General features: G+C 40.9%; 1 protein-coding gene across 1 annotated transcript; it reads right to left on the bottom strand.

Moving 5' to 3' along the window:
* Positions 1-19,598: 19,598 nt before the first annotated feature.
* On the bottom strand, positions 19,599-50,103 carry ZNF157 (zinc finger protein 157). The gene is given in 5 exon segments (XM_068963202.1): positions 19,599-19,770; positions 19,772-20,828; positions 23,705-23,800; positions 24,093-24,219; positions 50,032-50,103. Coding segments are annotated over 5 exon segments (1,524 nt in total).
* Between the last annotated feature and the right edge of the window lie 21,986 nt (positions 50,104-72,089).

Below are 72,089 nucleotides of genomic sequence, written 5' to 3'. Positions count from 1 at the left end.
TGAGAAGCACTGGGCTGGAGGAAGCACAAGCTGGAATCAAGATTACCAGGAGAAATATCAATAACCTCAGATATGCAGATGACAAAACACTTATGGCAGAAAGTGAAGAGGAACTAAAAAGCCTCTTGATGAAAGTGAAAGTGGAGAGTGAAGAAGTTGGCTTAAAGCTCAACATTCAGAAAACTAAGATCATGGCATGTGGTCCCATCACTTCATGGGAAGTAGATGGGGAAACAGTGGAAGCAGTGGCAGACTTTATTTTGGGGGCTCCAAAATCACTGCAGATGGTGACTGCAGCCATGAAATTAAAAGATGCTTACTCCTTGGAAGAAAAGTTATGACCAACCTAGATAGCGTATTGAAAAGCAGAGACATTATTTTGCCAACCAAAGGTCCATCTAGTCAAGGCTATTGTTTTTCCAGTGGTCATGTATGGATGTGAGAGTTGGACTGTGAAGAAGGCTGAGCGCCGAAGAATTGATGCTTCTGAACTGTGGTGTTGAAGAAGACTCTTGAGAGTCCCTTGGACTGCAAGGAGATCCAACCCGTCCATTCTGAAGGAGATCAGCCCTGGGATTTCTTTGGAAGGACTAATGCTAAAGCTGAAACTCCAGTACTTTGGCCACCTCATGTGAAGAGTTGACTCATTGGAAAAGACTCTGATGCTGGGAGGGATTGGGGGCAGGAGGAGAAGGGGACGACCCAGGATGAGATGGCTGGATGGCATCACTGACTCGATGAACGTGAGTCTGAGTGAACTCTGGGAGTTGGTGATGAACAGGGAGGCCTGGCGTGCTGCGATTCATGGGGTCGCAAAGAGTTGGACACGACTGAGCGACTGAACTGAACTGAACTGAACTGAACTGAACTGAACTGCATCTATTAAGTGCTCATCAGTGTGGGATAGATTGAGAAGTATTTATTAAGAAAACATTATTAATAAGAAAGGGGAGATATGTCAATGTAGGCTGTTAATGTAAGACATTCTCCAGTAGGTGAAAATTTATGTTCTGCCAGGGTCCTGCCCCGGTGGATCCAGGGAATTCGAAGGGGAGATGGAGTAGGTGAGGAAAAACTTATTTATTTAGAAATATAACAGAAATTATGAAGAAATAGTATAGTAGGAAAATTTAGTGAAGAAAAGATGCTGAATAACTTGGTTTATGGGGAAAGCCAATAAAACTCCAGGACAAGAAGTTTGCACCATCTACATTAGGCCACCAGCGCTCGTTTGAATAGCGGAGGGTGCCCCGCCTTGGGTTCCCTCTCTCACGGGACTTAAAAGCTGGGGCAAGTTAGTAGACATGGCGAGCCTCCCTGCTCCAGATGGGAATTCAGCCAGAAAAGGAGAGGAAGGGAGAGAGAGAAAGAGAGAGAGAGACACACACGGGGGAAACCAGATTTTCTTTTTTTTTTTTTTAATTTAATTTTTTAAATTTAATTTTAAAATCTTTAATTCTTACACGTGTTCCCAAACATGAAACCCCCTCCCACCTCCCTCCCCATAACATCTCTGTGGGTCATCCCCATGCACCAGCCCCAAGCATGCTGTATCCTGCGTCAGACATAGACTGGCGATTCAATTCTTACATGATAGTATACATGATAGAATGCCATTCTCCCAAATCATCCCACCCTCTCCCTCTCTCTCTGAGTCCAAAAGTCCGTTATACACCGCTGTGTCTTTTTTCCTGTCTTGCATACAGGGTCGTCATTGCCATCTTTCTAAATTCCATATATATGTGTTAGTATACTGTATCGGTGTTTTTCTTTCTGGCTTACTTCACTCTGTATAATCGGCTCCAGTTTCATCCGGAAACCAGATTTTCAAGAAACTAGTTTGAGAGACTAGTCCGAGAAACTGGTCCATCCTTTATTGTTCAGAAGGCTTTTTATACTTTTGATTGTACATAGAGATCAATGGGTAATACAAAGTTATGCAGCGTCAGCAGCCCTGACTCATTGAGACCAGGCTTTCTCTCTGCATACCTAGTTGTATACACAAGTCTTAGGTGATTTACATCATCTTCTGGCCAGAGAGCCAATTAGCATTTTACGGCCTTTTTTCTGATAAGGGTTTGTCAACCAGAAGACTTATTTATGTTGTTCTTCCCAAAGTCTGGTGCCACTCTCAGAAAGCACTAAATAAAGTTACATTCTTACATAGCAAAGATACAACAATTTACAACAATGAAAAGGAGTACAGTGATTTATAACAAAGAAAAGTAATTAACTCAAAAGTCTAGTGTTGCTAACATCAAAACTACTATATTCCTATTTCTATATCCCAATTACATTGATTAATATCCTTCAGGTGCCTAAAAGATAAAGAATATGGAGGCCTGGCAGCAGTCATTGACTCAACAGTGAAAACCCGTCACCAATATGATTTTTAGCCTTTAGAAAAGGCTCTGTATCTTTAAGATGATTTAAGCTTCGAGCCTCTTGTGGTTGGGGGGCTGTAAACAATTCACAAGTTGTAAAAAAAAGTCCCGGGGAACCTGTTAGACAAGTTAGAGAGCCATCAGAGGGGGTTTGAGCTGAAACATTCCTTTCAAATGCAGAAGACTGAAGCCCTAAGTTAACTTTTTCCAGAGAGTGTCAGAAGAGTGGAAAGGCACAGTACAATAAGGCAGGCAGATTCTGGTTTTGGGGGGTAGATGTTCAGGGAAACTCAGGGGGAACCCCTGAAGCCGGATCACGCCTTTGCGTTTTGTCGGGCTTCCTTCCTCATGACCTTTGGCAGAGGCGGGATTCCTCACACAGGCTCCCGGCATCATTCAACTGGTATTTTCAATGTATAAAAATTCCAGTGGGCAGGTATTTCCAAATCAGATTTGTAAATTGGGTTGGCAATGAATGACATGCCTTTGGTGAGTATTTAAGAATAAAGCGATTTGTCACCAGTAATCATTAATTAAGTTATACCTGGTTGTGAGGAAAGGTTTTTATGAATATAATCCTGGTAAATATGGAGCTACCAATTAGGGATACTTTGATAGGTGAATACAAATAGGGAGATATACAATAGATATTGTCACTGGGGTATATGTCAACAGAGATATTTATGATGGGTATATCAAAAATGAGCTGAGCAATAGGATATATGCCAATAGGAAAGTGTTTAAAAAACAGGGAAATCTGTCATCAAAGGTCATAAATAGATTACACCATCAAGTGGGTGTTTAAGACTATAGAGATTTTTCAATGGACAAACAACAATGAAGTATGTATTATGGAGATTTTTTATAAAAAGATTTTTCAATAAGGAGTATAAATAAAGAATCCAATGGATGTTTATGCATAAGATTTTTCACTGGCAGACATCTACCGATACATCAATAGTTTTTATTTCTCAGTGAAGAGATTTGTCAAGTTCAGTTCAGTTCAGTTCAGTCGCTCAGTCGTGTCCGACTCTTTGCAACCCCATGAATCGCAGCACGCCAGGCCTCCCTGTCCATCACCATCTCCCGGAGTTCACTCAGACTCACGTCCATTGAGTCCCAGATGCCATTCAGGCATCTCATCCTGGGTCGTCCCCTTCTCCTCCTGCCCCCAATCCCTCCCAGCATCAGAGTCTTTTCCAATGAGTCAACTCTTCACATGAGGTGGCCAAAGTACTGGAGCTTCAGCTTTAGCATCATTCCTTCCAAAGAAATCCCATAGCTGATCTCCTTCAGAATGGACGGGTTGGATCTCCTTGCAGTCCAAGGGACTCTCAAGAGTCTTCTCCAATACCACAGTTCAAAAGCATCAATTCTTCGGCGCTCAGCCTTCTTCACAGTCCAACTCTCACATCCATACATGACCACAGGAAAAACCATAGCCTTGACTAGACGGACCTTAGTCGACAAAGTAATGTCTCTGCTTTTCAATATGCTACCTAGGTTGGTCATAACTTTCCTTCCAAAGAGTAAGCGCCTTTTAATTTCATGGCTGCAATCACCATCTGCAGTGATTTTGGAGCCCCCAAAAATAAAGTCTGCCACTGTTTCTACTGTTTCCCCATCTATTTCCCATGAAGGGATGGGACCAGATGCCATGATCTTCGTTTTCTGAATGTTGAGCTTTAAGCCAACTTTTTCACTCTCCTTTTTCACTTTCATCAAGAGGCTTTTTAGTTCCTCTTCACTTTCTGCCATAAGGGTGGTGTCATCTGCATATCTGAGGTTATTGATATTTCTCCTGGTAATCTTGATTTCAGCTTGTGTTTCTTCCAGCCCAGCGTTTCTCATGATGTACTCTGCATATAAGTTAAATAAGCAGGGTGACAATATACAGCTTTGACGTACTCCTTTTCCTATTTGGAACCAGTCTGTTGTTCCATGTTCAGTTCTAACTGTTGCTTCCTGACCTGCATACAGATTTCTCAAGAGGCAGGTTAGGTGGTCTGGTATTCCCATCTCTTTCAGAATTTTCCAGTTTCTTGTGATCCACACAGTCAAAGGCTTTGGCATAGTCAATAAAGCAGAAATAGATGTTTTTCTGGAACTCTCTTGCTTCTTCCATGATCCAGTGGATGTTGGCAATTTGATCTCTGGTTCCTCTGCCTTTTCTAAATCCAGCTTGAACATCTGGAAGTTCATAGTTCACGTATTGCTGAAGTCTGGCTTGGAGAATTTTGAGCATTACTTTACTAGCATGTGAGATGAGTGCAATTGTGCAGTAGTTTGAGCATTCTTTGGCATTGCCTTTCTTTGGAATTGGAATGAAAACTGACCTTTTCCAGTCCTGTGGCCACTGCTGAGTTTTCCAAATGTGCTGGCATATTGAGTGCAGCACTTTCACAGCATCATCTTTCAGGATTTGAAACAGCTCAACTGGAATTCCATCACCTCCACTAGCTTTGTTCGTAGTGATGCCTTCTAAGGCCCACTTGACTTCACATTCCAAGATGTCTGGCTCTAGATTAGTGATCACATCATCATGATTATCTGGATTGTGAAGATCTTTTTTGTACAGTTCTTCTGTGTATTCTTGCCACCTCTTCTTAATATCTTCTGCTTCTGTTAGGTCCAGACCATTTCTGTCCTTTATCAAGCCCATCTCTGCATGAAATGTTCCCTTGATATCTCTAATTTTCTTGAAGAGATCTCTAGTCTTTCCCATTCTGTTGTTTTCCTCTATTTCTTTGCATTGATCGCTGAAGAAAGCTTTCTTATCTCTTCTTGCTGTTCTTTGTAACTCTGCATTCAGATGCTTATATCTTTCCTTTCTGCTTTGTTTTTCGCCTCTCTTCTTTTCACAGCTATTTGTAAGGCCTCCCCAGACAGCCATTTTGCTGTTTTGCATTTCTTTTCCATGGGGATAGTCTTGATCCCTGCCTCCTGTACAATGTCACGAACCTCATTCCATAGTTCATCAGGCACTCTATCTATCAGATCTAGACCCTTAAATCTATTTCTCATTTCCACTGTATAATCATAAGGGATTTGATTTAGGTCATACCTGAATGGTCTAGCGGTCTTCCCTACTTTTTTCAATTTAAGTCTGAATTTGGCAATAAGGAGTTCATGATCTGTGTCACAGTCAGCTCCCAGTCTTGTTTTTGTTGACTGTATAGAGCTTCTTCATCTTTGGCTGCAAAGAATATAATCAGTCTGGTTTCAGTGTTGACCATCTGGTGATGTCCATGTGTAGAGTCTTCCCTTGTGTTGTTGGAAGAGGGTGTTTGCTATGACCAGTGCATTTTCTTGGCAAAACTCTATTAGTCTTTGCCCTGCTTCATTCTGCATTTCAAGGCCAAATTTGCCTGTTACTCCAGGTGTTTCTTGACTTCCTACTTTTGCATTCCAGTCCCCTAGAATGAAAAGGACATCTTTTTTGGGTGTTAGTTTTAAAAGGTCTTGTAGGTCTTCATAAAACCGTTCAACTTCAGCTTCTTCAGCATTACTGGTTGGGGCATAGACTTGGACAACTGTGATATTGAATGGTTTGCCTTGGAGAAGAACAGAGATCATTCTGTCGTTTTTGAGATTGCATCCAAGTACTGCATTTCGGACTCTTTTGTTGACCTTGATGGCTACTCCATTTCTTCAAGAGGGGTCATGAAAAGAGATATTTTAAGGTTTTTTTTTTTCAATGGAGTGATTTTCTTCCCTAATAGGTTTATGAATGAAAGATTTTCCAATAAGTAGATATTTATGTGGAGAAAGAAATGACACCCATTCTAGTATTCTTGCCAGGATGATCCTATAGACAGAAGAGCCTGAAGGGCTACAGTCCATGAGGTCGCAAAGAGGCGGACACAACTGAGCAACTGAGCACACACAGATATTTATGAGATGAGAGATTTGCCAATGGGGATCATCAATGGAGCAATGCCAGTGGAATATTTGGGAATAAGAAGGTAGTGGAGGTCTTTCCTCATGGTCCAGTGGTTAAGAATCTGTCTTGCAATACAGAGGACACAGGTTGCCTAATCAGGGAACTAAGACTTCACATGTTGCAGAGCGACTAAGCCCCCTCACCGCACTACTGAGCCCAGGATCTTGCACATTCCATAACCCATGCACCACAGCTAGAGAGGGTGTGCTGTGTAACTACTGAGTCCATGTGCCACAATAAAAGATCCCTCATGACACAAGGAAGATCCCGTGTGCTGCAATGGAGACCCAATGCAGCCAAATAAATAAATAAATTTTAATAGATAAAATTAAAATTTATGTTTTAAAAAAAGAAAATAGCACAATGTGATTGCAGGAGGCAGGATTCTAAGAATGGCCTCCAATATCCCTCTCAGCTTATATAAACATCTTCCCTTGATTGTGGGTCAACCGGTAGGGGTGATGAGTTACAATTCCTTGATTATAATTATGTAGCAAATTAATTGCAAATATAATTAAGGGTACTAATCAGTCTGCTTTAAAACAAAGAGATTATCCAGGTGAGCCTAATCTAATTAAGTACATTAGCCCTTCAGAAATGCAGAGTTTTCTCCTGCTGGTGACACAGACGCTGGAGAAACTGTAAGCATGGGAAGCAGTTGGCACATCCTAATTGACTTTGAAGACAAAGAGGCCCACATGGTGAGACATGCAGTTGGCCTCTAGAAGCACAGAGCAACCACCACAGGCTGACAGCCAACAAAGAAACGGGAACCTCATTACTACAACTGCAAGGAACTAAATTGTGCCAATAACATGAATAAGATTGAAACTGAGTCTTCCTAAGAGCCTCCTAGAAGAGACCACTGTAGCCAACACTTTGACATTGGTTTTCCAAGACCATTAAGTAGAGAAGCTAGACAAGCTCACTTGGACTTCTGACCTACAGAACTGTAAGACCATAAATAAGTGTTGTTTTAGGCCACTAAGTTTGTGGTAATCTGTTACACAATGATAGAAAATTAATACAGTATTTGCCATTTGGGTATTTGTGAAGGGAGATATGCTGCATTAAGGATTGGGTACTTTTCAAGGGAATTGTTTATTCGGGGCTTGGGGATTTGTCATAAGTTCTTGTCAGTAGTAGAGATTTATAAACATGGGGATTTGCCCATAGTGAGGACTGCATAATGGGAAACTATTATGGGTTGTATTGTGTCTTCCAAAATCATACATAACCCTCACCATCTCAGAATGTGACCTTACTTGGAAATAAAAGCAGGAACAATATCATTTGGTGAGGGGTGGCTGTCCTCAGAAGTCTTTGAATGTTGGTATTTCTCAGTGTGAGCATTTGTACATTAGAAATTAGTATATGAGCATCATCATAAGAAAAGCATTACAAATGAGCATATTAAAGAGAGACTTATCAAAATCATTAGTTAAAGGGGCCAGAGGGCATGAAAGTATTATTACTAGCATTATATATTATTTCCAATATTGTAAATTATCATTCCTAATAAACCATTATTTGCAATAATGTAAATAGTCATTACTAAGATTTATCACTACTGTTATAAATTACATTTACCATTACTATTACTGATAGTAACTAGTATAGAGAGCTATGTACCTAGCACATATATAATATATATAATACAATATATATATAATGTCATTTAATGTTCACACTGTCCTATGAGTTAGGCATTATTTTTACCCCCATTTTACACATATAGAAACTGAGGCATAGAGAAGTAATAAGATGTCCCCAAGGACACACAGTTAGGAAAAGGCAGGATTTCTTTCTCAAAATCATAAGCAGGAATTGTTTTTCTTTAAAAAAATATTACAAGGAATCAAATTGAGAAATACTGACCTAGTTAATATTTTTATTTTTATAATTTTTTAAACTTCATTGAGATACAATTTACATACAATAAAATTTATTCATTTAATATGACAATTAATTTTAGTATATTCACAAAGTTGTGCAATCATCACAATAGAATTTTAGAATATTTTCATCATCCCCCAAAGAAGCCCATTAACATTCACTGTCCACTTCTCCCACCTCCTTCCCCAACCATGGCCACAGACAAGCACTAATCTACTCTGTCTCCATAGTTTTACCTATTCTGCACATTTCATATAAATAGAATCATACAATATGTGGTCTTTTGTGACTGGTTTCTTTCAAATAACAGGTTTTCAAAGTTCCTGCATTTTGTAGTATATATCAGTACATCATCCCTTTTTATTACTGAATAATATTTTATGTTATGGATATACCACATTTTGATCACCCATTCATTAACTGATGGATATTTGGGTTGTTTCCACTTTGGGGCTACTATAAATAATGCTTCTATGAACAACTGTGTGTAAGTTTTTGTATGGATATACGTTTTATTTTCTCTTGGGTGGATATCAAGGAATGGCATTCCTAGATCAGGTGGTAACTCTGTTTACCATTTTGAGAAACTTCCAAACTTTCTTCCAAAACAGTTGTACACTTTACATTTTATCAGCAACGTAAAACAAGTCCAATTTTTCTACATCTTTGTCAATACTTGTTGTTTTTCTTTTTTATTCTAGCCATACCAGTGGTTATGCAGTGTTACCTCATTGTGGTTTTGATTTTTACTTCCCTAATGCTAAATGATGCTGTATAGCTTTTCATGTGCTTAGGCCATTTGTTTATCTCATTTGGAGAAATGTCCCTTCAAACCCTTTGCCCATTTTTAAGTTGGATTATTTATTTATGTTTTTATTATTGGGTTATGAGTCCTTTATACAGCCTAGATGTAACTCCCTTATCAGATATATGATTTACAAATATTTTTTCCTATTTCTGTGGGTTGACCTTTTACTTTCTTGACAGTATTATTTGCAGAACAAAAGTTTTTAATTTTGATGAAGTCCAATTTATTTCCTTTGCTTTATACAATGTGGGGTTTCCCTGATAGCTCAGATGGTAAACAAAGTGAAAATGAAAGTGAAAGTTGCTCAGTCGTGTCCAGGTCTATACAGTCCATGGAATTCTCCAGGCCAGAATACTGGAGTAGGTGCTTTCCCCTCTCCAGGGGATCTTCCCAACTCAGGGATCAAACCCAGGTCTCCCACATCAGGTGGATTCCTTACCAGCTGAGCCACAAGGAAATCTGCCTGCAATGCAGGAGACCTGGATTTGATCCCTGGGTTGGGAAGGTCCTCTGGAAAAGGAAATGGCAACCCACTCCAGTATATTCTTATCTGGAGAATCCCATGGACAGAGGAGCCTGGCCGGCAACAGTCCACAGGGTCAGTGACTAAGCACTCACTGTATAGTATGTGCTTTTGCTGTCACAGCTAAGAAACCACTAAGACTCAAAATTTTAATATAGATTTGGCTCCAGTGCTCATATACTTCATCATAACACTACACTGCCTATCTAGCAATTAAATCACACTTAGTAATATTACACAGGAACTTATTAAGAGAGTTTTATGTTTTGACCTGAAAAAAATACCCAATGGGTGAATGCACCCATGAATCATCCTCCAATGCTATCACAGACCTCAGAAGGATTCTGGGTAGGGACTATGAGGCCCATCTTTTAGGGAGAACTAAGACGTGGCAAGAATACATAGAAGAATTGTACAAAAAAAAAAAACTTCACGACCCAGATATTCACAATGGTGTGATCACTCACCTAGAGCCAGACATCCTGGAATGTGAAGTTAAGTGGGCCTTAGAAAGCTTCATTATGAACGAAGCTAGTGGAGGTGATGGAATTCCAGTTGAGCTATTTCAAATCCTAAAAGATAATGCTGTGAAAGTGCTGCACTCAATATGCCAGCACATTTGGAAAACTCAGCAGTGGCCACAGGACTGGAAAAAGTGGGTTTTCATTCTAATCCCAAGGAAAGGCAATGCCAAAGAATGCTCAAACTACCACACAATTGCACTCATCTCACACACTAGTAAAGTAACGCTCAAAACTCTCCAAGCCAGGCTTCAGCAATACGTGAATTGTGAACTTCCAGATGTTCAAGCTGGTTTTAGAAAAGGCAGAGGAACCAGAGATCAAATTGCCAACATCCTCTGGATCATGGAAAAAGCGAGAGTTCCAGAAAAACATCTATTTCTGCTTTATTGACTATGCCAAAGCCTTTGACTGTGTGGATCACAAGAAACTGTGGAAAATTCTGAAAGAGATGGGAATACCAGACCACCTGACTTGCCTCTTGAGAAATCTGTATGCAGGTCAGGAAGCAACAGTTAGAACTGGACATGGAACAACAGACTGGTTCCAAATAGGAAAAGGAGTACGTCAAGGCTGTATCTTGTCACCCTGCTTATTTAACTTCTATGCAGAGTACATCATGAGAAACGCTGGGCTGGAGGAAGCACAAGCTGGAGTCAAGATTGCCGGGAGAAATATCAATAACCTCAGATATGCAGATAACACCATCCTTATGGCAGAAAGTGAAGAGGAACTAAAAAGCCTCTTGATGAAAGTGAAAGAGGAGAGTGAAAAAGTTGGCTTAAAGCTCAACATTCAGAAAACGAAGATCATGGCATCTGGTCCCATCCCTTCAGGGGAAATAGATGGGGAAACAGTGGCTGACTTCATTTTTCTGGGCTCCAAAATCACTGCAGATGGTGATTGCAGCCATGAAATTAAAAGGCGCTTACTCCTTGGAAGGAAAGTTATGACCAACCTAGATGGCATATTGAAAAGCAGAGATATTACTTTGCCAACAAAGGTCTATCTAGTCAAGGCTATGGTTTTTCCTGTGGTCATGTATGGATGTGAGAGTTGGACTGTGAAGAAGGCTGAGCACCAAAGAATTGATGCTTTTGAACTGTGGTGTTGGAGAAGACTCTTGAGAGTCCCTTGGACTGCAAGGAGATCCAACCAGTCCATCCTAAAGGAGATCAGTGCTGGGTGTTCACTGGAAGGACTGATGCTGAAGCTGAAACTCCAGTACTTTGGCCACCTCATGTGAAGAGTTGACTCACTGGAAAAGACCCTGATGCTGGGAGGGATTGGGGGCAGGAGGAGAAGGGGACGACCCAGGATGAGATGGCTGGATGGCATCACCGACTCGATGAACGTGAGTCTGAGTGAACTCCGGAAGTTGGTGATGGACAGGGAGGCCTGGTGTGCTGTGATTCATGGGGTCGTAAAGAGTCAGACACGACTGAGTGACTGGACTGAACTGAACTGAAACTTGAGTGAGGGACGGGCCAGCCCCAAGGCTACACATGGAGCTGGACCCCATGCTGCACACCACACAGGACTGCCACCCTCTTCGTGCCTCTCAGCCATCAGAGTCTCTTCCAATCAGAGATTCACACACAGACACATGAATGTGGGCATGAGGGATAACTCACTTTACTTACCTTAATGGATTTTCTAGAAAGGTAATGAGAAGAAACATAGTGACTCACATCAGGACTCTGAACTAAGCCTCTCTGTAGGGTCTGCTTCTCCAGGGCAGCTACAGCTAAAAGGATCTACTGAAAGGAAGGTGCTCCCTCTGGAGCCTGCAACTACCACTTGCTGTTTAAGGCCCAGCTAGTAAAGAATCTGCCTGCAATGCGGGAGACCCACGTTCAACCCCTGGATTGGGAAGATCCCCTGGAGAAGGGAATGGCAACCCATTCCAGTATTCTTGCCTGGAGAATTCCATGGACAGAGGAGTCTAGTGGCCTACAGTCCATGGGGTCACAAAGAGTCAGACAAGACTGTGCGACTAACACTATCACATCCAGTGTATACAACAGTCCTTGGTGCTGAGAAATAATTGGCAAAACCAGAAAATAGGCAATAGGAAGTGTGAACAAGCCTAGAATTGAGGTAAGATCAGGGAAGGTAATCTATTTCATGTACTAGGGAACTGCTAGAAGAGGCAGTCTCTGGTTCCAGACAATAGGTCAGGGCTGAGGAAAAATCCCCAGACACTAGAAAACAGCCATACAGACCAGTAAACAATCACAGCAGCGATGTGACCATCAGAGAAACTATCAAATGGCCAAAGAATGAGAAAACAGTCCTTGTAATTAGAGAACAGCCAGAGACACTCCAGAACAGTCAAATGGAAAGAGAAAATACCCCTAAATGTCATAGAACAGCTAGAAATACCTAGGAGACAGCAAGACAGATAAGAGAACAATCTCAAGCTGAGAGCACAGCCAGAGAAACAAGGAAACAGCTAGCCAGACAAAGGGATAGTGTCTGGACCTGAGAAATAGGTGGGGGACATCATCAAATATCTAAAGAGACCACAAAACAGTCCTTGTATTTGGAATACTGTCAGAGGGGCAACAAAAGAGCCAGAGCAACAGGGACTAAACCCTGAGGATCAGGTCAATAACATCAAGGAAGAGTCCCTGAAGTGCAGGGAATAAAAAAAATTTTTAAAGCAGTCTGTAGGACTAGGGAACCATCAGAGTCCAAGGAACAGTTACAGGGATTGAAACAGTCAACAAACCAATTTACAGAAATCAGGAAATGATTACTGGTCGTAACATAGGGTCATCAGAAACTGTGGGGAGTAATTACAGAAATCAAATACAGTATTTTAATGACTAGTGAGGATTCAACAGACACAGTCATGGGAGCTAATACAGCACCAGCAGACATCATTATGGGGGCTCATGGGAGTCAGACACTGTACTGGTGACTAATAGATCATCAGAAACCATGAAGGGTCTAATGGTAGGGAAGGCTCTAATGAGGCCCAGGTACTATGCTGGGGCTCATGAGGATAATACACTGTATCAGAGGATGAAGAACTGGCATCCACAGGATTGAGGGTAGCAAATGGGCTGATGCTTAGACGGAGACAAAAATCACTTTAGTGGTGGCTAATGGCTAATGAGCAGGATGATAAAGTACTAATATGAGATCAGCAGACACTAATCAGATTTTTTATGAGGACTCAAAGACACTCTCAACTCGTGACCAAGATTAGCAGACACAGTGACGACAGCAGATACTGTGAAAAAACATGAGCCAAAGACTCTAAACTAGTGCCTGGTAATCATCTGTCCCAGTGTTGAGGCCAGTATAAGGTTAGCAAATATAGAGATGGGCTGTAACATGTGGTCAGCATGCACTGAATTGGGGCATCATTGCATTCAGATACTGTATTAATGGCTAATGGGGAATCAACTGGCACAGTGATGATGGTTAACGCAGGATCAGCAACATTGTGACTGTGACTTACGAAGATCAGAGACATTGTACTCATTGCTAATGGGTGGTCAGAAAGGTGAGACTAGTGTGGAATCAGCAGATACTGTGCTGGAAGCTCCTGGAGGTTAGTCTCTGATCTTATGGCTAACTGGGGATCAGCAAGTATATTGCCGGAACTTCGTGCACATTGAAGAAAATGTACTGCTACCTAATTGAAGATCAACAGACACTGTGACGAGAGCTAATGTGGGGTAAGCAAACTCTATGGCCTCAATGGATCAAAGACACAATGCTGCTGCGGCTGCTCAGTCGCTAAGTTGTGTCCAACTCTCTGCAACCCCATGTACTGAAGCTCTCCAGACTCCTCTGTCCATGGGATTTTCCAGGCAAGAATACTGGAGTTGGTTGCCATTTCCTTCTCCAGGGAATCTTCCTCACCCAGGGATCAAACTCATGTCTCCTGCACTGGCAGGTGGATTCTTTACCACTGAGCCACCTGGGAAGCCCCAAAGACACAATATGTGCAGTTAAAGGTGGGGGAGGAGGACTCAGTGCAGACACAGGGATTTGGCTACTGTAAGAACAAAAAACATGGCAATGGGTCCTCAAGGAGGTCATACTCTGTATTCAGTTCAGTTCAGTGGCTCAGTTGTGTCTGACTCTTTATGATCCCGTGAACTGCAGTACACCAGGCCTCCCTGTCCATCACCATCTCCCGGATTTCACTCAAACTCACGTCCACGAAGTTGATGATGCCATCCAGCCATCTCATCCTCTGTCATCCCCTTCTCCTCCTGCCCCCAATCCCTCCCAGAATCAGAGTCTTTTCCAATGAGTCAACTCTTCACATGAGGTGGCCAAAGTACTGGAGTTTCAGCTTTGGCATCATTCCTTCCAATGAACACCCAGGACTGATCTTTAGAATGGACTGGTTGGATCTCCTTGCAGTCCAAGGGACTCTCAAGAGTCTTCTCCAACACCACAGTTCAAAAGCATCAATTCTTCGGCACTCAGCTTGCTTCACAGTCCAACTCTCTCATCCATACATGACCACTGAAAAAACCATAGCCTTGACTAGACAGACCTTTGTTGGCAAAGTAATGTCTCTGCTTTTGAATATGCTATCTAGGTTGGTCATAACTTACCTTCCAAGGAGTAAGCGTCTTTTAATTTCATGGCTGCAATCACCATCTGCAGTGATTTTGGAGCCCAAAAAAATAAAGTCTGACACTGTTTCCACTGTTTCCCCATCTATTTCCCATGAAGTGATGGGACCAGATGCCGTGATCTTCGTTTTCTGAATGTTGAGCTTTAAGCCAACTTTTTCACTCTCCTCTTTCACTTTCATCAAGAGGCTTTTTAGTTCCTCTTCACTTTCTGCCATAAGGGTGGTGTTATCTGCATATCTGAGGTTATTGATATTTCTCCCGGCAATCTTGATTCCAGCTTGTGCTTCCTCCAGCCCAGCGCTTCTCATGATGTACTCTGCATATAAGTTACAATGTACAGCCTTGACGTACTCCTTTTCCTATTTGGAACCAGTCTGTTGTTCCATGTCCAGTTCTAACTGTTGCTTCCTGACCTGCATACAGGTTTCTCAAGAGGCAGGTTAGGTGGTCTGGTATTCCCATCTCTTTCAGAATTTTCCACAGTTTCTTGTGATCCACACAGTCAAAGGCTTTGGCATAGTCAATAAAGCAGAAATAGATGTTTTTCTGGAACTCTCTTGCTTTTTCCATGATCCAGAGGATGTTGGCAATTTGATCTCTGGTTCCTCTACCTTTTCTAAAGCCAGCTTGAACATTTGGAAGTTCACAATTCACGTATTGCTAAAGCCTGGCTTGGAGGGTTTTGAGCATTACTTTACTAGCATGTGAGATGAGTGCAATTGTGCGGTAGTTTGAGCATTCTTTTGCATTGCCTTTCCTTGGGATTAGAATGAAAACTGACCTTTTCCAGTCCTGTGGCCACTGCTGAGTTTTCCAAATGTGCTGGCATATTGAGTGCAGCACTTTCACAGCATCATCTTTTAGGATTTGAAATAGCTCAACTGGAATTCCATCACCTCCACTAGCTTCGTTCATAGTGATGCTTTCTAAGGCCCACTTGACTTCACATTCCAGGATGTCTAGCTCTAGGTGAGTGATCACACCATCGTGTTTATCTTGGTCATGATGGGTATCTACAAATCAGATGACTAATGTGTGATCAGCAGATACACTGATGATTGGGGCTATTTAGGGGTCTTCAGGTAAAGAACTTGGAACTTGGTAAATGGGGGATCAGAAGATAGAGTGACAAGGTCACATTCTACAGACATTGTGCTGGGGCTCAAGAGGATCAAAGTCTATTGGTGACTAATTAGGAAACAGCAGATAAATATTGGTGTAACTATGCTGCATTGTGGGTTCATGAGGTCAAAGACACTGTGAAAGTGAAGTGAAAGTGTTAGTCGCTCAGTCGTGCCAAACTCTTTTCGACCCCGTTGATTGTAGCCCACCAGGTTCTTCTGTCCATGGAATTCTCCAGGCAAGAATACTGGAGTGGGTAGCCATTCCCTTCTCCAGAGGATCTTCCCGTCCCAGGGCTCGAACCTGGGTCTCCTGCATTGCAGGCAGATTCTTTACCATCTGAGCCACCAGGGAAGCCCCAAAGACAGTGTACTGATGGCTAATTTAAAAAATCAGATATAATGAGGAGATCTAACGTAGGATCAGCACACATGTCAATTAGAACTCATTGGGTTAAATATACTGTACGGTGGCTGATGGGGAATGAACAGACAAAACGGTGAAAACCAACATGGAGACAACAGCCACTGCAATAGGTCTAAAGGAGGTTATAAGTGACACTGCTGGGAGCCAATGGAAGGGAGGTTAGTAGCCACCATGCTGAGTCTAAAGGAGGGCAAAAAGATGTGATGGTAGATCATCAGTCACTAAGCTGTAAGCAAAAGGAGTGAAAAGATGGTATGCTGTGAGCAAATGGGGGTCAGCAAAACTTGTAATGGCAGCTGAAAGAAGTGGTGAGACATGATGATATGAGCTAAAGGGAGTGAGTAGATTCTGCTGGAACAAAAAGTGGAAGAAGACAAGCTATTGTGAGCTAATGGTAGGTTAGCAGACATTGCGCTCTTGACTAGTGTCAATGATAAGAACTGCTATAAACTAATGAGGTGTTAGTAGATACTGTGCAGACATGTCATGGGGGTAAAAACTACAGCCTGGTAGCTAATGGAGTATGAGGAGAGACTGTGCTTAGGCTATCAGGAGCCACATACATACAGAAGTGTTGGCCAGTAGGGTTATCACATAAGTGACGGTAGCTAATGGAGGACCAGCACAACCCACCATGGAGCCTTAGTAAAGGTCATTTTCATGGAGTAAAACCATTTCTAAAGCCTTGAAAGAATGAAGTCTCCCATTGCCAGTGTCTTTCATCTGATCTAGTGGTCAAGATTCTTTGTTTTTCTCCCAGGCAGCCTACATCTGACTCCTGATATGGAAATGGGAAACTTTTTATTGTTGTGCTTTAAATTTTTAATTGAGAGATAATTTACATACAATAAAATGCACAAATCTTAAATTTAATCATTTGATGACTCCTGTGTATTCTCATTAACACACACTCAGTCAAGATACAGAATAGTTCCATCATGCCTGGGGAAGTTCCCTCCTACCTCTTAGGAGTTAATTCCTACTCCAGAGGCAACCACTGATCTGCTTTCTGTCACCATAGATTACTTTTTTTCATGTTTGACATTTTCCATAATAATAGTCATTTTAAAACATCAGATTTAATTTTTTAATGGATGAGCTGAAGATTGGAAGAAATGAGGAGATGGCATCTTGATAAACGTAATGCTTAGCAAACAAGGGTGAGGGCATGCTATATACAAAGTGAGAAAAGTGTAATATGTATATTCGAGTGTATGCTGTATTGGAGGACATCTAATAGTTAATTCAAATATCCTGGGTTGTCGTAATCCTTATGGAACACTCAGGGGGAAAAGCAAAAAAATCATGTAATTTAGTATCAATATTTATTATGGCACAGTGCTACCCAGTACTAAAAGTGAAGGATTTGTTTCTTCTTATCAAAAAAGTACAAGGGGAAGCATGCACAAGGTTGAGAGATTTGTCATTGATAGACCTCAGCTAAAGAAAACTCTAAAGGATATTTTCCAGGTAAAGAAGAAAATGATCAGGAAGGAAATGTGGGAAAAAATAAAGAGCAACCAAAGTGGTAAATATGTAGGTAAAATAAATATATAAAACAAAAGTGTTTTCTGGGGAGACATGCACACGTGTATACACACATACTTAACATATAGATAGATACATATATTACATATATATATACCCCATAATACATATTTTAAAATATATGTATATACATATATATGAGCAAATTTTCTATTAAAAGATTAACTTTCAAAGACAATTTCTTAGAGAAAACCATAAAATACTACTTAGAATTTAACAGATTTTAAATGAGTTAAATAAAAAGACAAATACATTCAAGGATGGAAGGGCTTAAAGCCATTTTACACCTTTCAGATAGGCAATAATTTATTTAAAAAAAAAATAACAGATAAGTCCTAGTGAATATGTGGGAAAATGTAAACTTTTTCTCAAACTGCTCATGAGAGTGTAAAATAGTACAATTTTTAAAAACTTTAATATTTAGTCAAATTGAAAAACTTCTATATCAATCAGAACCCAGCTAGGAGACAGAAGCCATACCAGTTACTTTAATAGAGAGAATTTATTATTAAAAAAATTTTACTAGTTGTGAAGTTATTATGAAGTTACTAACCACATACCCTAAAAGCAAAAAGAACATTAAAATTCTCATGGACTCAGCAACTGCAGAAAGCAGTGGGGCTAGGGTAAAAAGGGAAGAAGTTGGAATTACTAAAAATAGAAGGTTTTAAGTGGGCTCTCATGTGACTGAGATTCATAGTTCTAAGGAGGTGGCACTAGTCAGATGTTCCAAGTGTCTCTGAGGGGGTGCAGTACCATAGAGCTGTTAGTACTGGGAAAGTGCAAACTGGATTAAACTGCTGCTACCATGAGGATCTGCTGCTGCCCAAGTGAAGAAGCAATGCTGGGCTGATACTCAGATAAACAGGGTGCCAACTGGAATTGAAAAAAAAAAGAACAAGTCCCTTCTTCCTTCCAAAGGCTCAACATTTATATTTCATATCTCTTATTGGCAAGACACAACAGAGAGTAGCAACTGGCAAGACAGGAATGTGTTCTATAGAGTCATGGCCCCAGCATCACAAAGTCCCAGGATAGAAGGGCAGGTTTGGAACTGGGGCACAATAGATTAATAACTGGCATACTGCCTACACCCTATGACCCATCATTGCCATTTCTAGATTTAAATACTAAACACAGAAATGATACAAATGCCTTTCACTAGGGGAATGGAGAGATAAATAAATAAACCAGAGCTATATTTACTAACATGGATAGATCTTGGAAAGGTAACATTTCATGAAAAAAAGCAAGCTGCATAAACAAAAATAGTGTGATACTACTGATGTAAAGTTTTTAAAATATAGCATTATATATTGGAGACTTCATATTATACAGCAAAAACTTAGGGTAGATTAAAATTTTCAATGTTGAAAATGAAACCTTCACTTTAGAGGAAAGTATAGGAGAATATTATCACCTTGAAACTGATAACATAAAAACATAAAACCTAGGCAGAAGAAAAGAGTTAACAAAATTAAAGAATCAGTCACAGACTGAGAGGAGATATCTGAAACACAAATGACTGAAAAGGGATTATGTTCTCATATATTTTTTTAAAGAACAAGGAAAACAACATTTAAACCAAGAAGTAAAAGACAGCCTATTAGAAAACAATGAGCAAAGGACATGAACAGTCATTGCACAGAAGAAATATAACAATGACCAGTCAACAGGTAAGCTGATTCTCAACCACTAATTAGGGAAATCCAAATGAAATGAAAACAACAATAAGCCACTCCCTAAGGGGATCAGGACAATTTTCACACCAAGGTAGGAGCCATATTGTTACAGGTATACTCTGTGTGCCCCAGTAATCAGATGGCCCAAAGGGCTTGATCAAATGGTGAGGGGAGTCTTCTCAGAGAAGCTTTCTCCACAGTACAAGGCAAGGGCTGGCCTAAGTGAGTTCTCTCATGTTCTGTGAGGTGTGCCTTCTGGCAGAAACCTTTCCCACATTCTTGACATTCAAAGGGTCTCTCCTGTGTTAATGAGGCATACTTTCACAGAGAGGGCATTTCTTCATTCACAAAGTTTCTCTCCTGTGTGAGTTCTCTGGTGTTGACAAAGGGATTTCTTCATACTGAAGATTTTTCCACATTCACTACATTCATAGGGTTTTTCTCCTGAATGCATTCTCTGATGTTCAATGAGGCGTGCTTTGACATAGAAGGCATTACCACATTTGTTACATTCATAAGGTTTCTCTCCTGTGTGAATTCGCTGATGTATTCCAAGAGATGAGTGCACACTGAAAGATTTCCCACATTCATTACACTGGTAGGGTTTTTCACCCGTATGAGTTCTCTGGTGATTATTGAGAGTCATCTTCAATCTGAAAAATTTCCCACATTCACCACATTTATAGGGTTTCTCACCTGTATGAATTCTTTGATGTTGGTTTAGGGATTTTTTTGCACCAAAGTTTTTCCCACAAGCACCACATTCATAGGGTTTCTCCCCTGTGTGAGTTCGCTCATGTTGAGTAAGAGATATCTTAACACGAAATGTTTTCCCACATTCGCCACATTCATAGGGTTTCTCCCCTGTGTGAGTTCTCTGATGAATCATGAGGGTTGCCTTCTCAGAAAAGGTTTTCCCACACTCAGTACATTCATAGGGTCTCTCTCCTGTGTGTGTTCTCTGATGTAGAATGAGTTGTGACTTCCTGCCAAAAGATTTTCCACATTCATCACATTCAAAGGGCTTCTCTCCTGTGTGAGTTTTCTGATGAGCAATGAGGTATGATCTTGCACTAAAGGTTTTTGCACATTCACCACATTTATAGGGTCTCTCCCCTGTGTGTATTCTCAGATGTTCAATAAGGTTTGATTTCCTGCAGTAAGTTTTCCCACATTCATTACATTCAAAGTTTCTCTCTCCTATGTGTGTTCTTTTGTGTCCAACAAAGCTCGTTCTCTTGTAGAAGGCTTTCTGATATTCAACAGTTTGATCCAAAGTTTGAATCTTCCGATGCGGAAGGTCACTATCATGCCTGAGGGAATTACCCCAAACAGAACTGTTGGCACCTGGCAGTGAAAAAGAGCCTTTAAAAATAAATCAGACCATATCACTCTCACTCAAAACCCAACATAGGCTTTCCCTTGTCACAGTATAAAGCTTAACAAAGCCTATAAAAACTCTACATAATTTAGTCTCCAGCTAACTCTCAGATCTGTGGGATATTCTGAAAGAGATGGGAATACCAGACCACCTGACCTGCTTCTTGAGAAATCTGTACGCAGGTCAGGAAGCAACAGTTAGAACTGGACATGGAACAACAGACTGGTTCCAAATAGGAAAAGGAGTACGTCAAGGCTGTATATTATCACCCTGCTTATTTAACTTATATGCAGAGTACATCATGAGAAATGTTGGGCTGGAGGAAGCACAAGCTGGAATCAAGATTGCCGGGAGAAATATCAATAACCTCAGATATGCAGATGACACCACCCTTATGGCAGAAAGTGAAGAAGAACTAAAGAGCCTCTTGATGAAAGTGAAAGAGGAGAGTGAAAAAGTTGGCTTAAAGCTCAACATTCAGAAAACGAAGATCATGGCATCTGGTCCCATCACTTCATGGGAAATAGATGGGGAAACAGTGGCTGACTTCATTTTCCTGGGCTCCAAAATCACTGCAGATGGTGACTGCAGCCATGAAATTAAAAGACGCTTACTCCTTGGAAGGAAAGTTATGACCAACCTAGATAGCATATTCAAAAGCAGAGACATTACTTTGCCAACAAAGGTCCATCTAGTCAAGGCTATAGTTTTTTCAGTGGTCATGTATGGATGTGAGAGTTGGACTGTGAAGAAAGCTGAGCACCGAAGAATTGATGCTTTTGAACTGTGGTATTGGAGAAGACTCTTGAGAGTCCCTTGTACTGCAAGGAGATCCAACCAGTGCATCCTAAAGGAGATCAGTCCTGGGTGTTCATTGGTAGGACTGATTTTGAGGCTGAAACTCCAATACTCTGGCCACCTGATGCAAAGAGCTGACTCATTGGAAAAGACCCTGATGCTGGGAAAGATTGAGGGCAGGGGGAGAAGGGGACGACCGAGGATGAGATGGTTGGATGGCATCATCGACTCTATGGACATGGGTTTGAGTGAACTCCGGGAGTTGGTGATGGACAGGGAGGCCTGGAGTGCTGCAGTTCATGGGGTCACAAAGAGTTGGACACGACTGAGTGACTGAACTGAACTGAACTCTCAGATATCACTTCCTAACACTCTCACTACCCAACCTTGATACACACCAGCATCTTTGCTATATACCCCTGAGGTATATATCCTTCAGACTAGGCTTAGCACTATCTGTTCTCTCTGCTCAGAATACTACTAAAATCTACATGGCTCGGTCTCACTTCACTGGTGTTGGTGTACTAATGTTCAGTTCAGTTCAGTCACTCAGTTGTGTCCGACTCTTGGCCCCAATCCCTCCCAGCATCAGAGTCTTTTCCAATGAGTCAGCTCTTCGCATCAGGTGGCCAAAGTATTGGAGTTTCAGCTTCAAAATCAGTCCTACCAATGAACACCCAGGACTGATCTCCTTTAGGACGGCCTGGTTCAATCTCCTTCCAGTCCAAGGGACTCTCAAGAGTCTTCTTCAACACCACAGTTCAATTCTTCGGCACTCAGCTTTCTTCACAGTCCAACTCTCACATCCATACATGACCACTGAAAAAACTATAGCCTTGACTAGATGGACCTTTGTTGGCAAAGTAATGGCTCTGCTTTTGAATATGCTATCTAGGTTGGTCATAACTTTCCTTCCAAGGAGTAAGCGTCTTTTAATTTCATGGCTGCAGTCACCATCTGCAGTGATTTTGGAGCCCAGGAAAATGAAGTCAGCCACTGTTTCCCCATCTATTTCCCATGAAGTGATGGGACCAGATGCCATGATCTTCGTTTTCTGAATGTTGAGCTTTAAGCCAACTTTTTCACTCTCCTCTTTCACTTTCATCAAGAGGCTCTTTAGTTCTTCACTTTCTGCCATAAGGGTGGCGTCATCTGCATATCTGAGGTTATTGATATTTCTCCCGGCAATCTTGATTCCAGCTTGTGCTTCTTCCAGCCCAGCATTTCTCATGATGTACTCTGCATATAAGTTAAATAAGCAGGGTGACAATATACAGCCTTGACGTACTCCTTTTCCTATTTGGAACCAGTCTGTTGTTCCATGTCCAGTTCTAACTGTTGCTTCCTGACCTGCGTACAGATTTCTCAAGAAGCAGGTCAGGTGGTCTGGTATTCCCATCTCTTTCAGAATTTTCCACAGTTTATTGTGATCCACACAGTCAAAGGCTCCCCAAAGAGTCTTCCCTGACCACATTCTCCAAAAGCACAAACCATCTCTGTCTACTCTTCTTATCTTGAATTGATTTTCTTTTCTCCACCAAACATCATGTATTCATTTGTTTCTGGTCTCTTTTCCTCAATAGACTGCAAACTCCAAGAGAACAGAGATATTACTTTATTCACTATTGGACCCCCAACCTAGAAGGTGACCAGCATATAGTTGACCCTCATTTAAGATTTGGCAGATGACTGAATGTATAAATGAGTGATTGACAACAGAAGGCATCCAAGACAACGGAGGGAAGGAAGACAATTGAGAATACTAAAGAGAAACAGACTAGCTAAGAATAAATATCTAAGCTGAGGCAGGCAGGCAAAGACAAGAGTGGTAAATACAAAAATCAAGATAAAATAGGAGAGAGCACTTAAGTGTGAGCATGATATGGGGATGTAGGATATAGGTATCTAAAGCATATAGACCTTCTGTCCTCCAGTCATTTTCAAAGAGCAAGGGCCTCTGAAAAGAGATTCCTGAAAAATACTACCCAAAGATAACCTTTGATTTGAATCCCTTAAGTCATATTTCTCCTACTTTTCATGTGTTGAGTTGTTGCTCACTCACCTGTGTAACCATGGTCTGAGGATTCCTCCTCTAACATCCACAGTTCTTCCCCTCGCTCCAACTTGAAGATCATCTCTGGTTTGGCCACGCAGAGGCCTGTTAATGGGAAATGGCACAGGACGTGGGCCAGGTTGCCTGAGCTTTAGGGCCTCTGATGGAGGAGAAAGGTGCATCTTCATGAACTGCACAAGGAAGGGTACGCACTGAAACCTTTCACTGGGGGAAGTGAGAACACACACACTCTTCCTGGTGCTCCAAACTGATAAATTATCTATGACCCCTTGAATCTAGAACTGAAGTATCACTGAACTCTACAAAGGCTGCCCAGGTTATAGCAACCAAGAAAGGAAAAACATGCTACCAGGAGTTAGGTGGACAATATCCTCACCCACAGATGCCAGGTTGCTGTAGTTCTCCAGCATTACATCCCTGTGCATGGTCCTCTGGGCAAGATCCAGTCTGTGCCACTCCTGTCGGGTAAAATCCACAGCCACATCCTCGAATGACACGGATCCCTGTAACAACAATCTGCAATGATCAGGATAGAACACCTGGAAAAGATATGTGGGAACTAATTCTTCCAGTAGAGCACTTCTGAAAGTTGACTAGAAAAAGCTTCACTGGTGTCAACTGAAAAAAAATGTACAACGTGAGAGTTGTGAGTTAAGTTTTATTTAGGGCAAAATGAGAACTATAGCTTAGGAGACAGCATTTCAGATAGCTCTTAGGAACTGCTCTGACAAGGAAAGTGGAGGTCAATATATATGTGATTTTGGTGAAGGGGGTACATGCAATCAAGCACACATCGCAGTAGAAGATTGCTGCTAGTCACAAGAGGCAGATGTCTCTGTTAACGATCTTAGTGCTTTTCTAGATATGAGAAGATACAAGAAATTGGGTTCAGAATATTTTCTCCTGAAAATATCTATCTGAAGGTCTGCTCAAGACTATCTCATTCCTGATCTCTGCCCTCAACTCCTTTCAGGGTATGCTGAAGGTCAGTGACTACAGTGGCTAGTGACCTAATCCTTACAGAGGCAAAGAACAAGTGACAATCTTTAGCTGGCACTGGAAACCTGACTCTGTCTTGCTTGATACTATCCTTTGGGAAAGAAAAACCTAGAACAGTCCTGCTAGTGTATTAACTTTTCGATTCATGGAGAAAAGACCACTGACTGCTGAGTTAACACTCTGTGTCTGGACGCATCCTAACTGCTGAGGAAACAGAGGGCCTGCTCCCAAGGAGCTCATACCCCAGTAAAGAGACCTGCAGAGGTATGCATTGTCTTACAGCACTTTGCTTTATTGTGCTTCAGAGATACCATGTTTTTTCACAAATTGAAGGTTTGTGGGAACCCTGCACTGTCCAGATGGTGGTTAGCCTTTTCTAGCAAGAGTATTTTTAAATTAAGGTATGTACATTGTTTTTTTAGACATGTTATCGCACACTTAATAGACTACAGTATAATGTCGGTGTGACTTTTATATGCACTGGGAAACCAAAACTTTCACATGACTCACTTTATTGTGATATTTGTTTTACTGTGGTGGTCTGGAAACAAACCTGTAGTATCTCAAAGGTATGCATGTATATGAACACACCCCTGCTTTGAGATGTTACAGGAGCTATGCTGGACATGGGTACAAGGTGCAATGGCTTTTACAAGGGATGGAATAAGATTACACCTTGTGTTAACAGACAACTTCACTTGGGGAGGCAGAGCTTTGAATCCTTAAGAATATAATCTTCCTCACGAATATGGGGCAGTAACATTAAAAAAAGGCAGGAAGACACGAAACATGCAAGATGAGTTAAGAGAACTACATATAGCACAGTATGACAGGAAAATAGTGCTTTGGACAGTGATGAGATAAAGGGTTACAGAGACATTCAGGGGCAGGCAGTGGAGGGATTTCCAACTTTTTTTTTTTCTAAAGATCATCAATCTCCAAAATACTTGACTATACGATCAGAATATTTTCTGACCTTCCCACAATATATTTACATTTATAAATTACACAGAAGTACTGTCAAGTAAGAGAAAGGGAGAGAATATTACTCCTAGGATAACAGCATGAGCAGCTGAGTTGAGGCTGGTGCCATATATGGTGGTGGTGGTTTAGTCGCTAAGTGGTGTCTCACTCTTGCAACCCCATGGACTGTAGCCCTAGCCTTCCAGGCTCCTCTGTCCTTGGGATTTCCCAGGCAGTAATACTGAAGTGGTTTGCCATTTCTTTCTCCAGGGGATCTTCCCAAGCCAGGGATTGAACCCACTTTGGTGCATTGCAGGGGCTTCCCTGGTGGCACTGGTGGTAAAGAACCCACCTGCTAATGCAGGAGATATAAGAGATGCTGGTTCGATCCCTGGGATGGGAAGATCCCCTGGAGGAGGACATGACAACCCACTCCAGTATTCATGCCTGGAGAATCCCATGGACAGAGGAGCCTGGGAGTCTATGGACCATAAGGTCACAAAGAGTCGAACATGACTGAAGCGACTTAGCACGCATGCATGCTCCTGCACTGCAGGCAGACTCTTTACTGCTGAGCCACCAGGGAAGTCCCGGCACCATGTACTGAGAATAGCAAAAAAGGAACACAAGGGGCTGGCAGAGGGGGAGATTAAGATCAATCTTGGACCTGAGCTGGAGTGTTTATGTCACATACTGATAGAGACGTCCAGTTGGCAGATTAATATATGATGCTGGAGCTCTGAGAGAAGGCTAAGACAGACCAAGGATTGAGAGGCAATAAATAGTATTTCAGTACCAGCTGAAGCCACCATAATAAACTGGATGGCTAAGAGAACACAGCTTGAAATAGGCACCAAGTGCATGGTCAGTGGGTATACCAACATGACATGAAGATTGAAAAGGAGTTGGGGGGCTCCTGTGGGACAGAGAAAGCCTCTCTTTTCTTTGTCATGCAGTCCTGTTCCAAAGTAAATCCCAGTACCAAAGCTGCAACCTTGCAGTAGCAGGCCCCTCAGACTCTAAGGGAGAAGAATCCTCTTCTTTGGCCAGAGGAGTAATGTTCTGAAGAGTGTTAGAAGGATCCCCATTGCCTTTTTTATAACCTATCACAACTTGGACCCAAGGGCAACCTAGTTGTAGAAATTGAATGCCAGGGTAGGGATGAAAGCCCTAACTGTCCAACTAGAGGAAGGGGAAGCCCTGGGAACAGAGGTGTGGGGAAGATTGCCCTTATTAGATTGCCCTATATTATTATATAGCTTCAAAATACATGAAGCAAAACTAAAAAAATCTGGAAAAAAAATAGGACAATCCACAAACATGGCTGTCAACCTTTATCACCTCTCTTAGTGATTAAAGGAACTAACTAGTAGACAAAGAAAAATCAACAATGATATAGAAAACTGAACATTACCAATCAACCAATTGATTTCGTAAAACATTCCACTCAAAATTGAGAGATTAATTGTTTCTTCAAGAACACATGGAATGTTCACCAAGCTAGACCATATCTAGGATCATAAAACAAATCCAAAAACAATCAAAGGGAGCACTGGGTACCAAGGGAAATTGACTTGGAACAATCAACTCTGAGATATATCCTAATTAAAACTATTAGAATTTAAAGACAAAGAAAAAAATTCCTCAGGGCCTTCAGGCAAAAAAAAAAAAAAATTAGATTGGCATCAATTTCTCAAAAACAACATACAAAGCAAGGCAATATAGTAGTTTCAAGAAACTTAAGAAAATACAAATTAAGGAAATTATACCCAGCCAAAGATACCCTTCAAATATCAAGGGTTTTAGGAAAAGTTGTAAATGTACCAGAATATGTGTGGTCTTCATAAGGAATTTGCTAGAGCTGCACTAATATGGTAGCCACATACCATATGTGGCTACTTAAATTTTGATTAATTAAAGTGGAAGAAAATTTAAAACTCAGCTTTTCAGTCACACTAGGCACATTTGCAGTGCTCAGTAGCCGCATGTGGTTGGTTATAGCATTAGACAGCACAGATACAGAATATTCCCATCACTACAGGAAGTTTTATTGTATACCGCAAGCTGGAATCAAGATTGCCGGGAGAAATATCAATAACCTCAGATATGCAAATGACACCACCCTTATGGCAGAAAGTGAAGAGGAACTAAAAAGCCTCTTGATGAAAGTGAAAGAGGAGAGTGAAAATGTTGGCTTAAAGCTCAACATTCAGAAAATGAAGATCATGGCATCTGGTCCCGTCACTTCATGGGAAATAGACGGGGAAACAGTGGAAACAGTGTCAGACTTTAATTTTGGAGGCTCCAAAATCACTGCAGATGGTGACTGCAGCCATGAAATTAAAAGGCGCTTATTCCTTGGAAGGAAAGTTATGACCAACCTAGATGGCATATTAAAAAGCAGAGACATTACTTTGCCAACAAAAGTCCATCTAGTCAAGGCTATGGTTTTTCCAGTAGTCATGTATGGATGTGAGAGTTGGACTGTGAAGAAAGCTGGGAAGAATTGATGCTTTTGAACTGTGGTGTTGGAGAAGACTCTTGAGAGTCCCTTGGACTGCAAGGAGATCCAACCAGTCCATTCTAAAGGAGATCAGTCCTGGGTGTTCTTTGAAAGGAATGATGCTAAAGCTGAAACTCCAGTACTTTGGCCACCTCATGCGAAGAGTTGACTCATTGGAAAAGACTCTGATGCTGGGAGGGATTGGGGGCAGGAGGAAAAGGGGATGACAGAACATGAGATGGCTGGATAGCATCACCGACTCGATGGATGTGAGTTTGAGTGAACTCCGGGAGATGGTGATGGACAGTGAGGCCTGGCATGCTGCGATTCATGGGGTCACAAAGAGTCGGACACAACTGAGAGACTGAACTGAACTGATACTAAACAATAGGGCTTCCCTGATAGCTCAGTTGGTAAAGAATCCACCTGCAATGCAGGAAACCCCAGTTCGATCCCTGGGTTGGGAAGATCCCCTGGAGAAGGGAAAGGCTATCCACTCCAATATTCTGGCCTGGAGAATTCTACGGGATCGCAAGGAGTTGGACATGACTGAGTGACTTTTTAAATATATATATACTAAATAGTGAGCTTCAACCAAAAACAATGGATGGGAAAATTTTGGCAAAAGGACTGACAGTAAGTATTTCATATATTTAACTGCAAAGCTAAGACTAAAAAATAATTTTAAAATGCAACTAAAACTGAACAAGATCATTTACTATTGTATAGGAAACAGATGAGGGACAAATTAGATAGTAAAAGATTAATAAAGAAAAAAGTAAAAGGGAGGGTATATATGTATATTAATTGCTGATTAACATTGTTGTATAGCAGAAAACAACACAACACTGTAAAGCAATTATCCTCCAATTAAAAATAAATTTTTAAAAAAAGAAAAAAGGTAAACTGGTATAGCCATTATGGAGAACAATGCAAAGGTTCCTCAAATAATTAAACTAGAACTACCATATGATCCATCAGTCCCACTTCTGGGAATATATCTGAAGGAAAGGAAATCACTATCCCAAATATTCACTGCAGCATTATTTGCAATAGCCAAGATATGGAAACAACCTAAGGGTCCATCAATAGATGAATGGATAAAGATCTGGTATATAAACTGCTGCTGCTGCTGCTGCTGCTGCTGCTAAGTCGCTTCAGTCGTGTCCAACTCTGTGTGACCCCATAGATGGCAGCCCACCAGGCTCCCTCATCCCTGGGATTCTCCAGGCAAGAACACTGGAGTGGGTTGCCATTTCCTTCTCCAGTGCATGAAAGTGAAAATTGAAAGTGAAGTCGCTCAGTCCTGTCTGATTCTTAGCGACCCCATGGACTGCAGCCTACCAGGCTCCTCCATCCATGGGATTTTCCAGGCAAGAGCACTGGAGTGGGGTGCCATTGCCTTCTCCCGGTATATAAACAATGGAATATTATTCAGTCATGGAAAATAAGTAAATCCTGCCATTTGCAACAACAGGGATGAACCTGGAGGACATTACACTAAGTGAAATAAGTTAGAAAGACAAATACTGTATGATCTCACTAATATGTGAAATCTAAAAAAAAGTCAAACTCAGAAGCAAAGAGAGAATGGTGGTCACCAAGGGTACAGGGGAAAGGGGAGAGATATTGGTCAAAGAGACAAAGTTACATTTATGGAGGATAAATAAAGTCTAGAGATCTAATATACAAGCATGATGACTATATTTAATAATATTATACTGAACAATGGAAATATGCTAAGAGAGCAAATTTCAGGTGTACTCATCACACACAAAAAATGGTAACTGTAATGAGATGATAAGTTAATTAGTTTAACTGTAGTAATCATTTCACTATGTAAATGCATAGCAAATCATGTTGTACATCTTAAATATATACAATTTTATAAATAAATATGTAAATAAAAAGATAAAAGGGTTGAGTAAGAATACCACAGAAGAGATAAATACAAAGGTAACCACCAGAATGGGCTTCCCTGGTGGCTTAGACAATAAAGGAGGCTTGGATTTGATTCCTGGGCCAGGAAGATCCCCTGGAGAAGGGAATGGCTACCTGCGCCAGTATTCTTGCCTGGAGAATCCCATGGTGGGCTATGGTCCACGGGATCGTAAAGAATCAGACACAACTGAGCAACTAATCACAACTACCAGCATAAGAATACAAACCTTCCTAACTACCAAAAACATTTAGAGGAAACACTCAATAGAGAAAGAAACACAGTAAATATAACATTTACACACTGTAATTACATCATAAGATAAAACAAGAAAGTTGAGGACATTTTGTATTAATTATATTACAAACAGTAATACAAATAAATGTGAATAGGCTTACTTCATCTATTAAAAGAAATAGATTTTCACATTGCCTTGTTAAACCAAAACCCAACACAATGCTGTATACAAGAGGCATGCTTAAAACAGTCTTTCAAAAAGGCTAAAATTAAAGAGATGGACAAAGATTTACCAAATGAAAATGATATAAAAGCAGGAATTGAAATCCTGATACCAGACAAAGTAGAATTCCAAAAGCAATTATATGAGATAAACGATACTTTGTAATGTTAAAAGCCCTGTTCACAACAAAGATATAAAAATAAAGATATTTGTAAATTTCTAGATGCTCAGGCCTATGGGCAGAGATGCTGGCCAGACTGCCCCACCTATTTAATTGTGGGTCTGAGTGGGGAGCATGTGGCTTCTGCCCTATTGCAAGTCATCTCATCTGTTGGCACCAGAGGTGTACCACAACAATAACTCAGTCACCTAGGTCATATCCTGATTTCCAGGCCTTTTCTAGCCTAAGCAGTAATCACTCTCCCCCTTTCTATTACCTGTGCCATCAACTAGGAGAAGGTGACTGTGTTAATGGCTCAGATTTCTCCAATCCAAACTCTTACCATTCATCCTTGGTAAGCAAGGGTGTCTGGCATCTGTTGGTCGGCTTCCTTGAGTTCTGCCCAGTTGCCATGTCCAAGCCAGGAGGACTAGAATAGCTGCTTGAATGTGCTGTGGATAGTGCTCCTAGGCTCCTTGGGGCCCCTTTTCAGACTAAGATGCTTACTGGCCCCAGGACCTCATGAATCAAGCAAAGCCAAAATAGACACAAATTAGCAAGAGGGAAAAAGGAACATTCTGGGAGGGAAGTTGATAATGATGTATAGAAATGGAATTCTCTGTCCTGGGCTCTCATGAAAGGAAGCATAGTTGCTCAGGGGACTTTGGGGCAATACCTTCTGGAAAGGCCTTATTACATCCATGGGAAATTCATGGGGGTCAGGGAGGCTTAGATTTCTGCTGTAATTTTTGCCCCTCATTAATCAGTGAGGAAATCCATTCTCCTTATGAGTCTCAGTTTCCCCAGTAATAATATATGGGTGGCATGGGCATATGTTAGGCTTCCCTGATGGCTCAGCAGGTAAAGAATCTTCCTGCAATGCAGGAGATGAGAGTTTGATCCCTGGGTCGGAAAGATCTCCTGGGGGAGGAAATGGTAACCCGCTCCAGTGTTCTTGCCTGGAGAATCCCCATGGACAGAAGGATCTGGTAGGCTACAATCCAAAGTATAGCAAAGAGTTGGACATGACTGAGTGACTAAGCACACACACACAGCACATGGGCATAGATTTGACTAGACTAGTTTCCATATGTAAGACAGAAGTCTGGGCTACCCCCAAGTGACCTACGGAATTTTGTCAACTACCTAAGTCCAGCACGCCCCACCCTATTCTAATTCAGCTGGACTTGGGGGAAGTTCTGTTGTGGTTCCCAGCGTGACTGATGTATTAGACCTCTTCCTGTTCTACTGTGACTAATGGCTACCTTCGCTGTGACCCCCTGGGGAGTCCTTAGCAATACTGGAGCGAGCCATTGGTGGAGGGAACCTCTAAAGACCTTTCTTAGATCATCAAGAAAACTGCCTTGGTCAGCTCTAGTGCTATTCTCTGGCCTGCTTGGGCGCTGGGGTTGTGTGTAGTGAATGGCCCTTCTTTGTTTCTCATTTCTGTTTAGAGCAGATGGAAATCTGATAGACAAGAGACATCTGTGCAAGTCTTTTGGAGGATGCTGTCGACAAGCTGCTAGCTCTGTACTGCCTCTACCCTGACTGGATTCTGGGCCCCAGTGACTGTGTTCCTCTTCTCTCTGGATAATTCCTAGACTTTGGCCTGTATGATTTTTTGTGGGCCAGACCTAGCCAATAGGAACAAGTGGCCTGAGGTAGCACTTTCTAGTCTGCAAATTCCTTCTATCTCCATTATTTTCTGAAGCAGTTGGGCAGAATGGATGACTTTATCCCAACTTTACAGATAAGGACATGGAGGCAGTGAGAAGTGAAATGACTTGCTCATGGTGATCTAGAATATTGACTGCAAGGCAGGATGGGTAAGAGGATGGGCAGGCTGGGGTGAAAGATGTGGTGTAAGAGAATACTACTAATAATTTTCCAGACACAAAATAAATAATATAATTGATATGTGCCAGGCACTAGACACTTTAACTGCATTATCTTGTGTAATGTTTATCTTAACTACATGAGGTTGACATTATTGTATCTGCATTTTCAGATAAGAAAACAGAGCCTCAGAAAGGTTAAGACCCTTGCCAAAATTCACACAACCAGGTCATTAGACTTCAAATCTCCTGCTTTTTCTGTTGCACTTGTAGTGAAGCTGCTGTTTCGATGTATGTTGGGGTACTAGGGGTTGAATCTCGGCAGCAGGCCCAAAGTCAGAGCATCCTAAAGCTAAATTGGACCTCTGGCTGCCTCTTTATCCCACTGAGCCCAGCCAAGCTTCCCAGCTCCAAGCCCAGGTCAGAGGCCCTTGTGAGCCCAGGGAGCAACTACTTTCCCCCATTCCCACCTCTAGCCTTGGATCTCTGGGAATTGTTCCCAGCCAGGTGAGCCTATCCTTTCTCCCATTTAAACCTGCTAATAAGCAGCCTGGGGGAAAAAAGTTGTCTAGCAGAGTGAAGCAATAGATGTGAGTTTGGAGAACTGGCATCTGGCCACTCAGACCTTCACCATCAATTGGAGCATTTCCTCATGAAGAGTTATTGCAAATCACTTAACAGTCACAGTGAGAAACAGTCTCATTTTCTGGAAGAATAATTGCTGTCTGATGGGCTCTTGAAGGCTACTCTCCTCTGTTCCTTCAGTTTCTCTCCTGCTTTTCCATTTCCTCCCTCTGGATGCCTGAACATGTTTTCTCTCAGCCCACGGAGAACCTCATGAGATTTCCAATGGGCTCCTATGTAGAACCCAGTGCCAACAGGAAGTGCATGCTCTGTCTGTCCACAAATGCTGTGATTAAAATTAATATTTATGTCCTTCAAGAGGCAGAAAATGGAATGGACATCCGTGTCCATCCACAAACTCAGATGTGGGCGGGCAAGAAAATAGTCCTTGTTTGTTTTATTTAAAGTAACTGAATTCTGACTCCAAACCTCCCATTCTAGCAGAGAAGCAGAAAATTCCATGTTTTTCATGACTGGGGACCCACTTAAGGTTGGCACTGGAATCCAAGGGGTACTTGTATTACCCAGAAATTAGGTAAGGGCAAATAATCTCTAATCTATTCAGTCATCACTGATATCCTCATTTTCCATGCCTGCAGTGATGGAAGTGAAGCTGAGAGCCCCAAGGTCCTAGGTCCTGCCTCCCTCTGGGTACCTTAAAACCATCTCCTCGCCATCTTTGAGGCACTGCCCTAAGCAGTTTTTGTGCTTCTCTACTGCCCCAGACTTAGGAGCTCTCCATTCCCACGTGGGGCTGGGAGTAGGAGGGATCCCTCTTCATTTTTTTTTTCTTTCAGGACTTTTCCTTGTCCTTTATGATTATATATCAATGGTGTTTTCATACTTTTATAAAAGAATGATAGATTCAGTGATGTCAGCCTGCTTTGGCTTTCTACACTGTGAAATCCATCTTGCAAAAGGTCTTTTGAGGGCCTGGTTACCTCCATGTAGCCAGGGGTATGGGGTGTGGGGATATAGAGGAGGAGCAAATAAATAAACATGCATATTTCCAGAAGTTACCCTGCCACAAAATACTGCTTTATTGAAGGAAAAAATTATTTCACTGTCCTACAATTTAGGACATCAAGATTCTAGTCCCTGTTCTACCTGCAATTGACGGAAACTTCATATCTCAGAGCCTCAGGTTCTTCATCCTTAAATGAGGTGGAGAACACAGAATCTCAGACTGTGGTCCTTTCCTTACCCTTTCCTTTTTTGATGCTTAAATTCTTCCTATATCATCTGTCTTGCTCCTACTCACCTCCACTGGCATAGATTCCTGGGGCACTTTTAATGCCTGCTGCTGCTGCTGCTAAGTCGCTTCAATCGTGTCCGACTCTGTGCGACCCCATAGATGGCAGCCCACCAGGCTCTGCCATCCCTGGGATTCTCCAGGCAAGAATACTGGAGTGGGTTGCCATTTCCTTCTCCAAGGCATGAAAGTGAAAAGTGAAAGTGAAGTCGCTATTTACGTTGAGTTGGAATAGGCCTAGCTTAGTCCCTGGGAGTCACACAGATCCTATTTGCTATCTACTCTCTTTGCCCCATAACAGTCCTTCCAGATCTGAAGGCAGAGATGGTATTCTTTGGTTCAACAAATGTTAAGTACCTATTCTAGGTGCTGAGGGTCCAGCAGTGAATAAGCAAGATTAAAAAAAAAAATCCCTCTCCCCATCCCCCCACTTATGGGACTTACTTTTCTCTGCAGGTGGGCAGATAATGAAGCAAAATAAATAAAGTTATCATATGTCAGATGGTGACAGGTACAGTGGAGGGAAATAAAGGAAAGACAGGAGGTTCCAATTTAAAATAGAGTGGTCAAGAGAAGACTCACTGTGCAGGTCACATTTGAGAGAACTGAAACCTCAAGGTAAGAGAAGATAATAAATACCAGGAACAACCATGAGTCCAGTGTACCTGAAGTGGAGTGAGTGAAAGGATGAGGTCACAGAGGTAATGCTGGAGTGAGGGAGATGAGAAGACTGTTGAAAAGACTTTGACTCCTGTCCTGAGTTAGAGGGCAGCAGAGAATGACACGGAGAAGGAAATGGCAACCCACTCCAGTGTTCCTGCCTGGAGAATCCCAGGGATGGGGGAGCCTGGTGGGCTGCTGTCTACGGGGTCGCACAGAGTCGGACACGACTGAAGTGACTTAGCAGCAGCAGCAGCATGTACCAAGTAACACAGCAAAAGCCTACAGAAGCTAAAAACTACAGGAACACAAGAAGAAATAGAAGTTTTCTCTAGTGGAAGACTTTTAACATACTATTCATAGAATTGGCCAGATTAAGTGAACAAAAAAGAAATAGGTAATGCTATAAAAGAGCTAATCAATAAGGTGGGACTTGAGGGAGTGGGGAGGAAGGAAAGAAGGAAGGAAAGAAAGGGAGAGAGAAAGAAAGAAAACACTACATCCAGATCATACAGAATATACTTTTTCTCAGGTGTACATGGAGCATGATCATATACTAGCACACGAAGAAAACAATCTTAAAATAGAAATATGACATAACACTAATTATAATCAATAAAGAAATTTAATAATTAAAAATTGACAAGCTTATTCTAAAATAAAGAAATAAAACCACATGATTTAGAATAAATGAAACTATTTTGAAAAAGAAGAAAAAAGAGGACTTACATTATCTCATTTCAAGACTTATAATGCTATAGTTTTCAAAACAGTGTAGTATTTTTGTAAAGATATACATGAGACAAAATAGAATTTAGGAATAGATTCACACATATATGATCAATTGATGTCTGACAAAAGTGTCAAGAATATTCAGTGAGGAATGGATAAGCTTCTGAACAAATGTCTCTGGAATAATAAGATAGTCACATCCAGAAAAAACTTCAGAATTCCTATAATTGCCCTCTGTTCTTCCTCAATAGCATATTGAACACCTTCCAACCTAGGGGGAGCTCATCTTCCAGTGTCATATCTTTTTGCCTTTTCATACTGTTTATGGGGTTCTCGCAGGAAGAATACTGGAGTGGTTTGCTATTTCCTCCTCCAGCGGACCATGTTTTGTCAGAACTCTTCACAATAACCCATACATTTTGGGTGGCCCTGCATGGCATGGCTCATAGCTTCATTGAGTTATGCTAGCCCCTTCACCACAAGGCTGTGATCCATGAAGGGGAAGGATATGTACTGAATTGTTAAGACTGATTATCTCCAAAAGATGAGATTATGAGGACTTTTCAAATAAAAATTTTTATGTTTCTATTAAGATAGTGTTTACCAGGTTTCTCCACTGTATAGTTACCAATTTCCCTATGTAATAAGTGAGTAATCTGTAGGAATATACCTTGAAACTATGTAAACACTTTGTTCCTCATTAAACTTCCATCCAATAGCTTTGGCATCCATCAGTGATTCTTTCTTGGCTCAGTTATTATTAACTACAGTGGTTGCAAAAAGTTATTTTTCTAACTCCATCATTTGTTCCATATTACTATTTGGAGTGCATGCATGCTTAGTTGCTCAGGCCTGTCTAACTCTTTGCGACCCCATGAACTGTAGTCCACCAGGGTCCTCTGTCCATGGGATTCTCCAGGCAAGAATACCGGAGTAGGTTTCCATTTCTTTCTCCATACTATTTGGCATTGGACCTTAAAGAAGAGCTTTCCTGTCTCCCTCATTCAGGCATTTATTATCAGTATGAACTCATGGTTTATCTTAGTCTCTAGCCAGGCTCAACACCCAGATGGGCACCCAAAGGCTGTATGGACATATGTAGGTAAATGGTCAAAAGGCAGAGAAGAAACTTTTCTGGGACTCTTTGACATGGAAGAATAATGCACTGTGATTTCAAAATCTGTTGGTCAAGTTCTAACAAGGGCCACAGTTAGGTTAGAAGGCTACAGGGATGCGACAGTTGATGGAATTAAAGTGAAAGTTTGCAGGAAAATAGGAATATTTGAATAGATTTCAAGTGAAGTACATCTCCTTCATCTAAACGAATTCCTCAGATGGATATTATATCTGACAGGGGAATACTTCTAGCTTGTTGTTCAGTCACTCAGTCATGTCCAACTCTTTGCAACACCATGGACTGTTCTTCACTATCTTCTGGAGTTTGCTCAAACTCAGGTCCATTGAGTTGATGATGCCATTCAACCATCTCATCTTCTGTCATCCCCTTTTCCTCCTGCCCTCAATCTTTCCCAGCATCATAGTCTTTTTGAATGAGTCGACTCTTTGCATCGGGTGGACAAAGTATTGGGGCTTCAGCTTCAGCATCAGTCCTTCCAATGAATATTCAGGGTTGATTTTCTTTAGAATGGACTGGTTGGATCTCCTTGCAGTCCAAGGGACTCTCAAGAGTCTTCTCCAGCACCACAGTTTGAAAGCATCTATTCTTTGGCGCTCAGCTTTCTTTATAGTCCAACTCTCACATCCATACATGACTACTGAAAACACCATAGTTTTGACTACATGGTTTGAATTCAGGTGAATTCTTAAATAGGTTTTTAAAACATATATATATATACCATCAAAAACTAAAAGTGAAGTAAGTACGTACAAGCTCTGTTTTACTTATTTTACCATGTGTTCTCAGAACCCTCCCTTTTCACCTGTGTTTATCTCTATATTTGCATTTATTTTAGTTTAAGACTCAGTCATCCCTTAGTAATTGGAATAACTAAAATAGCAAATGTAGTTGCTAGTGTGTGTTCCTGGGTGGCACATGAAAAAGGTGGATGGCTCAGGGAGACTAACAGCAGACCATCAATAATTAATTAGTATCACCAGTATCATCAGTAGTTCCTAATTTGGTTTCAGAGTAGAAAAATACCAAAGCTAAAGGAAAGCGGTTCTCAGTGACTGATCCTGCAAATGTTTTTTTTCCTTTATCTCAACATAGGAAAAGAGTCAATTGTAGTTTGCTTTCATGTGAAAAGGTCCTAATTTACATTTACTGTACTGCCAAAATGTTATTTGAATTCACCAGCTTCATAATTCAACTGTCATGATTTAGTTAGAAGGGAATATACAATGGAGAAAAAACAATTTCTTTAACAAGTGGTGCTGGGAAAACTGGTCAACCACTTGTAAAAGAATGAAACTAGAACACTTTCTAACACCATACACAAAAATAAACTCAAAATGGATTAAAGATCTAAATGTAAGACCAGAAACTATAAAACTCCTAGAGGAGAACATAGGCAAAACACTCTCCAACATAAATCACAGCAGGATCCTCTATGACCCACCTCCAAGAATATTGGAAATAAAAGCAAAAATAAACAAATGGGCCCTAATTAAAATTAAAAGCTTCTGCATAACAAAGGAAACTATAAGCAACATGAAAAGACAGCCTTCAGAATGGGAGAAAATAATAGCAAATGAAGCAACTGACAAAGAACTAATCTCAAAAATACACAAACAACTCCTGCAGCTCAATTCCAGAAAAATATATGACCCAATCAAAAAATGGGCCAAAGAACTAAACAGACATTTCTCCAAAGAAGACATACAAATGGCTAACAAACACATGAAAAGATGCTCAACATCACTCATTATCAGAGAAATGCAAATCAAAATCACCATGAGGTACCATCTCACGCCAGTCAGAATGGCTGCTATCAAAAAGTCTACTAGCAATAAATGCTGGAGAGGGTGTGGAGAAAAGGGAACCCTCTTACACTGTTGGTGGGAATGCAAACGTACTAAGCCACTATGGAGAACAGTGTGGAGATTCCTTAAGAAACTGGAAATAGAACTGCCATATGACCCAGCAGTCTCACTGCTGGGCATACACACCAAGGAAACCAGAATTGAAAGAGACACGTGTACCCCAATGTTCATCACAGCACTGTTTACAATAGCCAGGACATGGAAGCAACCTAGATGTCCATCAGCAGATGAATGGATAAGAAAGCTGTGGTACATATACACAATGGAGTATTATTCAGCTATTAAAAAGAATGCATTTGAATCAGTTCTAATGAGGTGGATGAAACTGGAGCCTATTATACAGAGTGAAGTAAGCCAGAAAGAAAAACACCAATACAGTATAGCAACGCATATATATGGAATTTAGAAAGATGGTAATGATAACCCTGTATGCGAGACAGCAAAAGAGACACAGATGTATAGAATAGACTTTTGGACTCTGTGGAAGAGGGAGAGGGTGGGATGATTTGGGAGAATGGTATTGAAACATGTATAATATCATATGTGAAACGAATCGCCAGTCCAGGTTCGATGCATGATACAGGATGCTTGGGGCTGGTGAACTGGGATGACCCAGAGGGATGGGATGGGGAGGGAGGTGGGAGGGGGGTTCAGGATGGGGAACACGTGTACACCCGTGGCAGATTCATTTTGATGTATGGCAAAACCAATACAATATTGTAAAGTAATTAGCCTCCAATTAAGACAAATTTATATAAAAAGTAATTTAGTTAAAAGGGATCTGGACTTGATGCAGGTCCCAAGTATATTTAATAATATTCTACAGCAATGATAACATGATGATATTAGAAACTAAAGATCAGAAACTGCTAAGATTGACTTAAATGCAATAGGGACACATAGAATCAGCAGAGGTTAGTTGATAAATCCAACAAAAATCTAAGGGCCCACTTGAATGGTGAAATTCTTAGGACTATTCTGGGTAGTAGTCCTCTGATCTGGCAAGGTCCCCTGGAGAAGGCAATGGCAACCCACTCTGGTATTTTTGCCTGGGAAACCTCATGGACAGAGGAGCCTGGCAGGCTATGGTCCATAGGGTTGCAACAGTCAGACACGACTTAGTGACTAAACAACATGACACACATGACATTCCACAGGCAACAAAAAATGAACTGCTATTGCCAACCCCTGCTACTAAGAAATGCAGCACCTGAGCAGGTCACTTGGATTACACAGGATGCATGTTCCACATCTGCAAACATTGCTAGTTCCTCTCTATCAAATGATCCCAAAGAAGGCCATATTTGTATAAGGGCCTGAAAAAAAAGTAAGTTATGTCTGAATCACAAAAAAGCAGTAGCTCTCTTGATGTCTTAGGGCATCCTGAACAGAATGTTTGCTGACAACAGGCAAAAGTGGAATTCAAAAGGGAAAACTTATGCTAGAAAAAGAAACACTGCTGCAGTAATTCAATTCTGTCTTCTTGACGGTTCTTCCTTTCTTTCTTTATAAGTCAGTTCCCTCTGGATGCTCCTGGAGAAAAAGCATGGCTGTTTGCTGCACAGTCAAAAAGGTCAACTACATTTACGATGCACTCTCTCACTGGAGACATTTGCACACTGCTGGAGACAGTACTTTATCCATACTTTGTCATCTTGACACTGATTAGCAATTTCTTATTCAGTAATGCTCTTCCTGCTCAGACTTCTTTGATAACATCATCAGAACCCTCAAACTGTGTACCATCTAGCAACGCAGAGAAAAACAGAACCAGCCAGAAAGGAGTGTCAGAAAAGCAGGCAGAAGACTTCAAAAAGGAAGGGAGATAGATTAAGGACTCAATGACAGTCAAGATGAAAATACTTGGAATGCAAATTCCATGTGCATGGACTCCCCATGACGGTGCAAGAGTGGTACAATATGTGCAATAAGTACTGCATTTCTCTTACAATTTAATTCATCCGAAATTCTACTGGATGTAGGATTACTTTATGTTTTCCAACTAATCTTTATTTTAAAGTGTCTTTAATACTGTTTAGTGGATGTGGGTTAAAACTGTCTAAATCAGAAAAGTCAAGAGATAAAATAAGGAACAGGCTGTGAAGCCCTTGCATATAGCAACCAACTGTTAGAAGCCTAAAGAATCTAAAGGTCTTATATGTAATATAGATAAACAAGGTCCTACTGTATAGCAAAGGAAACTATATTCAATATCTTATAATAATGCAATCTTGTAATGAAAAAGTGTCTATATATATAATATATATACGTGAAACTGAATCACTTTGCTACACATCAGGAACTAACAGAATATTGTGAATCAACTTCAATTTTAACTTATCTATTTATAACAATAGATTTTAAAATTTTATTTATTTTTGACTGTGCTTTGTGTGGGCCTTCTCTCATTGCGGTGAGCAGGGACTACTCTTCGTTGTGGTGTGTGGGCTTCTCACTGTGGTGGCTCCTCTTGTTGCAGAGCACAGGCCCTAGGCACGTTGACTTCAGTAGTCGCAGCACACAGGCTCTGTAGTTGCACCTTGTGGGCTCTAGGGAATGAGCTCAGTAGTTTTGAAACATGGACTTAGTTGCTCCACAACATGTGGAATCTTCCCAGACCAGGGATCAAACCTATGTCGTCTGCACTTACAGGCAAATTCTTATCCTCTGCACCACCAAGGAAGTCCTATACTTCAATTAAAAAAAAAAAAAAGAATCTAAAGGTCTGACACAACTACCTTCCATCAGCTTTCTTGTGTAGCATTTTATGTACCAAGTATCCCTGTGCTCTCAGATATCATATTTTGTTTAGAAGTATTTTGGTCAAAAATGCTTAAGCCCATACAAAGTAACTGGTATACCACTGAGTAATTTGACTCTGGGTCAGATGAGTTAATTATACAATCAGAGGATAATTTGTGCTCAGTCTTTCTCCTGCAATGCAGGAGACATGGTTTGACCTCTGATCTGGCAAGGTCCCCTGGAGAAGGCAATGGCAACCCACTCCAGTATTTTTGCCTGGGAAACCTCATGGACAGAGGAGCCTGGCAGGCTATGGTCCATGGGGTTGCAACAGTCAGACACGACTTAGTGACTAAACAACAACAATGAATAATTCTGCACTTATAACTTAGATGAAATAAAGCAATTCATAAAAAAAAAACAACACAAATAAACACAAGTCATCCAATATGAAACAGATAATTTGAGTAGCCCTATAACTATTAAGGAAAATTTATCCATAATTTAAAATTCACCAAAGAATCTAAAAATAGTAGGTCTATGATATGTATTTTATAACTGATTCACTTTGCTGTACAGCAGAAACTAACACAACATTTTAAAGCAATTATACTCCAATAAAAATTTAAAAAAATAAAAAATGAAACTCAACCCCCAAAAAAGGTATCTCTGGCCAAACGGTTTCCCTGGAGAATTTTACCAAACTTCTAACAAAAAATTAACACAACTATATAATCTCTTGCAGGAAACAAAAGAGGAAATAACTCTTTCATACTCATTCTATGAAGCTAGTATTTTCCTTGGATAGGTAAAAAGAGGCCCCCAAAAGATATCCACATCCTAATCCTTGGAAGCCATCAATATCACCTTATATGGCAAAAATATAAAGGTCTTTGCAGATGTGATTAAGAATCTTCAGATAAGGAGAGTATCTTGGATTATCCATGCGGCTTCTAAATGTAACAAATATCCTTTAGGAGAGGGAGGCCAAAGAAGATCTGATGCACACAGAAAGCAGTGATGGGACGACAGTAGAGAGAGATTTGAGGATGCTGACCATGAAAATGAAGGGATGAAGCCACAAGCCAAGGGATAGTTGCAGCCCCCAAAAGCTGGAAGAGGCAGGGAACAGATCCCCCAGAGCCTCTGCAGGGAGTAAGCCCTGGCAACACCTTGATTTGGGCCCAGTGATGCTTATTTTGGATTTCTGGCCTTCAAAAACTATGAGAGGATAAATTTCTACTGTTTTAAGCCACTAAATTTGTGGTAATTTGTTGCAGCAGCCACATGAAACTAACACATTCCCTGATTACAAAATAGATAAATATAATACAAAAAAAAACTACATAACAATAGCACTTGTGAATATAGAGGCAAAAATTCTTGACAAAATATTAGCAAACATAATTCATTAATATATTAAAGGAATTATACATTGTGACCAACTAGGGTTTATTCCAGGGATGCAAGACAGGTTCAATATTCAAAAACCAATCCATGCAATCCACCATATTAACAGGATTTTTTAAATTAAAGATAAATATATATTATTATTAAGTTTGAGGTTCTTATTTTTTAATTGAAAGATAATTGCTTTACAGAATTGTGTTGGTTTCTACCAAATATCAACATGAATCAGCCATAGGTATACATATGTCCTCTCCCTCTTGAACCTCCCTCCCATCTCCCTCCCCACCCCAGCCCTTAACAGGATTTTAAAAATCACATGATCATATCAATCAATATAGAAAAAACACTTGAAGAAATACAACATTCATTCCTCAAAAAACTGGAATAGAAATTCAATAAAGAATTCGATAAAGAGCATCTAAAACAAAACTACAGGTAACATTATATTGGGTTGGCCAACAAGTTCGTTTGGGTTTTTCCATAATAAACTTTTTGACCAACCCAATACTTCATGGTAAGAGACTGAAGACCAAGAACAAGACAAGAATGTCCATTCTCACGACTCTTATTTAATATAGTGCTGGAAGTTCTAACCAGTGCAACAAGGCAAGAAATTAAAAGGCATACATAATAAAAAGGAAGAAATTAAACTTTTCCTATTTTCAGATGACAACATCACAGGAAGCATAGAAAACCACACAAAAACCAAGTGTATTTTTATATGTTAGCAATGAAAATGTGGACCCTAAGGCAAAAAAATATGAAACCATTGATAATTACTCAGAAGTATGAAATGCTTAATTATAAATCTAACAAACCAAAAAAGCAAGACATAAGTACTGAAACACACTGGCAATCTTGAAAAAGAAGAACAACACTGGAGGCATCACACTATCCAATTTCAAACTCTTGAACAATGAGGGATTGGAGTATCAGTGCACTGTGCAATTGAAAATCCCTGTAGAATTTACATTTAGCCCACTGTAAACTTGGTTCCCCCTTAACCCCAGTTTCTCTGTTTCCAGAGATTCAACTAATTGTAGATTGTGTAGTACTGTAGTATTTACTGTTGAAAATAATCCACTTATAAGTGGACCCACACAGTTCAAACCTGTATTGTTCAAGGGTCAACTGTACATTACAAAGCTACAATAATCAAAACAGTATGGGAGAAAACTATAATTCAAAAAGATACATGCACCCCAATGTTCACTGAAGCACTACTTATAATAGCCAAGACATGAAAGCAAACTAAATATCCACTGACAGATGAATGGATAAATAAGATGTGGTATATATACAACAGAATATTACACAGCCATGAAAAAGAATGAGATAATGTCATTTGAAACAATATGGATGGACCTAGAGGTTATCATACTAAGTGAAGTAAGCCAAAGACAAATATCCTATGATATCACTTATATGTGGAATCTAAAAAAAAAAATACAGGGAGTTCCCTGGTGGCCTAGTGGTTAAGACTCAGCACTTTCACTGCCATGGCCTGGGTTCAATCCCTGGTTGAGGACCTGAGATCTTCCAAGCCTTGTGGTATGGCAAAAAAAAAACAAGATACAAATGACCTTATTTACAAAACAGAAACAGACTCACAGACATAGAAAACAAACTTATGATTACCAAAGAGGAAAGAGGGGAAGGGACAAATTAGGAGTTTAGGATTAAAACACATAACCAATAAGGACCTACTGTATAGCACAGGGAACTATACTCAGTATTTTGAAATAACCTATAAGGGAAAAGAATCTGAAAAAAATTATACATATTTATACACACACATACACACACACACACATATATAACTGAATCACTGTGCTGTACACCTGAAACTAACACAATATTATAAATCAACTTCACTTCAATTAAAAAATTAAAATTAAATAAATTTAGTGAATTTATGGTACTAGTATAAAAACAGACACAACAACAGAATGGAATAGAGAGCCCAGAAATAAACCCATACATACGTGGTGAATTAACTTATGACAAAGAAGCCAAGAATATGTAATGGGAAAAGAACAATATCTCCAAAAAATAGTATTAGGAAAACTGGACAGCCACATGCAAAAAAATGAAACTTTAGAGCACTATCTTACACCATACAAAAAATTAACTTGAAATGGATTAAAGAGTTGAATGTAAGACCTGAAACCATAAAAACTCCTAGAATGTATGGGCAGTAAGTTCCCTGACATCAGTCTTGGAAATGGTTTTTTGGATCTGACTCCAAAAGCAAAGGTAATAAAAGCAAAAATAAACAAGTGGGACTACATCAAACTAAAATTCTTCTGCACAGCAAAGGAAACTATCAACAAAATGAAAAGGCAACCTACTGAATGGGAAAAAAACATTTGCAAATCAAATATCTGATAAGGGGTTAATATCCAAAATATATAAAGAACTCATATAACTCAATAGCAAAAAACAAACAATCCAATTTAAAAAGGGACAAAGGATCTGAATAGACATTTTTCCAAAGAAGTCATACAGATAGCCAATAGGTACATGAAACAATGCTCAACATCACTGATCGTCAACGAAATGCAAATCAAAACCACAGTGAGCTATCACCTCACACCTCTTAGGATGCTAAAAATTATCAAAAGGACAACAAATGACAAGCGTTGGTGAGGACACAGAGAAAAGAGAACCCTTGTGCACCATTGGTGAGAATGCAAATTGGTGCAGTCACTATGTGAAACAGTATGGAGATACTTCAAAAAATTAAAAATGGAACAATCATATGATCCAGCAATTCCATTACTGGGTATTTATCTGAAAAAAATGAAAATACTCACTTGAAAAGATATCTGTACTCCCATGTTCACTGCAGCATTATTTAGAATAGGCAAGATATGGAAGCAACCTAACTGTCCACCCAAAAGATGAATGGATAAAGAAAACATGAGATAGATATAGATATATACACATACACAATGAAATATTATTCATCCATGAGCAAGGACATCCTGCTGTTTGCAACAACTTGGACAGGACCTGAGGGCATTATGCTAACTGAAATAAGTAGGACAGAGAATGATAAATAGTGTATGATCTCTCTTATATGTGGAATCTAAAACAAAAAACCCAAAACAACCAAGCTCATAGATTTAGAGAACAGGTTGTTGGTTGCCAGAGGTGAGAGGAGGGGGTAATATGCATGAAGGGAGTCAAAAGGCACAAATTTTCAGCTAAAAATAAATAAGTCATGGGGATGTAATGTACAGCATGGTGACTACAGACAATAATATTGTTGTATTGCATATTTGAAAGCTGTATGGTGATGGATGTCAACTAGACTTATGGTGATCATTTAACAGTACAAATATCAAATCATTATGTTGTATATCTGAAACTAATATAATATTGTAAGTCACTTATACCTCAGTTTAAAAATAAATAAATAAAAGTGTGATATTGGTAAAAAAAAAATGGACAAATTTGTCAATGGAACAAATAGAGAGCAAGGAAATAGACCCACACAAAAACAGACTACTGATCTTTGACAAAGAAACAAAGGCAATTCAATGGAGAAAGGATAGCCTTTTCAATAAATGGCACTGAAACACTTCAATACACACACACACACACACACACACACAAATCCAGACCAAGTCCTTACAACTTTCACAAAAATTAACTCTAAATGGATCTTAGACCTATATGCAAAATGTGAAAAAATAAAACTTCTGCAAAATAGGGAGTTCCCTGGTGGCCTAGTAGTTAGGATTCTAGGCTTTTATTGCTGTGGCCCAGGTTCAATCCCTGGTCAGGGAAATGAGATCTTGTCAACTGTATGGTGCAGCCAAAAAGAATGTAAGCAACTGCAAATAATAGGAGAAAGTCTAAGTGACTTTGGGTTTGGCAATGTTTTAAAATATAACACCAAGTGTACATTACATGAAAGAAAAACTGACAAATTGGACTTAACTAAAATTAAAAAAATTCTGCTCTTTGAAAGGCACTGTTAAGAGAATAAAGAGACATGCCCAGAACAGGAGCAAATATTTGCAAAACACATATCTGATAAAGGACTTGTATTTAAAATATATCAATACAAAACACTCTTAAAATCAACAATAAGAAAACATACAATCCCATTAAAAATATGCAAAAGATGTGAATAGACACTTGACCAAAGAAGATATACAGATGGGAAGTAAGCATGTAAAACCATGTTCAACATCATTTTTCATTAGGGAATTTCAAATTAAAACAATGAGTTACCACTACACATTTATTAGAATGGTTAAAATCCAAAAAACTGATAATACCAAAAGCTGGCAAAGATGTGAAACAAGAATGTTCATTTGTTACTGGTGAAAATGAAAACAGTGAAAAACTTTGAAGACAGTTTAGCAGCTTCTTACAAAGTGTTATTATATGACCTACAATTGCACTCCAAGTTATTTATCCAAATGAACTGAAAACTTCTGTACATACATGTTTGTAGCAGCTTTATTCATAATCATCCAAAACTGGGAACAACCAAGATGTCCTTCAATAGGTGAATGGGTAAGCAAATTGTGGTACATCCCTCCAATGGAATATTATTCAGTGATTAAAAAAAAAGGAGGAACCTTAAATGCAAATTGCTAAGTGAAAGAAGTCAATCTGAAAAGGCCACAGACAATACGATTCCAAATACATGCTGCTGCTAAGTCACTTCAGTCGCGTCCGACTCTGTGCAACCCCATAGATGGCAGCCCACCAGGCTCCCCGTCCCTGGGATTTTCCAGGCAAGAACACTGGAGTGGGTTGCCATTTCCTTCTCCAATGCATGAAAGTGAAAAGTGAAAGTGAAGTCGCTCAGTCGTGTCCGACTCTTAGCGACCCCATGGACTGCAGCCTACCAGGCTCCTCCGTCCATGGATTTTCCAGGCAAAAGTACTGGAGTGGGTTGCCATTGCCTTCTCCTCCAAATACATGACATTTTAGAAATGGCAAAACTATAGAGACAGCAAAAAAAAGTCAGTAATTACCAGAGTTTCAGGCAGAGGGAGAGGAAAGATGAACAGCTAAGCACAGATGAAACTGTCCTGTATGAACTGTAATGATGGAAACATGTCATTGTGTATTTGTCAAAACCCATAGAATATGCAACACAAAGAGTGACCCATACTGTAAACTGTTGAATAATAACATATCAATATTGATTTATTTAACAAATGTACCAGACTAATGCTATCATCTCAATTATTCTGTAAATCTAAAACTGTACTAAAAATTAGGTCACTTAATTGTTTTAACGCTCTTAGCATATAATCAGGCAATGGCACTCATGTTCATTCATTCGATACAAAAACCTTACACAATCATAGCATCCTTATTTGTAACAGCCAAAAACTGGAAACAACCAAGATATCCTTCAACTATTGACTGGTTAAGCAAACTGCGATAAATCCATACCATTGAATGTTATTCAGCAATAAAAAGGAACAAGCTATTCATATATGTAACAATCTGGATGGATCTCCAGAGAATTATGCTGAATAAAAAACAGCCAGTCCCAAAAGGTTACATACTGTATGATTCTATTTATATAACACTTGAAATAACAAAACTATAGAACTGGAGCACAGATTATGGGTTGCCAGGGGTTAAGGAGGGAAAGCAGAAGGGAAGTGCGCATGGCTATTAAAGGGCAACATGATGGAAATGTTCTATGTCAAAATCCTAGTTGTGATATTGTACCAAGATTTTACAAGATGTTATGATGGGGGAAACTGGGTAAATTGAATCTACAGTTCAGTTCAGTTCAGTCGCTCAGTCCTGTCTGGCTCTTTGCGACCCCATGGACTGCAGCACACCAGGCTTCTCTGACCATCACCAACTCCTGGAGCTTACTCAAACTCATGTCCATTGAGTCAGTGATGCCATCCAACCATCTCATCCTCTGTTGTTCCCTTCTCCTTCCCACCTTCAATCTTTCCCAGTATCAGGGTCTTTTCACATGAGTCAGCTCTCCGCATCAGGTGGCCAAAGTATTGGAGTTTCAGCTTCAGCATCAGTCAATCCAATGACTATTCAGGACTGATTTCCTTTAGAATTGACTGGCTTAATCTCCTTGCAGTCCAAGGGATGATCAAGAGTCTTCTCCAACACCACAGTTCAAAAGCATCAGTTCCTTGGTGCTCAGCTTACTTTACGGTCCAATGCTCACGTCCATACATGACTACTGGAAAAACCATAGCTTTGATTACACAGACCTTTGTTCATAAAGCAATGTCTCTGCTTTTTAATATGCTGTCTAGGTTGGTCACAATTTCTCTTCCAAGGAGCAAGCATCTTTTAATTTCATGGCTGCAGTCACCATCTGCAGTGATTTTGGACCCAAAAAAGTGAAGTCTGTCACTGTTTCCATTGTTTCTCCATCTATTTGCCACAAAGTGATGGGACCAGATGCCATGAACTTAGTTTTCTGAATGCTGAATTTTAAGCCAACTTTTTCACTCTCCTCACTTTCATCAAGAGGCTCTTTAGTTCTTCTTCGCTTTCTGCCGAAGTGTGGTGTCATCTGCATGTCTGAGGTTATTGATATTTCTCCAGGCAATCTTGATTCCAGTTTGTGCTTCATCCAGTCCAGCATTTCTCATGATGTACTCTGCATACATGTTAAATAAGCAAGGTGACAATATATAGCCTTGACGTACTCCTTTCCTGATTTGGAACCAGTCCGTTGCTCCATGTCCAGTTCTAACTGTTGCTTCTTGACCTGCATACAGATTTTTCAGGAGGTGAGTCAGGTGATCTGGTAGTCCCATCTCTTTAAGAATTTTCCAGTTTGCTGTGATCCACACAGTCAAAGGCTTTGGCATAGTCAATAAAGCAAAAGCAGATGTTTTTCTGGAACTCTCTTGCTTTTTCAATGATCCAGCAAATGTTGGCAATTTGATCTCTGGTTCCTCTGCCTTTTCTACAATTATCTCAAAATTAAAATCTGTCTAAAGTAAAAAAAATTTGTCTAAAAAAATAAAAAAAGGGAAAAATGGGAAAAGTAGGTGCTCTTACTTACCTCAAATGATCCACCAGGTTTTCCTGGAACCAGGGCAGGAAACCTCTGGGGTGATTTCCCATTAGCTGGCATGCTGACTCCGGATACCAGTCCACCTTCCAAAGCTGGAGAGGTGTGTATATATGGGCTGCAGTCAAAATAAATGGAAGATCCTGCAGCCTCCATTAAGGGGAAAGCTCAACAGCTCCACAGAGATACCAACAAATCCTAAAAGGACAGTATCCATGTCATCAGTGTCATTCCACATTCACCCCACAAAGTTCAGCAATTCTCTCTCTGAGCATTATTCAGGGCAGATTATGGAAATAATCATGATACTTGGAGTCAAACTAATGAGCTCAAAGGGGTGCTTCACATTTTACCCGACAAGCCTGTCCCTCAATTCCAGGTTCAAGGCAGATCTGGGTTTGGGGAGAAGGTAGACCTGAGGCAAGTGAACGGTGCTGAAGTCCCATGGGATAAGCAGGGGAAGGACTTGTACATGGGGTCCTGGTGGGTGACTGTGGAAGCAGAAAACCTGGAAACTTGGTAATCTAAATGAAAGAGATCTCTTTTGCCCACTTTAATTACTTCGCCATTCTGGGTGAAAAATCTCTCTTAAATTCTTTTACAAGGGGACTTCCCTGGTGGTCCAGTGTTTAAGAATCTGCCTGCCAATGCAGAAGACACAGGTTTGATCCCTGGTCAGGGAACTAAGATCCAACATACCCTGGAGCAACTAAGCCCACACGCTGCAAGTACTGAGCTGGCACCCATGCCCATGTGACACAACAAAGATCCTGGGTGCCACAACTAAGACCTGAAGCAGCCAAATAAATAAAAATAAATTTTAAAAAATATTCTACAGGGAAGTTCTCAGCCTGTTCTTTCTAGAAGATGGTTCAACATTAATAATATTTATTAAATCAACCCATTAGAGGGGGAGAAACACACTGCTTTTAACTTACACTAAGAAAAAGGCATTTGACACAGGTCAACAGTCATTACTAATAAAAACTCAAAATTAGGGAAGAAGTAAATCACTTAAATATCACAAAAATCATTTACAAAAAAAATAGCTCTGAAATACTATGTTGAAAAGTAAAATGATGAAGCAACTGCCATTAAAATTAGCAAAAAGATAGGGATGGCCAATACAATTCAAAATTTTCCTGACTCTAGCACACACGAAAGATGAAATAATCAGAATAAATACTGCAAAGAAATGAAAATATAGCTTTCTTTGTCAGTGATATGATTTATACATAGAAAACCTACCAGACTCTACCAGAATTCATAGGGTAATTTGATACAGGACTGGATACAAGATAAAGTTATAAGAGCAGATAGTTTTTTTTCTGTTTAATAACAATCACAAGAAAACAGAAAAAACCATTAGTAATAATAACAAGAAAAATATAAAAGTATGTAAAATAAACAAGAGCTATATCTAAAAATTTTTAATTAAAAAAATTGATATAGTCACACAAACAAAAAGATTTAATTAAAATGGAAGAAAAAATTTAATTACAACGTTAACCCTCCCAAAAGCATTACAGCAAAGAATAAAAATGAAAACGAAAAATTAAACACAAAGCTCAATAATAATAAGATGGTGTCTAGAACACTTTGCAGAATGCAGCTAAAGAGATTCTTAAAAGGGAAATTCATGCTCTTAAATGTTTGTAACAAAGAAAGGTTGAACATTAATAAATTAACAACCAATTTAAGAAGTTAGATAAAAGAGAAAATAGTACAACTAGAAGGAATTACGGAAACTGAAAACAGGTACATCAGGGAGGATCAACATTACCAAAAGGTGGTTCTTGGGAAACGCTAATAAAACTAGCAAATCTCTGGGGAGACTAAGGAAACCATCTAAACATACATACACTATTAGGACTTGACAGCAAGATGCACCAAGGAATCTAAAAACTGGCTACCTAAGAAGCCTCCATCCCTGACCCGCTAGATTCTCATTCATCAGACTCTTTTATTCCCCACCAACTGAACCCACAAACTGACCGTCTGCAACTCCCCAGAGCCAACAAAGCCATCACCTCAAAAACTGTCACGCCACAAACCCTCGTGTACTCACTCACTCTAGTGCCGCGCGCCAACAAGACTTAAAACAGTCTGAAGGTCACTTCCGTTTCCTGCCCTCACCTCTGCCACTGCCCCTTCTGGGGCTGTTGATTTCGCACACAATCACACAAGAGCTCTGAGACTGTGGTCCACTCACGCTGAGCAATGTGCAGTTAGAGATCTGCAGAGACTTGAACCATGAGCAGCGGCGACGGGCGAGGAACATGGCTGCGCCGAGGTGTTCCACTATAAGGGCCGTCATCTTAGCGTCCTTTCCGTACAGTGGGCTGTTCCACAGAAGGCGACGGCGGGGGGCGTCGCTCATGCGTAGAAACTTTCTGAAGGCCAGGTTTCAGGAGAAACTGGCCTTTGGAACTGGGTTCTATGGGTCTGTGCAAAGTTTACAGAAGCAGAAGTTCCAAACCGCATCCCAGGGGAAGGGGAGATGTGCCCGGATCTTCAAGGGAGGTACCACTAAGAACGGGGAAGAAAGGCAGGATCACAGTTTCCCCTTGGGAGATATCACTGGATGAGAGGAGTCAGGGTGGTACAGTCCCCTCCTTGAGGATACCACTGGTAAGAGGGGGGCATGTCAGGTCCCCTCCTGGGCGATACCACTGTAGAAGAGAGAGGAGTCGTCAAAGTGGTACAGTCTCCTTTTAACGTACTGTGGAATTGATATCAAGAAGTGTTTGAGCCCCTCAATTTTCATTACCCCACAAAAATGATTGTAGCTAGGAATAATATTACTAGTCTTTGATATAGATAATTAATGTTTTTCAGAAAATTATCAATAGAAAGACATTTAGAAAAGTTATAAGCACGCTTTCAGTGAAAATGAATCTCTAAGATGCACCCGCAACATCTGCTATCAACCAGGTTAGCCTCTCTTATACGGAAATTCAGGAGCTGCTGCTGTCTCTTGGGACAGAAGAGAATTCTGGGTGTTCTTCACCTCTGAATTCCTATGCACATTCTTTAAAACCCAGTCCTAGTATACCCTCCTGCAGGGAACCTACTCTGACAAGAGGTAAAGAGCTCTTTTCTCGGCTGAAGGTGTTTCAAACCCAGCAGGTAGACCCTGGCTAAGTGTGGATATGGATTGCTGAGTACCCTAAGGACATTCATTTCTTCTCTCTGGGCCTCAGCTGAATAATCTGGAGTAGTTATGAACTGGATGAAGACAGAATGGCAAATGTGAGAACATTGCTGTAACACACACCTCTACATAAATTTCCAAAACATTATTGTTGTGATTCCTGGTCAACATCTCAAATCCTAGACCCTATTTACTTCCATCAGTGCCTCTCTGAACTGATGTCAAAGCTGAGCCTTTCTAAACTCTACCAACACCTATGTGATCTGGATTCATGTTCTCTATTAATCCTTTACTGAAAGTTTTATTTTCCTTTTAGGTATGAAGGATTCATTAACAAAAGAAACCACTTGTTATATACACATAAACAATCTCAATTTTTGATAGAAGAATATTTAACTTAATTTCAATATATAGTCATTAGAAGCATCAAAAGAAATAGAAACAATAGAGAAAAGCAATAGCATCTACATGGCCAAATTGGGCTGACACTTACATCCAGACTTGACCAGCACTTAGAAAGTCCCAAATGACAGCAATCTGGAGTCCCAGTTGAGAAAGGGTCCTGGGCAGAGAGTCCACTCCATGAATAAGACTTCACACTGAAGCTTTGGAGGCTCCCCCATATAATCCCAGGCCACAGACTGATATCATCATCCATTTGCTGGCAAAAATGCAGCTTTTTTTTTTTTTATAATGCTGTTTGTTTCACCTTGTGAGTCATAAGATTAGTTAGACCTCGGGAGACTAGCAAGGTCCCCAGCAGCTTAAGAAATTCCAAGACCTACTCCCCTTCTTATCTAAAGTGTTACTTGACTTGCTGGTAACAATTAGTGTGCTTGCAGGCAGGCATGAAGTCCAGGCAGGGTCAGGATTCGGTCAGAGGCCTGCTTCCCTGATTCTGACACCTGAACAAGACTACCTCCATTTTAATTTCCCTAACAAGTAATGATTTAATCAATGTTCTTGTATTTTGACTTTTGAAAATATTGCACTAAAATGTTGTTTTGATTACTGAGTTTTGGGTTCCCCTTTAACTTTTGTACTTTTGCTACGGGAAGTACACTGATTAAAACCGCCCACTCTGGCCAGGCACCATAGTAACTATTCGCATGAGTTGTTTTACGGCGGGAGGTCCTGGTAAGGAACAGGGAACTAATAAGCCTCCACCAACCAGAAGAGTTTGGGAAAGGTCAAAAGGAGACACCACCTGTCCAACCATCTCCCAGAATCCTTCTCGCTGGTGCACAAGGGCGTGCACCACCAGGAAGGACTCTGAGTCAGAATGATTGGCTAAGGACAACCCAGAAACTAATCCCATCACCATAAAACCCGAGACTGCAAGCCATGTGGCAAAGCTGTTCTCCTGGGTTCCCTTACCCTACTGTTCTCCACCCGGGTGCCCTTTCCCAATAAAATCTCTTGCTTTGTCAGCACATGTGTCTCCTAGGACAATTCATTTCCGAGTGTTAGACAAGAGCCCAGTTTCGGGCCCTGGAAGGGGTCCCCCTTCTTGCAGCACTTTGAAGTGAGTGTCTCTTTTGCCTGAGCCTAGTCCCAGCCCTACTAAAAAAAAACTTGTTCTCTAATATCAGAACTTTATTAATTGAAATTATGTCAGTAAGAATAAAACATCCCACTCTTGCCTGGAGGATCCAAGCTACTTTGGCACAGAAAAGCAGAACTGATTTCCAACCCAGGTTCAGAGATTCAAATAAGGGGCATCTGAAGTGTCATATCTTTTTTTTTTCTTTTATTTATTTATTTTGGCTGTGCTGGGTCTTCCTTGCTGCACATGGGCTTTCTCCAGTTGCAGAGAGTAGGGGCTACTCTCCAGTTGCAGTGCTTGGGCTTCTCACTGTGGTGGCTTCTCTTGTTGCAGAGCACCATCTCTAGGGCACCTGGGCTTCAGTGCTTGCAGTGTGTGGGCTCAGTACTGCCACACAAGCTCAGCTGCTCTGCAGCATTTGGGATCTTAATTGCCTGACCAGGGATCAAACCCACATCCCCTGCATTGGAAAGGGGATTCTTTACCACTGGACCACCAGGGAAGTCCCATGCTTCATTTAAATTTTAACTAAACTCCACTTTTCCCCAACATCTTGTAGTAATCCTATTTCTTCCTTTGTTTGGTGGGACTAGGATAATCAACCATCCCTGTGTGTGTAGGACAGACAGGTTTATTGAAACAAGGGAACTTCAGTGCTAAAATTAGGAAAGTCCTGGGAAAATTGAAACAAGTTGGCCACCCTAACTGAGATCCTGCACAGTTCCTGTGATGTGTGGCCTCCTTGTTACAGCAAGTTAAAACCTATTTCTAGGGAGTTCTGAGCTTTCACTGCCATGGCCCAGGTTCAACTCACGGTTGGGGAACTGAAATCACATAAGCCATGGGGGCACTGTCAAAAAAAAATTCTGTCCAACTATGGACGTGACACTTGCGGTCTTTATCAGCTGGACTTTATCAAGGTCATTAATGTTGGAAGGGTTCACAGAAGTTGAGTTTGAGATCACTCTTAGTATGCATTGATGGTGGAAAAATTGCCAGGCCTGGGTTCCAGCTCCAGATCAGAGAGACTTTGATGGAAGAATAGTTCATTGAAGGCTGAATGTTAAATGATACTAGGAAGGAATTGATGGTAGAAGAATTATCAGAGTTCTAGATTACCAGTCAGACTAGAGCAATACTGAAAGGGTTGAAAATTGGCCGAAAGGTAGTAGAATTGTTAACAGTGGCCTGGATTTTAGCTTTTGACAAGAGAGTCATTGATGGTTGGTTAGTAAACAAATGACCAAATTCAAGGTCCTACCATATGAGTGACTTCCCTCATAGCTCAGTTGATAAAGAATCTGCCTGCAATGCAGTAGACCTGGGTTCAATTCCTGGGTTGGCAAGATCCCCTGAAGAAGGAAATGGTAACTCACTCCAGTATTCTTGCCTGGGAAATCCCATGGACAGAGGAGCTTAGCAGGCTACAGTCCATGGGATCGCAAGAGTCAGACACAATTTAGCAACTAAACCACCACCACCACCTTATGAACAGTGGTGGTGGAAGAGTTAATGCAAGCCAGTAATTTGAGCTCTCTTGTCTAGACCAAGGGGTTGCAAATAGATAGTACAGCTGGCCAATGGCTGTGTATAATAGCTGGGATCTGGTTTCTAGTGACCAATAGGATGAAACAGCAGCCTGTTACCAGGGAGAAGCCCCTGTTGCTATGTGCAGAGTGAGAGAGGCAGGCTCTAGCCTGAGTTGCTACAGACAAATAGTTAGCCAATGACTGCAGACACTGGGCTTTAGCTTCGATAGCCTACGGTAAACTATTGCCAAGTAGTAACCCTTATTGCCATATGAAAGGAGGCAGCCAAAGTGGCACCTGAGAGGCTGTAGACAAAAGACAGCCAATGGATGAGTAAGAATGGGGCTCTCTGGCCTCCCCAAGCATGTGAGGCTTCCTGGTCTGTAAATCAGGGAGGTCCTCATTGTCCAACGCAGGGAGAGGGCAATGCATAGCCTGAGGGTGTGCAGATAGGTAACAGAGCTGTGTGTGGGAAATGGAAGTGGGTGGGAGTGGAAACAAGGCCTGAGGTGCTTTGGGCAGGCGGTGCAGCTAGCCAATGGCTCTGTGTGGGAGGCAGTCTTCAGTCTCCCTGCCCAAGCCAATGCTAACAACCCTGTTACTATGCAGAAATAGCTTTGCTCCAAATTGTATCAGAAAGAATGGAGCCTCTCAGTCTTGCCTGTGCTGTGCTGTGGTAGTCACTCAGTCATGTCCAACTCTTTGCAACCCCATGGATTGTAGCTTGACAGGCTCCTCTGACCAAGGGGATTCTCCAGGCAAGAATACTGGAGTGGGTTGCCATGCCCTCCTCCAGGAGATTTTCCCAGGGATCCAACCCAGGTCTCCCATGTTGCAGACAGATTCTTTACCATCTGAGCTACCAGGGAAGCCCCTGGAGAAGCTAAATCACTTTGACAAAGAGCAGCAGCCTCAATTTCCAACACAGGAAGAGGAGGAGGAAACGTGGCGTGAGGGGTTGCAGACAGGTGACAAAGGAAAAGAAACAAATGAAATCACTTTAATAATATAGTTTATCTAAATTACATATCCAAAATATTATCATTCAACTTATAATCAATCTTTGAAATTATTAATGAGATATTTGGCATTCTTTTTGTTGTAGTAAGCCTGTGAAATCAGGTGTGTACTTTACATTTACAACACATCTCGATTTGAATGCTAAATTTTCGTCAGAAATACTTATGAAGTCTAAATATAATAGACTTCATAAAATTTACTGTGGAGGACTTACCCCGCAGTCCAGTTATTATGACCCTCTGCTTCCACTGCAGGAGGCTCAGGTTCAGTCCCTGGTTGGGGAACTAAGATCCCACATGCTGCACTGCGTGGCCAAAAATAAACAGAAATAAAATAAAATTTATAGATGATAATTTAGATTAATATTCACAGGTTGTTCCAAACATACTTTAAAAGTTTTCTAATAACTGAATTGAGTATCTATTTTTTAACAGAAGAAATGTCTAATATTACCAAAATGTACAATGTTACATTTAGAATAGTTTTTCTTTCAAATGGCAGCTAGATATTTGAGGGGTTTGCCACAGAAAGGAATGACTATAATCTCAAAGCTCAATTGGTGGCCAGTAGAGACAGGACGTCATTTCAGATCTCTCAATCCAAAGTTGTAACACATTTTATTGAAGCACAGATCTTCTGTTTGTGCGTCTATTTCAAAATTTTAATTAATTAAAATTAATAAAATTTTAAATTCAATTTTCAGCCTCATTTCAAGTGCTCAATAAGCTACATCTGGCTAGTGTCTGCCATATTGAATGGCACAATTCTGAGCTATGTGCCATTGATGGTGGTCAAGTTGAAAGAGCCATGGTTTTGAGTTGTAGACCAGAGGAGCAGGGATGGTAGAAGAGTTCATAGAGACTAGGATTGAAGATATACTAAGATGAGCACTGATGATGAATTGCTGACAAAAGCTCACATTCAAGGGCAGACCAAAGTAGCACTGATGGTGGACGAGCTAGCAGAGGCTTGAGTTTGAAGTCAGACCAAGATGTTGATGGTAAAAAAAAAAAAAAAAAAAAAAAAAGGAGATCCAGTTCAGGCAAGATAGCATAAACCTGTTTTTCTCCCTGTTCCTTCCTGCTACACACAACTATCAAGCTTTGAAATAAAACAAGGGAAATCCATACGAAAAATATGAAACATGGTATAAGGAAGGTGGACTCACTTAGGATCCCAGGACTGAAGGAACAACACACCTGCCAGGCATCATGTCCTCCCACCCAACAGAAGACAGCGACTCAGGCCCAACATTTCCTGATGTCCAACCCAGCAACAGAAGACAGCTCAACTAGGCTCATTCCTACCTTGAATTAAATGGAATTCTCTCTGACAAAGGGGGCTTCTCCAGTGGCTCAGCAGTAAAGAATCTGCCTGCAATGCAGGAACCACAGGAGACACGGGTTCGATCCCTAGGTTAGGAAGATCCCCTGGAGAAGGAAATGGTAACCCACTCCAGTATTCTTGCCTGGAGAATCCCATGGACAGAGGAGCCTGGAGGGCTATAGTCCACAGAGTCACAAAGAGTTGGAGGTGACTGAAGTGACTTGTCACAATACCCAATGGCTCTCTGACAACATGCAACAAGCCCAACACCATCAAGGGGATGGATTTGGAACCCACTTATAATAAGGGACATGAGAAGTGCTCCCTTTCCCCAGTGGGCCCTGAGAAGGCAGGGGGAACCTGCAGGAGAGATACAGCCACAGCAAGAGACCAGGCCTAGAAACTTCTTTTACCTTGAAGGCCCAAGAGATCTGAGCTTCCCTTCTCCCAACAGGAGACATGAGGCAAAAAAGAATCCCATCAGGCAGCCAGACTTGAAAAACCTCTCCCCTACCCAGGGCACCAGGGCAGGCACATAGAAACAGCAAGATGGACCTAACCACAGCAAGCATCCTGAACCAGGATCCCACTTTGACCTTGTAGATCTGAGATCCCCTTTCCTGGCACCAAGACACCTGGGCAGTCAGAAGGCACTGGTCAGTGGGGGTTAGCACATCCCTCTATCACTGAGCAACCCCCAGAGATCTGACCTGTAGAAATCCTACATACCCTTATACAGCACCAATAAAGACAAGTGGAAGCCCCAGAGGAACCAGATAGACCAAGCAGACGGAAGTAACACCACACAAGCTCAGAAAATTAAACTGATATTGGAAGCACAGCATCAAAATTAGGCCAAAATTTTCATAGCAAACCAAAACAGAGTGACTGACTACTAAAATAAAACATTTCAATAGGACCCAGCATTTCCTAACATCATAGATGAAAGCGTGGAATACAATAGAAAATCGTCTGTCACATCAAGAACCAATACCAAATTGAGTGAGAAAAGACAATCAACAGATGCCAACACTGAGATGACTTGGATGTTCAAATTATTCGACAAGATTGTAAAGCAGCCAGTATAAAAATGTTTCAACAACAATTACTGATGCCGAAAGCTCAGCTTCTCTGTACACCAGTGCTGAACCAAATCTCAGAGATAGAGCTTTGGTGAAGTAGAAAAGGATACCTTTATTGCTTTGCCAGGCAAAGGGGGACACAGTGGGCTAATGCCCTCTCAAACCTGCATGTCCCAACTTGAGGAAGATAATGAGAAGTTTTATAGTAATGATTCAAAGTGGGTGTGATCAGCTCGTGGACTTTCTTCTGATGGATTGGTGGTGAGGTAAGTAGGAGTCAGCATTATCAACCTTCAGGTCCAACTGGTCTGGGGTCACGTGCTTGTGAGCAGCATACCGTTATTAATTGTTAACTTCTCCCACCTGGAGGGGGTTTCAGTATCTGCAAAATAACTCAAAGATATCATGTGTATCCCTTGATGAGGAAATAAGACCTTGCCCCAGCACTGCTCTTGGGGAAACACTGACTGAACCCGCCTTCTCTGGCCAGACACCACAGTAACCATTTGCATGAGTTATTTTAGGACAGGAGATCCTGGTAAGGAACAGGGAACTAACAAGCCACCACCAACCAGAAGAATTCAGAAAAGGTCAAAAGGAGAGAGGAGACACCAGTCTACATGTCCTTCCAGAATCCTCTCTGGAATCCATCTTGGTTGAGCAATGAATGCACCAGCAGGAAGGACTGTGAGTCATAATGTTTGGCCAGAGACAACCCAGAGATGAGCCCCATTACCATGAAACGAGACTGCGAGCCATGTGGCATAGTCCACCTGGGTTCCCCCAGCCTGCTGCTCTCTCCCCAGGCGCCTCTTCCCAATAGTCTCCTGCTTTGTCAGCACATGTGTCCACAGACAATTCATTTCTTAGTGTTAGATAAGAGCCTACTCTCAGGGCCTAGAAGGGGTCTCGTTTCTTGCAATACCTTCCCTTCCTTAATTAACAACTGCTTGAATCTGCCCATTGGAACTCAGGGAAGATCATGGAGGCTGAATGAAGGCTGTTTCCTGTAATCAAAGAAATGGGGGTGTAGCCTAAAAAATTAGTTTACAACCTTAAAGCAAACTGTGTTTTATTCAGAAGGGAAAATCTTAGGACTTCAAGCCCGGGAGACAGCATCTCAGGTAGTCCTGAGAGATTGCTCTGAAGCGGTGGGAGAAGGAGTCGGACTATATACAAGTTTGCAACAAAGGGAGCAGACAGTCTGAACATCAAAGATTATTGTTAAGTAAGGAAAACCAGATATCATACCAAGTTAAGGAATTTAGAATTTCTCTATGCATGGGAAGATGCAAGAGTCTAGGATTATTGAAGTCATTCTTTCCATATGCATTTCAGCTATCTGGAGCCAGCATCCCATTTTTCTGATTTCTCACAATCTCCTGAGCTCCTCAGCAATCCCGATGGGGAGGGGTGGCATCATCTGGATCACAGGTATTGTTTCCCCTTTCGTGAGCTTTCATTTACATTTGGAGGCCAAAATTGCTGATGGCTGTTACATCCTTGTTTAGTGGTATGGCAAGAGATATTCCATTTAACAGGGGACACAGAAAGCCTTTGTGCCCAGGAGTCCCACAGAGCCCTGCTCAGAATCATTATAAACTCTACAAATTCTATTGGAACAAATGAAAAATGAGAAGAATCTCAGCAAAGTTTTTTTAAAAAAACCCAAATAGATATCTGTTGTTATACAGTCACTCAGTCGTGTCTTTTTGTGACCCCATGGACTGCAGCAGGCCAGGCTTCCCTGTCCTTCACCAGCTCCTGGAGCTTGCTCAAACTCATGTCCAACCATCTCATCCTGTTTTCCCTTTCTCCTCCTGCCTTCAGTCTTTCCCAGCATCAGTGTCTTTTCTAATGAGTCAGCATCAGGTGGCCAAAGTATTAGAGCTTCAGTTTCAGCATCCGTCCTTCTAATGAACATTCAGGACTGATTTCCTTTAGAATTGACTGGTTTTATCTCCTTACAGTCCAAGGGACTCTCAAGAGTCTTCTCCAATACCACAGCTCAAAAGCATCAATTCTTCAGCATTCAGCCTTCTTTTTGGTTCAACTCTTACATCCATACATGACTACTGGAAAAACCATAGCTTTGACTATACAGATCTTTTTTGGCAAAGTAATGTCTCTGCTTTTTAATATGCTGTCTAGATTGGTCATAGCTTTTCTTCCAAGGAGCAAGCATCTTTTAATTCCATGGCTGCAGTCACCATCTGCAGTGATTTTGGAGCCCAAGAAAATTAAGTCTGTCTCTATTTCCATTATTTCCCCATCTATTTGCCATGAAGTGATGGGACTAGATGCCATGATCTTCGTTTTTTTAATGTTGAGTTTTAAGTCAGCCTTTTCACCTTCTTCTTTCACCTTCATCAGAAGGTTCTTTAGTTCCTCTTTGCTTTCTGTCATAAGGGTAGTGTTATCTGCATATCTGAGGTTATTGATATTTCTCCTGGCAATCTTGATTTCAGCTTGTGCTTCATCCAGCCCGGCATTTCGCATGATGTACTCTGCATAGAAGTTAAATAAGCAGCATGACAATACACAGCCTTGATGTACTCCTTTCCCATTTTTGAAAAATGGATATCACAGAAACAAAAAATGCAATGACAGAAATAAAAATCTCACTGGATGGGCTCACTAGTAGAGTAGAGATGACAGAAGATGGAATCAGTAAACTTGAAGACAGATCAAAAGAATTTACCTAATCTGAAAATATTAAACTGAGCCTCATAGACCTGTAAGACAATAATAAAAGACCCAGCATTCATATCATGGAAATACCAGGAGGATAAGAGAAAGACACTGAGACCAAATGAGTACTTGAATAATTAATGAAATGTCACACATTTGGCAAAAGATACAAACCCAAGTCGTGCAGTTGGTAAGAGTCCATCTGCCAATGCAGGAGACAAAAGAGACATGAGTTCAATCCCTGACTTGGGAAGATTCCCTTAAGTAGGAAATGGCAACCCACTCCAGGATTCTTGCCTGGAAAATCCCATGGCAGAGGAGCCTAGTGGGCTACAGTCCATGGGGTTGCAAAGAACTGGACACAACTGAACACACACACACACACACACACACACACACACACACACACACCTACAGATCAAGAAGCTGTGGGAACCTCAACAGGATGAACCCAAAGAAATTCATGTCAAGATATATCATAATTAAACTTTTGAAAACTAAAGACAATAAAAATAACTTAAAAACAGTGAAGGGAGAGAGAAATTGATCCTTCTAGGTTCTTTGACTGCTTTAATAATTAAACTGACGTAAGGCAGATTGACCGGAGAAGGTGATGGCACCCCACTCCAGTACTCTTGCCTGGAAAATCCCATGGATGGAGGACTCTGGTAGGCTGCAGTCCATGGGGTCGCTAAGAGTCAGACACGACTGAGCAACTTCACTTTCACTTTTCACTTTCATGCTTTGGAGAAGGAAATGGCAACCCACTGCAGTGTTCTTGCCTGGAGAATCCCAGGGACAGGGGAGCCTGGTAGGCTGCTGTCTCTGGGGTCACACAGAGTCAGACACGACTGAAGAAACTTGGCAGCAGCAGCAAGGCAGATTGACAGGAGAAAAACAAAAGTTTAGTAACATGTATACCTCCTGTACACATGGGAGATACCCAGGAAAACTAACTCTCTGAAATGGCCAAAGCCATCATCTTAAATATCATCTTCCAACCGGTGACTAAAAAATTAATCACAATCTGAAAGTAGAGAGTTATTTTATTTGGTGGGAATGTTAAGGACTCTGAGCCCAGGAAGCAGCATCTCAGTAGTCCTGAGAGACTGCTCCAAGGAAATGGGAGAGGGAATCAGGCTATATACAAGTTTGCAATGAAGAGGGCAGGCAGTTTGAACATCAAAGATTATTGTTAGTAAGGAAAACTAGATATACAGCTAAGGAATTTAGTGCTCTATGTATAGGAAGATGCAAGCCTCTGGGCTCACTGAATTCATTCCGTTCATATACACCTCAGCTTTGATGTTGTTCAGATGCTCAGTCGTGTTCGATTCTTTGGGACCCCATGAACTGCAGCACACCAGACTTCCCTGTCCTTCACCATCTCCCAGAGTTTGCTCAAACTCATGTCCATTGAGTCAATGATGCCATCCAACCATCTTATCCTCTGTTTCCCACTTCTCTTCCTGCCCTCAATCTTACCCAGCATCAGGGTCTTTTCCAGTGAGTGGGCTCTTCGCACCAGGTGGCCAAAATATTGGAGCTTCAGCTTTAGCATCAGTCTTTCTAATGAATATTCAGGGTTGATTTCCTTTAGGATGGACTGGTTTGATCTCCTTACTGTCCAAGGGACTCTCAAGAGTCTTCTCCAGCACCACAGTTCAAAAGCATCAATGCAAATTCTGTTTCTTGATTGCATCCTTAATTCTTTGTTTACCATGGGTGCATGCTAAGTTGCTTCAATTGTGTCCGACGCTGTGTGACCCTGTTGGACTGCAGCCCACCAGGCTCCTCTGTCCATGGGATTCTCCAGGCAAGAATACTAGAGTGGGTTGCCATCCCCTTTTCCAGGGGTTCTTCCTGATCAGGGTTTGAACTTGCGTGTCTTAGCTCTCCAGGATTGGCAGGCAGATTCTTTACCACTAGCACCATCTGGGAAGCCCCCATATGGTGGATGGCTGCTTCTTGCATTCCCCCTAACTCCTCAGCAATTACAGTGAAGGGTGGCAGCATATGCTGGATCACAGGCATTTTGTTCCCTTTTGAGAGCCCTCATTCACATATGGAGGCCCAAAATCAGAGATGGCTGTGACATTTCTTGCCCATGGATGTGGCAGGAACTATTTCATTTCCCACAACTAAAGATGAAAGAAAATCTTGGAGGGTGTGGGAGGGGAGTCAGTTATGGAAGATGACTGGGGAAAGCATGGTAAACAGGGGTAAAGTTGTTATGCATCCTGAAGTTGTTGCCTTCTCCATTAATAAGAGCTTTCTAGAGATTTAAAGTCATCTTTCTCTTCCTGATACAGGAGGGAGATACCCTAACAAATGGAGATTTCCCTTATAAATGTAAACGTTTCTTACAAAAGGGTAACTTCTACTCAGTTTTCAGAACTCTCAGGGCTGTTGTCTTTTAAAAAATAATCAGCTTAAAGTAATATGTCAAAAAGACATATTTTGAGGTGGCAAAATCTGCTCCCATTTAGCAGCCAGTAAAAAAAAAAAAAACAGTATTACCTCTAGGGGAATACCAATTTAAGTGACAGCAAAATGAGCAGGGAAATTGGAGAGATGCTGTTTAAGAGTACAAACTTGCAAGTAGTAGATAAATAGGTTCTGGAAATCTAATACACAGCATAGTGAATATAGCTAGTGAAAATGTATCATATATTTGAAAGTTGCCTGAAGAACAAATCTTAATTGTTCTCATCACAAAAAAGAAATGGTAACTTGTGATGGGATAGAGGTGTTAGCTAATGCTATGATGATAATCATTTTGCAGTACATAAATGTATCAAATCAATACATTGTCTACCGTAAACTTATACAATGCTATATGTCAATTATATCTCAATTTTTTAAAATTCAAAAGAGACAAAAAATGAAAGAAGATTTCTCACCAGAGGCAAAATATTTTTTAAAGTACAGAGAAAAGAGTTGTCAAGTGCAAATTCTTTATCTGGTGAAACTATCCCTCAGGTAAGAAGGCGAAATAAAGAGCTTCCAGGGTGATGAACATGTGAAGATGTGGGAAAAGGGGTGCACCTAGAGAGGGCATAGAAGCTCCGCCCCTCCCTCCCTTCCCAGACATCCTGCTCTATGCATCTCTTCCATCCAGCTGTTCCTGGGTTATATTCTTTTTTTTAATTTCAATTTATTCATTATTCAAAAAAAATTTTTTTGACTTTACAATATTGTATTGGTTTTGCCATAACAGAGGGTTATATTCTTTGATAATAAACCTGTAATCTAGTAAGTAAAATATTTTCTGAGTTCCGTGAATTAATCAGATTTCTGCTTTGTGGAAACTGCTAGTTTGTACTTAGTCAGTCAGAAGTACAGGTGACAATCTGGGCTTGTGACTAGCATCTGAAGGGAGCTGGGGGGAGGGCAGTCTTGTAGGACTGAGCCTGAACCTGTGGGATCTTGTTACCAAATTGCTCAACTTGACGTACCCTGGGGTCCTAGCCTGGGCTGAGGCCGCTTGGCTAGGTCAGGGAGTTTATTTTTCCTCAGATTTGCAGTCAATCATGAAACTGATGCTAAAACTGGAACAGCACAAGCTTTACTCAGTGACCAAAGAATGAAGAAATGGGAACCTAGTTTGCAAATCAACTTCTCAACTCAATTTGGGTGAAGACACCATGTATAGATTGCAGGGAGAAATATCAGTAACCTCATATATCCAAATGACACCACCCTTATGGCAGAAAGGGAAGAAGAACTAAAGAGCCTCTTGATGAAAATGAAAGAGGAGAGTGAAAAAGCTGTCTTAAAACTCAACATTCAAAATGAAGATCACCTGATCCCATCACTTCATGGCAAATAGATGGGGAACTAATGGAAACAGCGACAAACTTTATTTTCTTGGGCGCCAAAATCACTGTAGATGGTGACTGCAGCCATGAAATTAAAAGACACTTGCTCCTTGGAAGAAAAGCTATGACCAACCCAGACAGCATATTAAAAAGCAGAGACATTACTTTACCGACAAAGGTCTGTATAGTTAAAGCTATGGTTTTTCCAGTAGTCATGTATGGATGTGAGAGTTGGACTATAAAGAAAGCTGAGAACCAAAGAATTGACACTTTCGAACTGTTGTGTTGGAGAAGACTCTTGAGAGTCCCTTGGACAGCAAGGAGATCAAACCAGTCAATCCTAAAGGAAATCAGTCCTGAATGTTCATTAGAAGGACAGATCCTGAAGCTGAAGCTCCAATACTTTGGCCACCTGAACAAATGACCCATTGGAAAAAACCCTGATGCTGGGGAAGACTGAAAGCAGGAAGAGAAGAGGACAACAGAGGACGAGATGGTCGGATGACATCACTGACTCAATGGACGTGAGCTTGAGTAACCTGCAGAAGATAGTGAAGGACAGCGAAGCCTGGTGTGCTGCAGTCCATGGGGTTGCAAAGAGCTGGACACAACTGAGCAACTGAACAACAATCTGAGGACAGGGGTGTGGTTTGGACAGGCTTTTTCAGTCTTTGTGTGGGCTTTTCTGATTGCTGTCATGGCCGTTGCCACCTGTCATGGCGCTGGTGGGTGTGCCATTTAGCATATGCTAAAGTATTACAATGAGCTCAATGTCTACTAGAAGGCAAATCTTCCATCTTGGGCCTAGTTGGTCCTAGCCAGTTATTTTTCTCTTTGCAGCTTCCTCTTGAAACTTAGGTTAAGAACAAATGGTTTCCATTTGAGGAAGGGACCAGGGTATGATTTGGAGCAAAAGCCTTGGTAGCAATCTGACACTTAGGGAAGGTAAAAGAAGTGATGGAAGGTATCACTCATTATCAGAGAAATGCAAATCAAAACCACCATGAGGTACCATCTCACGCCAGTCAGAATGGCTGCTATCAAAAAGTCTACAAGCAATAAGTGCTGGAGAGGGTGTGGAGAAAAGGGAACCCTCTTACACTGTTGGTGGGAATGCAAACTAGTACAGCCACTATGGAGAACAGTGTGGAGATTCCTTAAAAAACTGGAACTAGAACTGCCTTACGACCCAGCAATCCCACTGCTGGGCATACACACCAAGGAAACCAGAATTGAAAGAGACATGTGTACCCCAATGTTCATCGCAGCACTGTTTATAATAGCCAGGACATGGAAGCAACCTAGATGTCCATCAGCAGATGAATGGATAAGAAAGCTGTGGTACATATACACAATGCAGTATTACTCAGCCGTTAAAAAGAATTCATTTGAATCAGTTCTGATGAGATGGATGAAACTGGAGCCGATTATACAGTGAAGTAAGCCAGAAAGAAAAACACCAATACAGTATACTAACACATATATATGGAATTTAGAAAGATGGCAATGACGACCCTGTATGCAGGACAGCAAAGGAGACACAGAAGTGTATAACGGACTTTTGGACTCAGAGGGAGAGGGAGAGGGTGGGATGATTTGGGAGAATGGCATTGTAACAGGTATACTATCATGTAAGAATCGAATCGCCAGTCTATGTCCGACACAGGATACAGCATGCTTGGGGCTGGTGCACGGAGATGACCCAGAGAGATGTTATGGGGAGGGAGGTGGGAGGGGGGTTCAAGTTTGGGAACGCATGTACACCCGTGGCGGATTCATGTCAATGTATGACAAAACCAATACAGTATTGTAAAGTAAAATAAAGTAAAAATTAAAATTAAAAAAAAAAGAATACATTTGAGTCAGTTCTAATGAGGTGGATGAAACTAGAACCTATTATACAGAGTGAAGCACGCCAGAAAGAAAAACACCAATACAGTATACTAAGGCACATATATGGAATTTAGAAAGATGGTAACAATAATCCTGTATGCGAGACAGCAAAAGAGACACAGATGTATAGAACAGTCTTTTGAACTCTGTGGGAGAGGGCGAGGGTGGGATGATTTGGAAGAATGGCATTGAAACATGTATAATATCATATATGAAACGAATCACCAGTCCAGTTTCAATGCATGATACAGGATGCTTGGGGCTGGTGCACTGGGATAACCCAGAGGGATGGGATGGGGAGGGAGGTGGGAGGGGTTTCAGGATGGGGAACACATGTACACCCGTGGCAGATTCATGTCAATGTATGGCAAAACCAATACAATATTGTAAAATAATTAGCCTCCAATCAAAATAAATAAATTTTTAAAAAAGAAATATACATAATGTAAAATCAGAAGTTTATGATTACATATTACTTGTGATATGAAATAAAGATGTTCTTAAAAAGGATGCAATTAAAAAAAAAAAAGAAGTGGTGGAAGGAAGCCTGTTTCTTACAAATGAGAAAATGAGGGACACAAAATGTCTTTTGTGCCTACGAGGGAGCCACAGCATTCTGCTCAGTTTCAATTACCTATCTATCTTTATACACACACACACGTATAACATGATGCATTTGTTATACATGAAACATATGAATATGCACATTTGGAAATAGAATAAATGTTTTATATTTAGATATATGGGCATCTTTCTAAATCTTAAGCTGAAGACATTTAGTGGTCATAAGTGGATTTAGTTGCATAATGGTGAAATATAGTGGCCAATTCTGAAACAGGAGGGAAGGGCTAGGGCACAACCTTTAAAAGAATGATATAGCTATTGAGGATACCAGTTAGAACCAACTAGGTCCAAGATGGCAGAAGATTCCACTTTCAGTAGACCTTGAGCCTCATTCTACACTCATTCAAATATGTTAGCATATGTCAAATGAGACACCAACCAGAGCCGAGACAGCTCCAAGGCTGATCATAAAAGGCCAAAAAGTGGGCAGTGACTAAATCTTAGAAATCCCTGCCCTTTCTCCAAAATAGTCCTCCCATTCACGAGCCTATGAATTTACCCAGCTCATAAACTAACCAGCCCATATTTGGGGGACTTTCTCACCTTTTGAGACAAACTGAATTTTGTCTGTGCAATGTGTATCCCTCTAAGTAAATCCGTTTTGTCTCTCTCTGAATTCTTTCTGTGACAAGACATAAAAACCTGAGCATTAAGTCCTGAGGCCAGGTGAGTGATTTCAATTAAATGACAGTGGGTTCAATCCCAAGTTTTGGTATACACACACAAAAAGACAGTGGGGTTCAAGTCCCAGGCCACAGGCTCAAGTCTCAATCTGAGTTTTGCCTGGTTTTGAATTCCATCTGAGTTACACAGTTCCCATTCACCCTATGTACTTACAAATATTAACTGTTGGTGACATATATGTGTGTGTGTGTGTGTGTGTGTGTGTGTGTGTGGCTCATTTGGTAAAGAATCCACCTGCAATGTGGGAGACCTGGATTCAATCCCTGTGTTGGGAAAAGCCCCTGGAGAAGGGAAAGGCTACCCACTCCAGTATTCTAGCCTGGGGAAGAGCCCTTGGAGAAGAGAAAGGCTACCCACTTGAACAACATATTCACTGTTTTGTTCCATTACCTTCTGCCATTTGCCAGGTAACTTCATAATTCCATCTTCCCAAATCTTTTTATTTTTTTGAACAGAGAACTGTTCCAAGTGCCTTCTACAGTCTTCCAGGGAATTGGAATTTTTTCCATTAAAAGAATTTTGTAAAGACCAAAATAAATGAAAATCCAAGGGTGCAATGGTGCAATGTCTGGTGAATATGGCAGATGAATCAGAACTTTCCAGCCAACCTAAAAAGTTTTTGTCTGGTCATCAAAGAAACATGCAGTCTTGTATTATCCTGGTGGAAGATTTTGCATTTTCTGTTGACTAATTCCAGACACTTTTCACCAAGTGCTGCCTTCAGTTGGTCAAATTTGGAGCAGTACTTGTTGGACTTAATCCTTTGGTTTCCTAGAAAGAGCTCTTAATAGAGGACCCCTTACAATCCCATGATTGGAGAAGGCAATGGCACCCCACTCCAGTACTCTTGCCTGGAAAATCCCATGGGCGGAGGAGCCTGGTAGGCTACAGTCCATGGGGTCGCTAAGAGTCGGACATGACTGAGCGACTTCACTTTCACTTTTCACTTTCATGAAGAAAAGAAGGAATTTTGCATTGGAGAAGGAAATGGCAACCCACTCCAGTGTTCTTGCCTGGAGAATCCCAGGGACGGGGGAGCCTGGTGGGCTGCCGTCTATGGGGTCACACAGACTCGGACACGACTGAAGTGACTTATCAGCAGTAGCAGTACAATCCCATGATATATACATCACCTTCTTTGGATGAAGACCAGCCTTTGGTATAGTTGGTGGTGGCTCATTTCACTTGCCCCATGATTTCTTCCACTCCACATTATTTTACAGTATCCACCTTTCATTGCCTTCACAATTTGTTTCTAAAAATGGAATGTTTGCATTACATTTAAGTAGAGGGTCTCGTGCAGAAATACGGTCAAGAACCCAAACATCGAAGCGATGAACATAACCAAGCTAGTGCAAATGATTTTCAGTGCTTGATTTGGATATTTTGAATATGTTGGCTATCTCCCATGTGGTATACATTGATTGTTTTCAGTTAATGTCTCGATTTGATCACTAACAACTTCAACTGATCTATCTGATCATGGAGGATCATCCAGCAAGAAATCTCAAGCATGAAATTTTGACAACCATTTTGATATGTTCAGTCACAGCACATTATCCATACACTGCACAAATCTTTTTTGCACTTCACTTGCATTCAGTTCAGTTCAGTTCAGTCACTCAGTCATGTCCAACTCTTTGTGACCCCATGAATCACAGCATGCCAGGCCTCCCTGTCCATCATCAACTCCCAGAGTTCACTCAGACTCACGTCCATCCAGTCAGTGATGCCATCCAGCCATCTCATCCTGGGTCGTCCCCTTTTCCTCCTGCTCCCAATCCCTCCCAGCATCAGAGTCTTTGCCAATGAGTCAACTCTTCGCATGAGGTGGCCAAAGTACTGGAGTTTCAGCTTTAGCATCATTCCTTCCAAAGAAATCCCAGGGTTAATCTCCTTCAGAATGGACTGGTTGGATCTCCTTGCAGTCCAAGGGACTCTCAAGAGTCTTCTCCAACACAACAGTTCAAAAGCATCAATTCTTCAGCACTCAGCTTTCTTCACAGTCCAACTCTCACATCCATACATGACTACTGGACAAACCAGAGCCTTGACTAGACAGACCTTTGTTGGCAAAGTAATGTCTCTGCTTTTCAATATGCTATCTAGGTAGGTAATACCTTTCCTTCCAAGGAGTAAGTGTCTTTTAATTTCATGGCTGCAATCACCATCTGCAGTGATTTTGGAGGCCAAAAGAATAAAGTCTGACACTGTTTCCACTGTTTGCCCATCTATTTCCCATGAAGTGATGGGACCAGATGCCATGATCTTAATTTTCTGAATGTTGAGCTTTAAGCCAACTTTTTCACTTTCCTCTTTCACTTTCATCAAGAGGCTTTTTAGTTCCTCTTCACTTTCTGCCATAAGGGTGGTGTCATCTGCATATCTGAGGTTATTGATATTTCTCCCGGCAATCTTGATTCCAGCTTGTGCTTCTTCCAGCCCAGCGTTTCTCATGATGTACTCTGCATATAAGTTAAATAAGCAGGGTGACAATACACAGCCTTGACGTACTCTTTTTCCTTTTTGGAACCAGTCTGTTGTTCCTTTCTTTAAATAATAAAGCATAAAATTCCAAAAATGTTGCTTTTTTCTTCAATATTAAAATGACTAGACAAAAATTCACCAGTGTTAGTAAGTTTTTTAATACATGCTGATATAACAGCTGTCACAATACAA

The sequence above is a fragment of the Capricornis sumatraensis genome, chromosome X (assembly GCF_032405125.1).
Source record: "Capricornis sumatraensis isolate serow.1 chromosome X, serow.2, whole genome shotgun sequence".
In the NCBI taxonomy this organism is placed as follows: Eukaryota; Metazoa; Chordata; class Mammalia; order Artiodactyla; family Bovidae; genus Capricornis; species Capricornis sumatraensis.
The sequence above is the reverse complement of the archived record's forward strand: the minus strand, read 5'-3'. Positions and strand labels throughout refer to the sequence as shown.